This window comes from Populus nigra, chromosome 9, assembly GCF_951802175.1.
Source record: "Populus nigra chromosome 9, ddPopNigr1.1, whole genome shotgun sequence".
Taxonomy (NCBI): Eukaryota; Viridiplantae; Streptophyta; class Magnoliopsida; order Malpighiales; family Salicaceae; genus Populus; species Populus nigra.
Genome location: NC_084860.1, coordinates 7,635,865 through 7,707,953, shown reverse-complemented (window position 1 = coordinate 7,707,953; position 72,089 = coordinate 7,635,865). Strand labels below are relative to the sequence as shown.

The 72,089-nt window shown below is 29.9% G+C and overlaps 4 protein-coding genes and 1 pseudogene across 4 annotated transcripts; all 5 read left to right on the top strand.

The window, feature by feature from the left end:
* Nucleotides 1–12,413: 12,413 nt before the first annotated feature.
* On the top strand, nucleotides 12,414–14,207 carry LOC133702732 (9-cis-epoxycarotenoid dioxygenase NCED2, chloroplastic-like). The gene has a single exon (XM_062127065.1). It carries the CDS (start codon nucleotides 12,414–12,416, stop codon nucleotides 14,205–14,207), a length of 1,794 nt encoding a protein of 597 aa, XP_061983049.1.
* A 12,711-nt stretch (nucleotides 14,208–26,918) lies between these two features.
* On the top strand, nucleotides 26,919–31,171 carry LOC133702553 (uncharacterized). The gene is made up of 6 exons (XM_062126860.1): nucleotides 26,919–27,374; nucleotides 27,457–27,568; nucleotides 28,191–28,283; nucleotides 29,236–29,430; nucleotides 29,765–29,998; nucleotides 30,829–31,171. The coding sequence occupies exons 1-5, from the start codon at nucleotides 27,082–27,084 to the stop codon at nucleotides 29,987–29,989; spliced, it is 918 nt and encodes a 305-aa protein (XP_061982844.1). The 5' UTR covers nucleotides 26,919–27,081; the 3' UTR covers nucleotides 29,990–29,998; nucleotides 30,829–31,171.
* Nucleotides 31,172–46,632: 15,461 nt separating this feature from the next.
* On the top strand, nucleotides 46,633–47,646 carry LOC133702548 (protein TIFY 5A). Its single transcript, XM_062126851.1, has 2 exons — nucleotides 46,633–46,793; nucleotides 46,959–47,646. The coding sequence occupies exons 1-2, from the start codon at nucleotides 46,714–46,716 to the stop codon at nucleotides 47,326–47,328; spliced, it is 450 nt and encodes a 149-aa protein (XP_061982835.1). The 5' UTR covers nucleotides 46,633–46,713; the 3' UTR covers nucleotides 47,329–47,646.
* A 12,526-nt stretch (nucleotides 47,647–60,172) lies between these two features.
* LOC133703874 (origin of replication complex subunit 6) lies at nucleotides 60,173–62,706 on the top strand. The gene is made up of 10 exons (XM_062128589.1): nucleotides 60,173–60,373; nucleotides 60,454–60,500; nucleotides 60,585–60,689; nucleotides 60,791–60,871; nucleotides 61,178–61,289; nucleotides 61,376–61,438; nucleotides 61,549–61,636; nucleotides 61,812–61,882; nucleotides 62,243–62,339; nucleotides 62,437–62,706. The coding sequence occupies exons 1-10, from the start codon at nucleotides 60,254–60,256 to the stop codon at nucleotides 62,517–62,519; spliced, it is 867 nt and encodes a 288-aa protein (XP_061984573.1). The 5' UTR covers nucleotides 60,173–60,253; the 3' UTR covers nucleotides 62,520–62,706.
* Nucleotides 62,707–70,809: 8,103 nt separating this feature from the next.
* On the top strand, nucleotides 70,810–71,440 carry LOC133702731 (uncharacterized; annotated as a pseudogene).
* Nucleotides 71,441–72,089: the final 649 nt, after the last annotated feature.

Sequence of the window (72,089 nt, the reverse complement as noted above, 5' to 3'; positions counted from 1 at the left end):
ATAACAAAAAAAATAATCGACTTTCATCTAGACAATAATTTAATCCATTCTCTATAATCATCCAAATTTTCTCTTTACATACATTTATTCAACCCTAAACAAGTCTCATAATATCCATAACTCAAATGATTGTTCCAGCATTTCCATATTGAAGCCAACAATCTAATACTCTCTCATGAGTACTCATTATTTCGGCATACCCGTTTTAATTTTCAATCGATCCAGTATTCACATTTGGAAACCCATAATTTGGTATTCATCACGAATATTAATTTTTTCGACCAACTCACCTTAGTTGCTAATCAATCTGTCATTCTCATTCAGAAGCCTATAATCCAGTATTCCTTAATGAATACCAATCAATCCAGCCAACCCATTTTGATTGCTAATACGATCAAATGAATGATGTCTTATCACAAATGTAGGAGTGTCGAAGTAATAAATAAACCGGCAAAACCGGGGTCGAACCATAGGGAGGTTAACTATATAAATTATAAATAATAATGATGATGATGATGATAACGATGATGATGAGGAGGAGGAGGAGGAGGAGTTAGAGACAACTTTGAGATGTAAGATTAATGTGAAGATTAAACAATGATAAAAACAATTATCAAGGTTAGAGGATCCACTAATGATATTTCAATTAAATATAATATAAATTTTTTTTATTAATCAACTAGAATTCACACACAAAGGAGATTCTAATCAGATGATTTATCATTAATAGCTCATTATAAATTATTAACATGATCATATTAATTATCTTATTTAAGTAACACCAAATTTTTAAATATTATCAGAAATTCATGATGCTAACTTATGTTAACAACAAATCAAGTTCCTCTCATAACACAGGTGTAAGTTATACCATACAGTTAGCTATGAAAGTGTCAAGCATTTATTGTACCAAGTGTTATACAACACAAATTTAGATTAACCATTTAACAAGCAAGGTATTAAGAATTAATAAGGTAAAAATGATTAGACATGTTAATAGCAAGTTGTTTATGATATAATCATTGAAGTCCATATTGAGTTTATATTATATTTATCCTAACACCGTTAGTGAAACATTTTCACCTTGACATAATAAACTTAGCAGAACATAATGAAGAAGAGAAACATAAATAAACAAGAGAAGAAAATGATTATATAAGTATGGTAAAGGAAATGAAAGGCATAAATAAGAGATTAATGAAAGCAAAACTTAAGCATTACAAAAAAATAAAGAAAGAGAGCAAGAACATGATCTTGATTTGAAAACTAAGATGCCTAAATGCATGGCAAATGCCTCCTTTTATAAGTTAAAATTCGGAACTATTGATTTGATGACTAATTGTTGAGTAGGTGACCACCTTTTGACTTGGTAACAATCCTTATCTTTTTATCTGCAGAAATCGGCATTGCTAATAGTAGAATTTGAACAGATAGTCCTCATGAAAGTTCTGGGAAATTATCTCAGCTTTCAACAAAACAAGAATGAGGTCATTTGTACTTCTAGAACTCAAGATATTGGTTGAACATTGAACAGTGACTAGGCTGCAAAACAGATTCCAACTTCTCTGTTGTTGCTACATTTGAACTTAAAAACGGTCCTTTTGAATCTTAGACTCCTCATGAAAGTTTTAGGCCTATGTCTTAACTTTCTATCCATATAAACCATACCTAAATCCAAGTTCTACAACTCCAGTTATGATCCAATAACCGAATAGTGTTCCAATTTGAATTTAACCAGCATCTCTTTTCTAAGCTTAGCCCTTTCTTTTTCTCAATTTCAGTAGTTAAACTCATCAATCAATCCTTTGATTTATTTGATAGGCCTGCATTTAAAATGAACATTTACCATAAATTAAAGGTATCTTATATTATCATACTTGTTATTATAAAACATGCTCTAGTTAAGGAGTTATTGATACTTCAAATGCAAAATAATGATATAAAACCTTGATAAAAATGCACTTTTAAGTACTAATCAATTGCTAATCAATCTGACATTCCCATTCGGAAGCAAAAATAATCTAGTATTCCTTAACGAATGTCAATCAATCTAGCTAACCCATCTTGGTTGCCAATTAATCCGTTATTCACATTCAGAAACTGACACGATCAAAGAGTTGATGTCTTCTCCCAAGTGCAGGAGAGTCGAAGTAATAAATAACCCGGCAAGACCGGGGTCGAACCATAGGGAGGTTAACTGTATAAACTACAAATAAAGAAATAGATAATAACAGAAAAGGAGTTGAAGAGAGTTTTGAGATGTGATATTGATGTAAGGATTTAAACAAATATAAAACAATAGTCAAGGTTAGAGGATCCACTAATGGTATTTCAAATAAGTATAATATAAACTCTTTTTATTATTCAACTGGAAACCACACATAAAAGAGGTTCCAATCGGATTATAATTTATTAACATGATTATATTAATTATCTTATTTGAGTAATATCAATACTTATAAATGTTGTTAGGTATTCATAATGATAACTTATGTTAACAACAAATCAAGTTCCTTTCATAGTACATGTGTCGGTTATACCATTTAGTTGGGCTAAGAGTGCCAAGTATTTGTTGTACCAATCGTTCAACACAAATCTAGATTAACCATTTAACAAGCAAGGTATTAAGAGTAAGTAAGATAATAAATACAAAACATGTTAGTATCAAACATTAAAGTCCATGTTGAGTTTATACTATACTTATTCTTACACCATTAGTGTAACCTTTTCACATTGAAATAATAAACTTAGCTAAACATTATGAATAAGAGAAACATAGATAAACAAGATAAGAACATAATTATATAAGTATAGTAAAGAAAATGAAAAGCATAAATAAGAGATTAAGAAAAACATAACATGGAATAAAACTTGAACATTACAAAATACAAAGAAAGAGAGCAAGAGCAAGTGCAAGATCTTGATCTGAAAACCAAGATGCCTAAATACATGGAAAATGCCTCTTTTTATAGGCCAAAATTCGGAACTAGTGTGTTGAAAAAGGTTTTTGGATTTAATCATAAAATTATGATTAATGTTTAGAAGTTGTCATCTAGTATTATGGTCACTAGGAACCTATGATCTACGAGAGTCTGGGTAAGGGACTGGTTGTGTAAGGGGAAGACGCATCATCCCGAATGCACCCTACATAAGGTAAGCTGCATTGTTGTTTGATTGTTTTTTTTCTAAGTTGTGTTTCTATTCATTGGTCTTTTCTAAAGTTCAAAACAGATCTCTCATCATAAGAAAGTCTCTACCTTATTAGGTTAAATCCTAACCGTTCTAAAATCTGAATTTTAGCATCGTATTTATTTACACATTGTATCTTTAATACCTAGGAGTGTACTTTATCATGTAATTTTACATTCCACAGATATTAAAGTCTACATCTGGACTTTAAAAAGATTGGAAAAAGGTTTTTGATAATTTGGTCAAACCCTAATGGATGATCATAAACTAGTTATGATATCTATTTTTTTGGATTTTCAAAACATCAGAAAGATGCAAAATATGCATTGAAAATTTTTAGAATTTGGTCGTATGTATGAAAACAAAATTTTTTTTTTTGTTTTTAAAAGGGGAAATTAATTTAAAAGTTTTTTAGATTATTTTTTTAAATGTTTTGAATTTTTTTTGAAATATTTCGGAGAAAACTGGGTATTTTAATACAGGATTTGTATTTTAAAGTGTAAATATATAACTCAATATTATGCAAAATTGGTAGAAAAATATTTGAGAAAATCACAATTTTTTTTTAAAAATGATTTTTGAAATTTGTTTTTGTTTTAAAAAAAACATATAATATTATAATATAATATATATTATATAATATTAAATATATGGGCTAGGCCAGTCCAGATAAATGGGCAAAGCTCAGCCCAAGGAAAAAGGTGGGCCGATATCGACTCAAAATGGTTAGGCCGATATTGGCCAAATATATTTTTTCTTCTCTTTTTAGGAGGGCCGAACCTGGCCCATACATATGGGCTGGGCCGAATCAGGTCCGCCCCACACCCAAAGTTAATTATTTTTGTAGAAACGTGAACAGTTAATGTTCATGTTCTGCATGCAACCAAATGGTTGCAGAAGTTGTAGACAAGTGGAGGAGAAGACTTCCGGGAGCGGTGGTCATGACCGTGATCAGGAGGTTGAGCAGATAGTTCGGGCGGCATCGCCACGAGAAACGGTGTGGGAGTTGGCAGTCGGTGGTAATGGAAGGAAGAGAAGAATAAAATCTGCAAATGAGAGAGAAAGCGAGCAGCGACGGCTCTTGATGGCCGAAAGGTGGATATTGTGGCTTCCTGTGGTGGAGCTGGTGGCTGAAAATCTGATGGTGATAATAGTGTGGCTAGGACGGTGGAGAGAAGAGAGAGAGTGAAGACAAACGGCACAAAAATTATGGGAAGGAAGGCTGGTTTTCGACCGACTTTTGACCCGATTTTCTCCTCCTCCAAACATGAAATCAACTCCTATTTATAGGGGTGGAAGAGGGTAATCTTGTCTTCACCGGAAAAAAAAAAATTTCAACCCTTGATTTGACTGGAAGGATCCAAACCGTTGGTTCAAAGTATGTACCATACACTGCCAAATCTGACAGTCCAAGGCTGCCCGAGTTGGCTACTTTAGGCCAGTCACCGAAGCAGTTTTGATGTTAATAGGCCTGAACGGACCATACTTGGGGATAGAGGGATTTTAGGTGACCATTTTGGTGCATGTGTTATCAATTTTAGGGGACATACGAGACATTAAATGCACCTGCAAAACAGCTACCCGGGCAGCATTCACGAGGAAGACAATGAGCAGTGACCAAGCGATGCGTCGCCTGGTCTCTTTCTTTTTTTTTTAATGTAAAGACGACGTCGTTTTGGGTTAAATAAAGGAGTTTTGTCAAACCTCAATTGAGTCCTTCTTTCACGTCCGTTCAAGTGTACCCTTAATTAACCCTAAACCTTTGATTTAGTGCAATTTAGCCCCTGCCGAAACTTCAATTGGAACCCCAAGTTTACGCACCTTTTGCAGTGTAGTTCTTAGTCTCGAATTTATGCAATTTCACCCCTAATTGACCATTAAACTTTCAAATTCTTCAATTTCAAACCTGGTTTTTGTCAATTAAGCCGCTATAGTTTGGCGCCTTTTACAGATTGGTCCTTGGCTGCTAATTTTGTCAATTTAACCCCTAATTGACCCCAAAACTTTAATTTTCTTGCAATTTGACCCCTGATTTCAAACAATTAACTTGGTAAAAAATAAATTTGGTCTCTTAAAATTCTAATCTTCTTAATTAAGCCCAAATTAGGCTCCCAAACTTAATTTTTCACCAATTAAGCTCCAAATAAAATTAATTTGACCCATTTAAAGTATAATTAAGTCCTTGCACTTAATTAAATCCTTCAATTGGACCCAAATTAATTCTTAAACATAATTAAAATTTAATTTGGCCCATGATTAAATCAAATTGGCGTATTAAAAATTTAATTATGTCCTTGGACTTAATTTTTATATCAATTCATCCAATAATCATTTAATTTGACCTTGAATTTGCATTAAAATTTCCTCCAAAATTGCAGTTATTTTCCCCGACCTGCTTTCTCCACGTTGTCGGCCTTTATTTTATTTTTTTGTTTTTATTTTGAAGAAAAAAAGTGAATTTTGAAGAATAACCCAGAATTGGGTTATGACAAGCTTATAACTTTTTTTCTTTTTTGACTATTGGATCTTGAATCTTATTTTTTATTCATTTGATCTTTATAAAATTTTAGGTTGGTTTTTATTCAGGTTAATTAATTTACATGAGACATGTATTTTGGTTTTGACTAAACAATTGTTATTCCCAAAAGCAATTGAGTATAAAATTAATATTCAAATATGCGATTGTGTTCAAACTATGATATTTTCTAAATACTTTCTCAATTTATGTCATTCTCCCAAAAAATTTACCAAACTATGTCATTTAAAAAATATATGATTTAGTTCACATATCTTTAAAACAGATTATTATAAAAATCTTAAACATTACAAAAAAAAAATTATGGGTTGATATAGTGAAATGATTCTCTAGCCCTTCCTAGAAAAATTAATGAACTAGCTATAAAGAGGGATACGGTCTTTTCATTAGGGGTCATGGGTCATTATTAAATTAATTATAGACAAATCAATATTCTCACTTTTTTTAGCACAGTAAAATGATTTATTTATATTTAGTAAATAATATTAAACTGACATTTTAGGGTTTTTCTAACATCCCCAATTATGTGGGATAAAATAAAAATATCTTGTCAACTGAAAAATAAAGTAATATATATTCATGATGTTCATATTAAAATCTTAAACATTACAAAAAAAACATTATGGGTTGATATAGTGAAATGATTCTCTAGCCCTTCCTATAAAAATTAATGAACTAGCTATAAAGAGTGATACGGTCTTTTCATTAGGGGTCATGGGTCATTATCATATTAATTATGGACAAATCAATATTCTCACTTTTTTTAGCACAGTAAAATGATTTATTTACCTTTAGTAAATAATATTAAACTGACATTCTAAGGTTTTTCTAACATCCCCAATTATGTGGGATAAAATAATATATATATTCATGGTGTTCATATTAAAATCTACCGAAATTTCAGTGGAGTCTCCTCTACACCGGAAGGTCCCAAGTTATCGACATATAACCTGTTTACACTTCTAATAACCCGCATCTCCTAACTCAATCACGACTCAATCTTTCCAGGTCTCAATCCCACAAACATTATCATTCATATTAACCACAATATTTATGATATATATTAAATAACAAATATCATTATGAAAGGATAAAAGATATAAATACGCATACATGGAACATGGTTATATGATCTACAGAGTTAAGTTCATCTAATTAAGTTTACACATTAATTATACTAATTAAGTTATACAAATATTTTCATGTTTACAACATGCAAGGTCATCCTCCCTAGTTTACATAACAAAAATGAATAAAAGCTAACATTAACTCTTGTTGTGCATGTGATGATCCTGAAACAAAATACATATTATTGAAATATGAATATCACAATAAGTACTGTAACATAAATTTTCAATAATTTAGAAAGGTAGATATGTATTCTTATTCTATTCCTTTTTCCTTTTCATTTATGTTAGAACTCCTTCTCATTCATCTACTGAAAACTATTTCATCTCTCATTTCCAACTTCCATTCAAGATTCCATTAAAATCAACCACAACTGTTTCACCCACACATTACTAATACCCTTTTTATCGGTATCATCATCATCATCCCATTAGCATTAACGTATGGAGATCCCCTTACCTGGGATCCTAACATACACTAAATGTATCCTAGTAAAAAATTATGGTGATCCCTTTACCTAAGATTCTAACATACACTAAATGTATGATAGTCGATACACGGTGATTCTCTTACCCAGGATCCTAACATACACTAAATATATGTTAATCGATACACGATGATCCCAAAATGTATGCTAGTCGAAACACATATTATACTTCTCATATTTTCCTTGTCAGTGGTATCTCATCACTTGGCAATTCACACAAGGATCGTTCACCTTGAACACACATACATTAGGGATACTATCCGAAATAACAGCATCATTACATCAACTTCCATCCTTTCATATAATATCTAATGTTTGCAAATTCACGTCTCATATTATTAATATATTAAATTCTTGAATTTAACTAGAAAGCTTAGGTGAGGATCACCTATGATTAGTACTTAAAAGTCCATTTTTATTAAGGTTTTATATCATCATTTTGCACTTAAAGTATCAATAACTCCTTAAGTAGAGCATGTTTTATAATAACATGTCTAATAATATAAGATACCTTTAATTTATGGTAAATGCTCATCTTAAATGTAGGTCTATCACATAAATCAAAGGATTGATTGATGAGTTTAACTACTGAAATTGAGAAGACTAAGAGAGGGCTAAGCTTAAAAAAGAGATGCTGGTTCAGTCCAAAATAGAACACCATGCGGTTATTGGATCATAATTGGAGCTGTAGAGCTTGGATTTAGGTATGGTTTATATGTATGGAAACCTAAGACATAGGCCTAAAACTTTCATGATGAGTCCAAGATTTAAAAGTGTCATTTTTAAGTTCAAATGGTAGCAACAACAGAGAAGTCAGAATCTGTCATGTAGCCTACACATTGTTCAGTGTTCAGCCCATATCTCGAGTTTTAGAAGTCCAAATGCATCGATTATTATTTTGTTGGAAAGCTGAGATAATTTCCCAGAACTTTCATGGGACTATCTATTCAAATTCTGATGTTAGCAATGATGTTTTCTGCAGACAAGAAGATAAGGAGTGTTACCAAGTCAAGAGGTAGCCACCCACTCAACAATTAGTCAATAAATCAATAGTTCTAAATTTTGGCCTATAAAAGGAGGCATTTACTATGCATTTAGGCATCTTGGTTTTCATATTATATCTTATTTATGTTCTTATCTTGTTTATTTATGTTTCTCTCTTTGATTATGTTTAACTAAGTTTATTATGTCAAAGTGAAAAGATTACACTAATGGTGTAATAATAAGTATAGTATAAACTCAACATGGACTTTAATATTTGATACTAACATGTTTTGTATTTGTTATCTTGTTCACTTTTAATACTTTGTTTGTTAAATGGTTAATCTAGATTTATGTTGTATAACCCTTAGTACAACAAATACTTGGCACTTTCATAGCCCAACCATATGGTATAACCGACACCTGTGCTATGAAAGGAACTTGATTTGTTGTTAATATAAGTTATAATCATGAATACCTCACAACATTTACAAGTATTAGTATTATTCGAATAAGATAACTAATGTAATCATGTTAACAATTTATAATCCGATTGGAACCTCCTTTGTGTGTGGTTTCCAGTTGAGTAATAAAAAGAGTTTATACTATACTTATTTGAAATACCATTAGTGGATCCTCTAACCTTGATAATTATTTTATCCTTGTTTAATCCTTATATCAATATTACATCTCAAAACTCTCTTCAACTCTTTTTCTGTTATTATCTATTTCTTTATTTGTAGTTTATATAGTTAACCTCCCTGTGGTTCGACCCTGGTCTTGCCAGGTTATTTATTACTTCGACACTTTTACACTTGGGAGAAGATATCAACTCTTTGGTCGTGTCAAGTTCTTAAATTTAACTAGAAAGCTTAGGTGATAATCACCTACCTATAGTAAAAGCTCTACTCGTGCTTTTCTGTTGCTGCTGCTGCACCACATATGTGGTCCCTCTTGCAATCACTGGCTTATCTCATAATTTTTTCTCATTTAAGGATACATTTTATAATAACCATATCAACAGCCAATAAGTCTTTCTTTCAATCATTTCTTTCTTTATATTTTATATTTTTCTCATTACACCCATTAATATCATCATTCTTTGTCCAACCATAGTTATCATCCCTTTCTTTATATTTGAATTGTTACTGTCCAATTGTTATTTTCTAGACCTTGGACGGCTACTGTCCAACCGTTACTGTCTTGAATTGTTATTGTCTAGACCTTGAACTGTTACTATCTAGACTTTGGACTGTTATTTTCCAACTGCTACTGTCTTGAACTGTTACTGTCTAGACCTTGTATTGTTATTGTCTAACCATTACTATCTAGACCTTAGACCGTTACTGTCCAACCATTACTGTCTTGAACTATTACTGTCTAGATCTTGAACTGTTACTGTCTAAACCTTTGACTATTACTATTCGACCATTACTATCTTGACCTTGGACTATTATTGTCTAGACCTTGGACTGTTACTATCCAACCATTACTGTCTAGACCTTGAACTGTTATTGTACAACCGTTACTGTCTTGAACTGTTATTGTCTGTAGATGTTGCATTCTGACCTCTACTCAAAGTTTTAACTAAATCCTGAGTTATAGAACTCTGTTTCAAGCGAGGTTGGTCATGTTGGAAAGCTATGACATGGGGCTACAAGTTTCATGAAGGAAGGCGAACCCAATTCTTCCCCCACGATAGTTAAAATTGCTCATCAATGAATCAGAACTACTGCCCTACAGGGTCTGTAATGACCCAGTCTCAGTTGGTGACCCATTACTGGAGTTCTATAGCTCCAAATTGAGCATAAGCAATTTATTTAGTTACACAACATCCAAAACTACAATTTATATGAGGAACCTTATCCTAATTTCTTTATCCTCCTACCTAAAATCTCTCTGAAAGTTAGGAGAGGAAACTGTCCAGATTCGTCAAGCTTTCCATTTACACATAACACATGAATTTACTTAATTTTAACAACTAATATTTTTTTCCCCAATTCAAGTTTAAGAACTCTAATCTATAATTCAATATCAAGGCATCAATTCATAATCGAATTTGAAACGACTCATAAGATCATGTTTAGAATACCTTACCCGGTAAGAATCAAGGTTTTGATCTTCGACCAGTCAAAGATTTTCAACTCTCTTCCTTTTTCTTCTAATGACAGCCGACCCTCCCTCTTTTCTTCTTGTTCAAATTTTCTTGTTAATCTCTTGCCCACAAGTGTTTATTCTACCTATAAACTCGTAATCTTAGATGGGTTCTTGAAATTTTGGTGTTTCTCTCTTGATTTGCAAGAACGGATACAAAAACTCCTTCTTTTCTTTTCTTATGGTTGCTGCATATTTATGGTGAGAAAAAAGAGTATTTATGCTATATAATTTCTCTTATTTGCATTTAGACCCCATTTCCTTTAAGTGTATTATTTTTGCCCTATCTCTTTTCATTTCTTATAATTCCACCTCACAACTTTTAGTTTAGTTTATTTTTTTTTAATTAAATCCAACCCTCAACATTTCCGGGTTAATTTATAATGTCTCTAATATTTCATTCGAAAATTTATATCCAAAAATTTTCGAATTCCCGTTTTTATTTAAACCTTTGCATCAATTTCTTCACTTTTATTCCCCATTTATTTAGTTTGCAATTTATGCAACCTCTATTTTCCCAGGGTTGTAGCTAGGCCATTTGGGTGGCACTTGAGGAGGCTTTCGATGACCAAACGATGGCTTCATGTGCGATGTTCAAATCATCTCGGAGGCTCCTCTATCACTTAGTAGCGTGTGTGGCAAACAAACCTTCAATTTAATGATGATGACCTTTTATTTTATTTTCCTTCTCTTCTCTCTCCTACACGCTTTTCATGTTTAACCCTCTAAAATTTCAAAGTAGCCCTTCAATTTGTATTTTCTTCAGATATAGTTAGTGTTCTTTTGATTACTATTTGTTTTATTTGGAATAATTGATAAAATTATATTTTTTTTTTCAATTTTATTCTTATTCATTTTTTTCTATCATACTTAGTCCTTATTCTTTTTATTGTTTTTTTTTACTTTGGTAAATTTTTTAAACTGAATTTTTTTTCAATTTCAACATTGAATTGGTTGGAAATTAAGGTTTTTTATTGAGCTCGAATCTAAAATTTCATGAATTATGAATTTAGAAGATTAACCTAGGTTTAGAAGATTCACCTGGATTTCCTTGGTTTTTTTCCTTTTTTTACGCTTTTTTTTCAGTTATATTAGTTAGCATTTATTTAACTAGAAATTGAAATCCATTGTTTTTTTTTTTGTTTTCTATAGTATTTTTCACTAATTTTAAAAATGACATTGGATATCTTGGGTTTTTTTATTTATCATTCTTTGTTAAATTTCACTTTTTAAAAGAAATCTTGTTTTTAAATTAAATTAAATTAATTGATTAAATATAAGTATGGTATGTTCACTTCATGATATTTTATTAGGTTTGATTTTCGGGTTGTTGCTCTTATGACATGTGAGATCTCTTTCAGTGTTGCTAGGCATCCTTTCACTAGAGTATTTGAATCATCTTGGTGAGCTCTTTCTGATGGTAATATGATGTCCACAATAGAGCGACAATAAACTTTCATCAGGTTTTTCTTTATTCTCATCCTAAATATGATATTAATAACTCATTTTTATCATTAATTATTGATAAAAAAAATTTATTTTATTTCTGGTGAATGTTTTTTAATCATATTATTAAATTCAGATGTTTTATTAAAATCAACTAAGTCAAAAATCTAAGTTTAAAAAAAAAATTAATACTGTTATTTTCTAAATATTTTTTAGATTTGTGCTGTTTGAATGTCAATTCCCAAGTGTCCTTCCCACAAATCTACCACGTGGGCTTCCCTTACATGTCTGAGACAGACCTCCATGCAAACAAAACGCTCCTTCACTCTTTTTCGGTTTTTCCCATTTGTATTTATACCCCATTTTGCTCTCCCTTTGTGTCCAAAACACATCATTCCCCTCCCTACTGCCCTTCCTCCGTCCTCTGTTTCTCAAAAGAAACGAAATTAAAGACTCTTTCTCTGGGCTTCAATCTCAGAAAACATACATCGCATGGCTGCTTCTAATACACCCTACTCCGGTGTTAGGGCCAAAACACAAATCCCTCATCATCTCTCCTCTTCAATAGTGGATTTGGGCTCCATCTACTTCAACAAGAGCAAGTCTAATCGTAAAAAAACGAAAATCCACTCTACTCTACACTCTCCTTCTGTTCTCCATTTCCCAACACAACCAGGAACTCCCAAAGAAGACTCCTCGGTAACTGTAAATCCAAAAACCAACCGTCACCAACCACTGTGGAATTTCCTTCAAAGAGCACCAGCTACAGCCTTAGACATGGCAGAAGCTGCGTTGGTCTCACACGAGCGCCAACGCCCACTTCCCAAAACAGTGGACCCAGGCGTTCAAATTGCAGGAAACTTCTCTCCCGTGCAGGAGCAGAAAGTCCGGCGATCGCTCCCGGTGACCGGAACAATCCCCGAATGCATTGATGGCATTTATGTCCGGAATGGAGCAAACCCTCTTCTTGAGCCCGTCGCCGGTCACCACTTCTTCGATGGAGACGGCATGGTCCACGCTATGAAAATTGAGAAAGGCAGTGCAAGCTATTCTTGTCGTTTCACTGAAACGGAAAGGCTAAAACAAGAGAGAGGACGCGGTCGGCCAGTGTTTCCTAAAGCAATTGGGGAGCTACATGGTCACTCTGGTATCGCAAGATTGCTCCTATTCTATGCTAGAGGACTATGTGGGCTTCTTGATCATACAAAAGGAACTGGAGTGGCGAACGCAGGCTTGGTCTACTTCAATGACAGGCTTCTTGCCATGTCTGAAGATGATCTTCCTTACCAAGTACGAATCACTCCTTGCGGTGATCTTGAAACTGTTGGTAGATACAATTTCAATAGCCAACTTAAGCATTCTATGATTGCACACCCAAAGATTGATCCAGTTTCTAAAGAGCTCTTTGCTTTGAGCTACAACGTTGTTCAGAAGCCGTATCTAAAGTACTTTCGCTTCTTTCCGGACGGTAAAAAATCACCAGACATTGATATACCTCTACCAGTCCCAACCATGATGCATGATTTTGCTATCACTGAGAATTTCGTTGTGATCCCTGACCAACAAGTGGTATTCAAGCTTCAAGAAATGCTAAGAGGTGGCTCTCCTGTTATTTACGATAAGAACAAGAAATCTCGGTTTGGAATTCTTAACAAGAATGCTACTGATGCCAAGGACATAATTTGGGTGGAATCGCCGGGTACTTTCTGCTTCCATTTATGGAATGCATGGGAAGAGCCAGAATCCAACGAAGTTGTGGTTATTGGGTCTTGCATGACTCCACCGGACTCCATTTTCAACGATTACGACGAGAGTTTAAAGAGTGTGTTATCAGAAATCCGGCTGAATTTAAAGACAGGTAAGTCCACTCGCCGCCCCATTATTCAGGAATCATCAAATCATGTTAATTTAGAGGCTGGGATGGTGAACCGGAATCGGCTTGGAAGACAGACAAATTACGCTTACCTAGCAATCGCCGAGCCTTGGCCTAAGGTTTCAGGTTTTGCCAAGGTCGATCTTTTCACTGGGGAGGTTAAAAAGTACATGTATGGTAATAAAAGATATGGTGGTGAGCCGTTTTTCTTGCCAACAAATCAAAATTGCGAAACAGAAGATGACGGTTACATTCTTGCTTTTGTTCATGATGAGAAGACATGGAAGTCGGAGCTTCAGATAGTGAATGCTAAGAATTTACAGTTAGAAGCTTCAGTTAGGCTGCCATCGAGGGTTCCGTACGGTTTTCATGGCACTTTTATTGACAGAAGGGGGTTGGTGAATCAGGCATAGCTGCTGTATATGGTACAAGCAACCCCCTTCTGGAGGTTAATTTTACCAGAGGGATTGCCTCCTTAGAGGACAGGTCCCCAGAATCTCCTGGACATTTAAAAACCTCAGAACCATTTTGGATTTGCTAGGTTAATTTTATGGGTTTTTGTCTTTTACTTCTTTATAATTAGTTGGTTTTATAGGAACCAGTTGGTTTCTGCTTCTTTTCATTTGTCCCTTTTCTGGTCAGTTTACTTTTGCGTTGTGGAAAAAACAAAAGAAGTTGGGATTCCTCTTGTCCTTGGATGCGCCCCCCCCCCCCCCCCCCTCTCTTTTTTTTTTTAATGTATGGGTTATAAAAAAAAATATAAAATAAATGTCTTTTTTTTTGTTAGGATTAAAATGATAGATGCGAAATCGTTGTTGGATTACTTGACACTTAAATTATTTTGAATCTTTGTAAATAATTTTTATTCTATCGAATCATAGATTGAATATTAAGTGAAGTAGTTAAGATTAATATATATTATATTTTTTATTTTACAAAAAAAAAACAATTATTCTTGTAATGTAAGGTATAATAATACTTGAAACTAATATGTAAATATTTATTTAACAATAAATAATAAGAATTTAAAATTATTAAGTTATATATATATATATATATATATATATATATATATATATGTTGTGATCTTAACTACATGTTACTTTGATTAAGAATGACAAATAGGCAAATATTGAATAAATTAAACACAATATAAAAATATTTGAGTGATCAAAAAATGATTTATTGTCCAAAATAGATTAGAAAAAATCTCCACTTGTTATCAAATTGTATTAATTATAAAATCCTTACGTAAGATAAAATAGAGAAATTCTTATTAACATAATCAATGACTATCATATTAACAACTAATATAACAGAGCATACACATTTTGTTATTAAATATTTATATCAAAATATTATTAATAATAGGACATTAATTATAATGGGAAATTGTTTGTTAAAAGGTTAGTCAAACCATAAATGACTAAACTAATATTTGAGAGGTCATGACACACTACTAGATATTGTACTTAATTTTTAAATATTAATTAATTAATTATTAAATTGATAATAAATTAAATAATTTGACTTATATAATAGTATTTTAATTAAGATTATAGTTTATATTTGGATCAGCATATTAAGAATTTAATGTGTCACACATATTAAGAATCATTGGTGAGAAATTAAACTCGAAAAAAAGAGAGTCAAGTATAGCTTAATTATAAAATAAGTTTTAGGAATTTAGGCACTAAAATGTACCTTATACAAGGAATTAGAATTATAGACCTAGAAAAATAAATTAGAGACTTTACTATATAAATTTCTAATAATTGTTTAAAATTTTAATATGTGATGGGTTTTTTTGGAAGCAAAAAGATATTTTGCTATGATAAAAAAAAGTTAGATTTTTTTATAAATACAAAGCTATGACTAGTTTTTTTACAAATACAAAGCTATGACTGAATTTTTTTTCTCTCTTGAAAATAGAGAGAAGTTAGAAGTAATGAAGTTTCAGAATAAAATAAAGTATTAATATTTTAGGTTTAGGATAGAAATTGTCAACCCACAATGAAACGATAAGTTGTTTATTATTATTATTATTATTATTATTATTATTATTATTATTATTATTATTATGTATTGTTTTTTATGCCTTTATGATTTTTTTTTCCTTTTTCTTTGTTTTTTTTTTAATGAATTTTTTTGTTTAATTTAGTTTGTTAATGTTAAATTTTTTTATTTAGTTATCAGACTTTCATGACACGGATCCCAGGTTTGACGAGTTAACCCATAATTTTTTTTCTTTAGCTTTTTTTCTTTTGAATTAATGTTAATGTTAAATTTCTTTTTATTTAATTATCAGACTTTCATGACACGTATCCCAGCCTTTACGGGTAAAGCTGGTTTGACGGATTAACCTAGTTAATTCTGGGTTAACCTGTCAATTTTGTTTTTCTATTTAGTTATCAAACTTTCATGATACGAATCTCAAATTTGACGAGTTAGCCTGGTTTGAAAGGTTAACCCAGTTAATTCAGATTTTTTTCTTTTTCTTCATTAGTTTTTTTTCTTCCTGTTCGTTTTTTTTCTTTATTTTTTTCTTTTTAATTAATCTATTTAATTATCATACTTTTATAGCACGACCTTACAGTCAGACCCACATCCAAGGCTCTTCGGTCCGGTGGTGCAGCAAGGACTCACTTAAACTTGAGTCATGTAAGTTTAATATTATTATTAATATTATAAATATTAGTCTTAGCCCAAGCGTTACAGCTAAATCTAAGACTCTTGGGTATATCTTTGCAGAAAGACTTAATACTTTTAAATCTTAGCCTTTTTTATGTTTTTTATGCAAGAAAAAAAATTAACCCGTGCCATATGCCTTTATTTTTTCTTTTCTTTTCTTTTCCTTTTTCTTTTTAAGTCTTTTACTGTGGACTGCACTATGCAATCCACAATGAAAAAGTTGATGCTTTTAGTTTTTTTTTTTTTGTCATTTTTCTTTGTTTTTTTGCTTTTTAATTATTTTTTAATTTAGTTTCTTAATATTAAATTTTTTCTGTTTAATTATCAGACTTTCATGACATAGATTCCAAGTTTGACGGGTTAACCTAGTTGATTTAGATTTTTTTTTCTTTTTCTTCATTAGTTTTTTTTTCATCCTATAGGTTTTTTTCTCTTTGTTTTTTTCTTTTTAATTAATCTTTTTTTTAATTTAGTTCATTAATATTAAATATTTTTTCTATTTAGTTATCACACTTTCATGACATGAATCCCAAGTTTGACGGGTTAACCTGATTTGACGTGTTAACCCAGTTAATTTAGATTTTTTTTCTTTTTCCTCACTAGTTTTTTTCTTTCAATTTTATCTTTTAATATTGTATATAGTCCACAGTGAAAAGGCTGATACCTTCAGTTTTTTTTTTTTTTGCTTTTTTTCTTTAAGCCTTTTGCGGTGGATTGCACAGTCAGTCCACGGTGAAAAGGCTGATACTTTTTTTCTTTTTAATTAATTTTTTTATTTAGTTTATTGATATTAATTTTTTTTTCTATTTAATTATCAGACTTTCATGACACGAATCTCAAGTTTGACAGGTTAACCCAGTTAATTTAGATTTTCTTTTTCTTTTTCTTCATTAGTTTTTTTCTTCTTATAAGTTTTTTTTCTTTTCTTTTTTTATTTTTAATTAATATTTTTTTATTAATTTAGTTCATTAATATTAAATTTTTTCCTATTTAGTTATCGACTGATGCCTTTAGTTTTTCTTTTTTTTTTCCTTTTGCTTTGTTGCTGTTTTTATGCATTTGATTGTGGACTGTATAGTGCAGTCCATAGTGAAAAGGCTAATGCCTTTTGTTTGTTTTTTTCCTTTTTAATTAATTTTTTTCGTTTAATTTATTTTGTTAATTTTCAATTTTTTTCTATTTAGTTATCAAACTTTCATGACATGGATCCCGGGTTTAACGGGTTAGCTCAGTTAATTCTAGGGTAACCCGTCAATATTTTTTTTCTATTTAGTTATCAAATTTTCACGACACGAATCCAATGTTTGACGAGTTAACTTGGTTTGAAGGGTTAACCCAGTTAATTCAGATTTTTTTTCTTTTTCTTCATTAGTTTTTTTTTCCTATTGGTTTTTTTTCTTTGTTTCTTTTAATTAATCTATTTAATTATCATATTTTTATGACACGACATTGCAGCCAAACTCACATCCAAGACTATTGGGTCTGGTATTGCAGTCAGACCCACTTAAACTTGGGTCATGCAAGTTTAATGTTATTATAAATATTACTCTTGGGTCCGGAGTTGCAGCCAAACCCAAGACTCTTGGCTATAACTTTATAAAAAGACTTAACATTTTTAGATATTAGTTTTTTTAATATTTTTTATGTAAAAAAAAATTAATCCGCAATGTCGCAAGTCATGTAACAAAAATCTCAAAAAAATATAATTTAATTTTAAAATCTAGTTCTGATACCAACTAACACAAATATCATTACGATGTTTTCACGCAACCGTAAAAAAATCTATTCTTGGAAAAGGAATCAGCATTTTAGAGTTGCTTTTGTAATACTAAAAAACCGTTTGAGAATGAGTTGTCTTGAACTTATAAATGCATTTATTTCTTAGAAACACCAGCATTTATTTTTTCATCGCAAAATGCAAAAAAGAAAATTACAATACGATCTGAGACTCTGATTCATTTTTATTGATTATCTCGTAGTTTGCTTTATTAGAATTAGCCTTAATTTATGATGCAGCAAAAGATATTATATAATACATCTTAAATAGAACGGTTTTTTTACAAATATATGTTGTTATTCTTTCTTTTTTTTTAGTTTAACGTGGGTGTCCAGGCCAGCTTGCGCGCACTTCGACTAATTCCATGGGCCCTAAAGTTAATGACCATGTAAGCCTCCAGTGGCCATCATATGAGCAATCATAAGACTCGAACTTGAGACCACAGAGGGAGCAAACTTCTTGATCCCAAACTTTTATTATTGGACCACCACCTAGATGGTTGTTATTCTTTTTTGCTTTCATTGTAAATGGCATTGTTTAATAAACAATGTTGTTTTTTATTTCTCATTTTGATTTATTTTTTAATTTTATTTTTTCATGGGATGTTTTCTTCTCCTTGCATTTTTGTTTGAAAATTTAAGTTGTTTGATAAAATTTCAAAATTGAAACAGAGACCAATTTCATGAAAAAGGATTTTAATTTATACTATTAAAAAATTAAGAGAATGATCAAAATAAGAAATGAAAAAATCCATTTTTAAATTTGTGATGTTTTCTAGTCTTGGTCTTGTTTTTTTTTTTAAATTTGTGCAAAATAATTTATTTTTGTCCAAAATTTCTCAATTTGCTTTTTTGTAGTCCCTTGAGCTTTACGATTTTATATGTTGGTTCTAAACTTCATTTATTTTACATTTCAATTCTTAGGTTTTAAGAATTGAGAGAAAATGTTGTTGAAATATAGAAGAGAGAGAAAGTTAATCTTGGTATCAATAAGTTTTTCTTGATGAGAGAAGTACTATTAAGGTGTTTTCGAACTTTTATTTTGTTGAAAAGAGTAGATCGGAGATCGAAAAAAATAAGTTTATTCAGTTTAATTTTAAAGTTTTTTTTGCTAATTTAAGGGTTTTGAAGGTTTAAAATGGATTTATCTTGGTGTTTAAAGTGTTTCTTAAGTGTTTTCATATGAACAAATGATTAAAAAAGAGGGTTTTAAGAGTCTAAAAATTGGATCCCAACATCATCTCTAGTAAATATAATTTTTATTAGAAGATGGTGCCTTGTTTACTACTACAATCAAAACACCATCTATTTAATTTTTTAAAAAAAAATCAGGCAGATAACTTGATGTCCACCTATTTAAAAAAAAAGGCTATGTCATATGGGCTTTTTTGTATTCAATCAGCACACTGGCTCAACCATTTAAACCTAAGCACCTAACATTTTTTTATATCTTTTATTTTAGTTTTTTTTAATTTTATTCTTACATTTTAATGAAAAATATATTTAAAATATTATTTCATTAAATACCATTCAATTTTGCCTTTGTTTTCAAATAAGATTATAGTACTTTTTATAATATTAGCAATTATTTTGTTAACTATTATTTATGAACCTAATATCACTTTTTTTAAAAAAAAATGTAATCTTGAATAATTAATAAAAATAATATATATATATATATATATATATATATATATATATATATATTATAAATATTTTACAAGATTTTCTCATAATAGTTATTTCCCCCCTTCAATTGTATATAAAATACTAAGACATGATTTTCAATATTTTTTGGTTAAAACTTGCTTTTCATATCAACATAAGGTTTTTTTAATATTAAAAATGATGTATATGATAAAAACAATTGTTTTCATTAAAAAAAGAAATGATTAATAAGTAAATAAAGTTTAGATTTTAGAGATATATTATTTCCTACTTATTTTAAAGTATTTAATTTAAAAAAAATTATTGACTTTACTTTTAAATTAAAAAATATTCTAATAATAAAAAATATTTTCATAAAAATATGCATGAATTAAAAAAAATTGTTTAAGAAATTAGAAAAACTAAATCATAGTTTTTCGTACAAATAACTATCTTAGGTGGCAAGCTTTAAAGGTCTCTGCATAAAATAAGTGATTCTATGTTTTTTAACCCTTAAACACCATTGAGTGTCATCCATATCCATTCTTTCATCATCGTGAACCATAGCCTCCATGACATTCCTTTACAAGTTCTTTTTGGAAGAAAAAAAATGTGTTTGCATTTAAAGATGTCAACCAGATCTATTGGAAAGGGGTGACGAGTTAGTCGATGGAGATCCTATGTTGTTGAGCCAAGGGGGTCGCAACCCTCTAAAGAGTAGCCAACAATCTCTCTCCATCGTTACACTGCTACTTTTATTGCTATTTTTTAAAGTACCTACTGGTGGACATGATCTCGCTGTGAGGAAGACTGGTTATGGTAGTACTGAAAGCCCTAGTATAAATGATATCCACCTTTTGCCAAGACAGAAGCACTTCAATAAGAAGAGAAAAATCATAACTCAAATGTGCACCACATGTTGTTTTTATGATATTATATCATGCAGTCTTTACCAATAAACAAACAAACTCAATACAACACAAAATAAGATGTCTCTTTTTTTAAAAGCCAAAAAAATTTCCTTTGGAACCCTTTCTTACCAAATTTTCCATGCATTTAGCAAAAAAAAATCATTTGAGTCATTCATATCCTAAATTTGAGATAACTATTCTTTTGTCACTAACCTTTACCCCACATGCCAATAAAATATTCAAAAATACATCTTAGCATTGAATTATGTGTTTAGGATTCTTGACTAAATTATTTAATCTTTATGAAAATATTTTCAAATTTATATCTCGATAAATTCTTCTCAATAAATAAATTTGAAGGGATACAATCCTTAAATTTTATGGTGTGGTCTCAAGACAAAAAAAAAAGTGATTTTTAAACAAAAAATAATAATTGTTGACTAAATTTGCAAACTTCTTAGAGAAGATGATGTTGGTGCACGTATACATCATATGGGCTGCTAGAAAGATGAGTCATTGATGATGGAAGAGGTTAAGTTAATTATTTGGTTTGCTCTTCTTAACAGTTAGGATATCTTCGTATCAAATAATTTAATGTGCTTCTCTTTTCAATAGAATCTTAAGTAAGTACTTCATACATAACATTTATAGATGCATTTATAGCCCTTTAAAACCCCTACCTTATGTATGCACCGCGCAACTACACAATATACTTTATGTTGTCCTCTCTTTTAATGTTTTGTGTATCTAACATGTAAGATAATATTTTATCAGTAGTTTATTCTTGTGTTACATTGACAATCTTTTGTTTTTTTTTTTTTGTTACTTGGAAGTTATTATTCCTAACTTTTTGTTTGGATGCTTCTTTTATAACAAGCATGTCATTAATAGTTTTTGAAAGCTCTATTTATGTACTTTATATATAAGAAAGATAATGAAGCATCTATTTCATGTACATTCACTTTCACCATGCCTTAGATCAATCTTGGCTTCGTATGTAGCACTATGAATTATTAATTTACTATGCTCTTTTTCGTAGTACATTACAAACCTTAACTCTGATTCGTAGTAAATTACATTGCATGTTTTAAGATTGCCTATCCTTTTATTGAAACTCTTCAGCCTGTTATTTACCCTAATTCATTTCTTTTTAGACTTGCCATTTTTAAAAAATAAAAAGAACATAAGATTGCTTAAACATATTAAGTTCTTTTTCAATTTACTTTTGATGTTTTTTCTTAAATATTAAGCATGTAGTTGTTGCAAACCAGGAAGAACAGTAGCAGGGACGAGGATTTTAAATCGAAAGACTGTTATTGAAATGATGGTGTTTTTCAGTAATGTTCTATCTAGCCTTCAACCAACCCGCACCGTTTAAATAAAACCACTTAGTATCATACAACACCTGTGTTGTTTCTTATTTCTGTTATTTGTTACTATTACAAAAAACACGTATGTAACTAAGCTTAACAATATTCTAAAATCTATCCCCTCTATATTTGTAACAACTTATGGAATAAAAATGACAAAATAATGCAATACAATTCTTATGTTTTTCCCTATGTTCCCTCTTCTCTTTATCTCATCTTCTTTCTAACCCATTTCTATTATTCTACTTGCATTTTATATTAGCTGGGAAGGCCACTACCAACCTAACTCATCAATTGGATTCCCTTCTAGTTGGTTCTCTCAAGATACAACTTGCAACAAGTGGTATTAGAACCAAGGATCTTCTGAATTCAGCCATAGTACCAGACACAAGGTCCTAAGATCTCAAGAAGTTGAAAGATTCCTTCGACGTTGCAAACAAGGAACAATCACATTGGCATGAACAAGTTTTGAATCTGTTGGAAACCTATGAGCAACTGTTACACACTACCAAATCGACTCAAGATGCTAAGATTAAAGAGCTCAAGAAGCTCATTAGTGGGATAGCTTACCAACATAATACCTTACTAAAAAGGATGCAGTTGAATACGATGGAGCATAGTCCTATGAAGGATTTCCAGGACATTCATAATAAAGGTTCTGCTTTAAAACTCGGTTGGTCTGGCGATGATGGGCAATTTTCCTATAAGGTATATAAGCCTCGAAGAGATTCTCATGTTTTGATAGGGAAAATGTTCATAAATGGTTATATAAATGCAATCAATACTTTGACATGGAAGAGATTAAGGGATCAGAAAAGTTCAAGATGGCTTCTTTTTATTTAGATGGCATGGCTTTATACTGGCATCAAAACTTTATAAAGAGTCTTAGGGGTCGAGAGGTCACTTGTGAAGAATATATTGAGTTGTGTGTGGCCAGTTTAATGGTCAATAGGATCCCCTCGAGGAGCTTATGGAGCTAAGGCAAACTGGCAGTTTGGAGGCATATATTCAAGATTTTGATGTCCTCTGGAATAAGGCAGACATTAGTGAAAAGCAAGCAATGGTGTTTTTTACCAGAGGATTGGAAATAGAAATCAAGAATCCAGTTAAAATGTTCGACCCTAAAGCTCTTAAACAAGTATATAATCTTGCTTACCTAGAAGATAATAATCTGGCTTATAGAAGGTCCCACTCCCAACCATATCAAACACACCACAAATACACCTCCCGAAACCTGCCTCAGATTGACCATACCAAACAACACATACCACTACCGTATTCAAGACATACAGCACCCCATAACTTTAACAACCTCAAACAACCATAAAATGGTATACTACCTACACCAACACTACCCTCCTCATTAAAAACAACCAAGTCAATATGTGAACCCCGGGAAAAAAAATAAAGATTGCTTAAATTGCAACCTAACTATATGGGAAATAAAAGTGAAGAAATTAATGCATAGGGTTAAATAAAAACAGGAATTCAGAAATTTTTTGATATAAATTTTCAGGCAAAATAATTTGAGACATCATAAATTAACCTGATAATGTTGAGGGTTGGTTAATTGAACAAAATAAACTTCTGGGGTGGAGTTATAACAAATGAAAAGAATAAAACTTGATTTTAAGAAAAAAAAATTATGAGGGTAAAAATAATACACCTAAGGGAAATAGGGCCTAAGTATAAATAGGAGAGATTATAAAGTATAAATACTCTTCTCCTTACCAAAAGTCTACAGCAACCAAACGGAAACAAAAGAGGGAGTTTTGTATCCATTCTTGTAAAATCAAGAGATAAACACCAAAATTTCAACAACCCATCCAAGATTAAGAGTTTATAGATGCAATAAACACTTGTGAGTAAGAGATTAACAAGAAAATTGAACAAGAAGAGAAGAAGGAGGGTCGGCTGTCATTAGAAAAGAAATGAGGGAGTTGAAAAGAAGGTAAAAGTTGAGACATTTTACTAATGTTGAGATAGGTATCGAGACTTGCTTAATATTTGTCCTCATCATGGTTTTGAAACATGGCAAATGATTGAATTGATGTGAAATAGAACTTTTGAGGATAAAGACCCTAATGAAGCAATGGAGTACCTAGACTTGCTAGCTGAAAATGCTCAAAATTGGAACACTACAGGCACGTATGAGGCACCAAGTAAAACCCAACCTCATACATCTAGTGGAGGTATGTACAACCTTAGGGAAGATCATGACCTCCAAGCCAAGTTTACATCTTTAGCTAGAAAAGTCGAGACACTAGAATTAAAAAAAAGTGGTCAACTAAAATCTATTCAAGACATTATATGTCAAATCTATGAAACTAATAAACATTCAACCAATGACTGTCCAACTTTGCTTTCTTTTAAGGAATGTCTCCATGAACAAGCCCATGCTTTAAACAGTTTCCAAAGGCCCAATCATAACCCATACTCGCAAACATACAACTCTGGTTGGAGAAATCACCCAAATTTCAATTGGAAGAGTGATAATAATAATGCACAAACTTCACAGCCACCGTTTCAAGCACACTATAATTTCTAAAATTCTCATGGATATGCACCATCTTATGCTCCACCTTCTAGAAGAAATCTTGAGGAAACATTGCATGCATTCATTGAAAAGCAGGAGACAATCAACACTCAACTTGCTCAAAGCATGACAGATTTTAAAGATACTCTTGCAAAATTGACATCTGCTCTCAGTTTTCAAAGAAAGGTAAGTTTCCATCTCAACTAAAACAAAATCAAAAAGGGCAATACATTGCAAATGCAAGTAGTTCTGGAAACTAACACATGGATCAAGTCAAATCAGTCATCACTCTTCGCAGTGGTAAGGTTATTGAAAAACCCATTCTTGAACCTTGTGAGAAAGATGATGAGTCAATCTCTGAGGGTAAGGAAGCGGTTGAATCTGAACATTACAAAGAAAAGACTGATTGCCCGCCAGCACTTCCATTTCCTCGTGCCATGACCAAACAAAGGAAAGTCAATCACAATTCTGAAATCTTTGAAACTTTCAAACAGGTAAGGATCAATATACCTTTGTTGGATGCTATTAAACAGGTACCTTCTTATGCTAAATTTTTGAAAGATCTATGCATTGTGAAGAGAAAATTGAATGTGAAAAAGAAAACCTTTTTAGCCGAACAAGTAAGTGCTATTCTTCAAAACAATAATGCTTTGAAATATAAAGACCCTGGTTGTCCTACAATTTCATACTTTATTGGAGAACATAAAATTGAAAGAGCTTTACTTGATCTTGGAGCTAGTGTGAATTTATTTCCATATTCAGTTTTTCAAAGTCTCAATCTAGGTGAGTTAAAACCAACTTCTGTAACTCTTTTTCTTGCCGATAAATCTATAAAAGTGCCTAGAGGAATAATTGAAGATGTGTTAGTATAAGTCGATAAATTCATTTATCCTGTGAATTTTATTGTCTTGGACACACAACCTGTTGAAGCAAGTAATTCATTTCCTGTTATTTTAAGACGTCCATTTCTTGCAACTTCTAATACATTGATTAATTGTAAGAATGGACTGATGAAGCTTTCTTTTGGAAACATGACATTGGAGATAAATATTTTCAATATTTGCAAGCAACCTGAAGATGATAATGATTTACAGGAAGTGGACTTTACTGAAAAATTAGTTCACGATCAATTTCAAACCACTTCCAGTGAAAGTGAGATTGATGAATCTGATGATTTGCAAATGGTTTATTTTTAAGAAGAATCAAAGGCAAATAGTTAGAGACCAAAAATTAAAGAATTGCCTCAACGATCAATTGAGTCCATACCTTCAAGTATTTAACCACCCAAACCTGATTTGAAGTCGTTACCATTCAATCTCAAATACTCATTTTTGGGAGAAAATGAAACTTTTCTAGTAATAATCTCTTCCAAACTTAATGCACATCAAGAAGGTAAGTTATTATAAACTCTGAAAATGCACAAAATGCATTAGGATGGACCATAGCTGACATAAAAGGAATTAGTCCTTTGATTTGCACACACATGATTTATTTGGAGGAAAATGCTAAACCCTCTAGAAAGATGCAACGAAGGCTTAATCCTAATATGAAAGAAGTAGTGAAAATTGAAGTCATTAAGCTTCTAGATAATGGAATCATTTATCCTATTTATGACAGCAAATGGGTAAGTCCTACCCAAGTTATACCCAAGAAGTCTAGAGTCACTGTGATAACAAATGAGAAAAATGAGTTAATTCCAACTAGGACTATTACTGGTTGGCGCATGTGCATTGACCATAGGACACTTAATTCAATGACTAGAAAAAATCATTTTCCTTTAACTTTTATAGATCAAATCCTAGAAAGAGTTGCAGATCATGAATTTTATTGTTTTCTGTATGGCTATTCAGGTTATAACTAAATTGAAATTGCATTGGAAGATCAAGAAAAGACTACTTTCACCTGTCTATTTGATGCTTTTGCATATCAAATTATGCCTTTTGGATTATGTAATGCACCAGCCACGTTTCAAGATTTTATATCTTTTTAATTCATAAATAATTTTTTCAATTTATTTAATTAAATACCTGTATAAACTTTATTTTATTTGTTATTAAGATTTTTTATATTAAAAAGTACATAGTATACGGTAATATTGAGAGAGGGAAAAAAAAAGAAGTAAATAACTAGTTATCATTGTAGATAGGAAATCCTAGACCACACAAGTCAAGACTACCCAACTCAAGCATGTGAGATTCCAATGTGTGTACGGAACCGATTTCCCTACCGTAAAATACCGATGCCCCGCCTGCTCAGCTTTCACCAATAACTAACTGACAAACCCAAGAAGGCGTCTAAAAGTACACAACCATTCCATTCACAAACAAGAAATCTATATTGTAAATAAAAAAAAAATATGGAAGCCCTCGATCTTCTCTTCTCCATCACTTCAACTTTCTTCACTTCTCTCGCCCTCTCTCTCCTCCTCGTCTTCCGCACTCTCTTCACGCGCCGCCCCTCCTCCACCATTCCCTCTAATGCCGTCTCCCTTTACCAAGGCACTGTCTGGCACGAACGTCGCCGCCCTGTCCACCACTCTTTCCGCTACTCGGTGCGCTACGCTTTGTTTGACCTCGACCACGCACGCGCACCTCTTGACCACCTTTCCGCCGATGAAGCTCGCCAAGTCGCTCAGACCACCGGACCAGTGTACTCCTTCTTCTTGTTTATGTCTTTTTATCGGGCTTTTGAAACAATGTATATCAATTAGAATATTGTGGTCCTGATGCAGTTTTCTGCTGACAATACCTCCAAGTGTGGGATATGAACAAAATCCACTGAGTTTGTATTATTGCTATGACATGGATGGGTCTGCTCGAATTCTCAAGAAATGCATTGCGGAGGTTTGTGCTTTGATAAAATTAAAAGTTGTGAAATTGGAAACAGTGAAAGTTGAATCTGATTAGGTTGGAAGGAAGAATGGTGTGTGCATCTCCTTGAAGAACCGAGTAGTAATAATTCCAAAAACTATCCTTCTTTTGAATATAAAGTTTAATCTATTTAAGTTATGCAATGAACTCTTATCTTTTTCTTTTTCTTTTTCTTTTTCTTTTTCTTATCACCAAGAATGGGAAACATTAAATTATCTACCAGAGATGATAATAAGTTATGCAATACCAAATTCATGCTCCCAATTGTCACTCTTTCTCACCCTTCGTGGGGCCATCTTTTATATTGCTTCAATTTAGTGCATGGAGCTTTCAAGAAATATTTTTCACCCATAAATGGTACATTGCTTTTACCCTTTTACACACACATACACACACTAAGAAATAACAAAGGAGAGGATGCATATTTCATCTCCATGCTTGGCAAACGTTTCTCATGTATTTGTATTCTGGAACATGTAAATTTACAAACAGGAAGAGCATAATGTTTGCTGTATAATTATTTTCTTGATTGTGTGCTAAGATGCTTGGATGGACCATGTTCTCTCTCCTGACCTTACTGGTGTTTCTGGCTTAGGTAACAAATACTCCATGGGGTGAAAGAGTTGTTTTCATTTTTGATCCAAACTCAGATGTAGTGGCAAAACCATTACATGTCAGCCCTTTTATGGTATGTTTCAATATTTGCTTTTCTCTTTAATGTTGTGGTTGATTACAATTATTTATTTGTTTCTTAATGATAAATTCATTTTCTTGAATTTACTCAATTTATTTTGTTCACATTTTTAAGTCCAATCGATCTATGGTTCTCTTGTATTCTTTTGATTTCTAGAACACTTTAATAGGATTTGATTCTTGTTTTTTTTTTTTTTGGGATGCTTATTGCAGCATTGTGGACCTTGAATTGTAATTTTCATTCACTTCAATGGTTTCTATGATAACAAGCAACATCTGCTATGTTGTTGTTTTTTTATTTATTTATTTTTCCTCTCTCATGCCTTGACAAATGATGCAACTTAGGAACCTCTTTTGCATCTTTTCTATTATATAAAACTATGACTCATTTGACTTGGATTTGCAATATCAAAGTTCAAATAAATATTTGTTTGTTGTAAGTCTCTTGCAGCAGCAACAATGAATGGAAGAAAAACAATTGGCAGCTGAAGCCTAAGGTGCTTCTACAAGCTGAAATTGTTGGGATTAGGTTGGAGTCTTGGATTTAATTTTCCTAGATATAGTTGGCTCTTGTTGGTTTCAGATACTGGAAGATACTTCTTTATTGTTCTCATTTATATTTGCACTTGTAGATTTTTAGCAGGATATATTGACCACTTTTGTATTGGTAGGTTCGATTCGATTGATTTAGGACCATCTTAGTTAAGATATAGAATTCACATTTAAAATATCTTCACACGTTAAGAAGTCAAGGTTAGGAAACTTGAAGTGATATGAGGATCACAACCTGCAACCACTTATGTCAAAAATTATGCTTTGTTTTTCTTCTTATTATTTTTGTATTAGTTTTTCAATCATGCACAACCTAACATATTTGATGGTTCTCGTTTTTTATGATGAAAAGTTCTTCACTCTTCAAATTATATGCATTTTATGGAAAATAACAGGATATGCAGGGGAATTGGAATATCAAAGCAAATGATCCCACGGACAGTTTATCTGTGTTTATTTCAGTTCAGCACCCTGAGCTTGGTGACTACTTTGTGGCCTCATTGAAAGCCAAAAGACTCTCCTCAGTGTCTGATCATGCTATGTTCTTCTGGCTTATGCCACATAAAGTTGCATTATGGATATATTGGCATGTAAGTGCAGTTGAATAGCTACTTAATTCTCTCTTTGGCTGGTGATCTTAGATCTCAGCATCAACTGAACTTAAGTCATCAACTTGTTTATTATGTTCCCAACAGATATATCAGTCTCAATTGGAATTAACACTAGTGTTCATCACCTCATGAATCTTTAGAACAAAAATAGAGCTTGCTGAAACAGCAAAGTGGTTCTCATATTAGAATATTGAATGGATTGACTCATTACTTTTAGAACACTTGTACCCTCCTGTCTACTCGTAAAATATCTAGTTATAATGCACATTGCTTTAAATTAACTGTTCAGTCCCGTTCACCATGTTTTGTGCAGGCCTTAAAACTGTGGTGGAAAAATGTTCATTTCATCCAACATCCAAGATACACTAACCCTACATATAGGCAGGAAGCTATGATCCGTGATAAAAAACTTCAATGTAATCAGGCACTTGCATGGGACAGAGGCAACTGTTTGCAAGTTGATGGACATCATCCAGGAAATTTGGCTGATAGAAAACGTTGGTTCAAGTGGAGAGATGCCAAAAGGCCATGGTGTTGAATTCTAGGGGTAAGGTTTTTACTGTGATATATTTTTCTTATATTTCCCATACTACATATATGCAAGGCTGGCTTTAGGCATGCAGATTAAGAGAAAAAATATACCTATTATGGTCCCATTTGTTGTCAGGGTGGCTGCAGAGCCACCGTAGAGAACTGAAAATGTGCTGACTGGTTTTGTGGACATTCTGCTATTCCTTTAGTTTCTCTTCTCATTTGTACGGCAAGAATCATGCTTGAAGTTGTTTTAGAATTTGCGTTGCCGGAACTCTATTGTATTGGAAATCAAGTGATCAAATTGCTTTTGCTTGATGATTTTTGTTTAATTGCTCAATTTCTTATCTTTAACTTCACTTATAAATTCTTCTATCACTCGTCAATACATGTGTGTCGTTGTGTTATTATGAAGTCTCTGCCATCCTGAACAAATACGTGTTCTTAATTTCAAAAATTAATCATCGTTTCCTCTCTTTTATATTGTTGTAATTTTTTCTGGGTTTCCACGCTATATGTAAACCTCCTCCAGATATCTCAGTGCTGTTAATGACTTCCGCCTTGTCTTGGCATTTAGTGGAGATTTCTTTTCACTTCTTTTTTCCATCTTTTGAGGCAGAAACTCGTTGTAATACAACATCAATTGAGGGTTCATCTGAACAATAATATCATGTTATTGTTAGGGTCTCATGTAGGCCTTTATGGCCTTGACTTGTAGATGAACCTTGATGAGCCTCTGAATATCTTTTATTAGAAACCAAAATCTTGCAATTTTCTTGAGCAGTAATAAAAGTCCATGCCAATAGTATGATCATCTTTTCTTTTCTTTACTTTTTTTTTTCCCAGCATGGATTTTAACATGAGAGACGCGGTCAATGTTTGCTTTCGGGGATCGATAGCAGCCCATTAAATCAGTAGTCACCCCTCGAGGCACATATATCGATACCTACTCTTCTGACTCCACAACAGGGTGTCTTTCAGTCTTTTTGCTGTGGAATGAAAGAATGGTGGTTGATTTGGATGTGTATTGCGCTTCTTCTTCTTCTTCTTCTTCTTCTTCTGGTTGTTGGGTTCCAGTAATAATATCGATCTTCATTAGTGTTGGTTGATTTGCATGTAACCTATGAGTTGCAAAACCTTCAATGTTGGGATCTCTTGTTGTTATATCCAAGTCTTGTTGTTATTTTAATAGCTTTATTTATTTTCTTTAAATTTCAGCATTTTATTTTACTTCTTCTTTAAACACTTGTCATGTTTTAACTTTTATAAGGTTTGAGGTCAGATAATCTCACACTTCATTTAATTTTGCAAGGTTGATATTAGCCTCGGCTAAAGATTAAGTTTTTAGTTGTAGTTTTTTTTCATTAAAATAAATAAATAAAAAACATGTAGCATAATTAACTCAAAATTATCTGTAAAGGTCAACAAACTTTAAAAGGAACCGAAAAGAATTATCCAATTCAAGAACAAGAAGTATTAGCTATTAAAATAGAACTAAATCCTTTTATACCTTCCTTACTCCTAAAAAAGCTCATGGTAAATACAAATTCCTTTTATATTAAAAGATTTAAGTAACATTTAATTATTGTTATAGGACAAAAGATACCGAAACAATGAAGACAAAAAAAAGATGGAGACAAAATAATATGTGGTAGTGGTGTATAAGACAAAGTGATTGTCTCTGTATCATATTTAGTTATGACAGACAAGACATTATAAAATGTATAAAAAAATATACTTTACCTTTAATATATATTACTATCAAATTAATATTTTTATAAAAATAATTAGATATTTTTTTTTACTTTAGTTTATATTGAGAGTTAAAATTAATAATATTATAATAATCCTAGTTATAAATTCCAGAATGACTTAATAGGTTAACCAGAAACCAGGCTGACTTGAGAATTAGACTGGTCCGAGTTCAAGAAAAAAAATAGAAGAAGGATTGACTCGGCCCGACCCGATAAAAAACTAGAGTCACTCTGGGATAAAACATGGGCAAAAAACTCAGACTTTTTTATATAAAAAAAAATAGTCAAAACAAGGTTGTTTTGATTTTTAAAAAAAAAAAAGATCAATCTAGGTTAACCCTCCTAACTAGTGACTCAAATCTTGTCTTGGGTCAAATCCAGAGTTAGGTTTTAAAACTATTATAATAATCATTTTTATCCTTATATTAACCTAGATCAACCTCGGGTTGACCCTCTCAACATGTGAATTGAGTTTTGTCCTGGGTCGATTCTCAAGAAAACCCTTGAGTTGAGTTTTAAAATTATAATAATAACCATATTTATCCTTACATTGACCCTGGTCTTGCCTAAGTCAATTTTCGAATTGAGTTTTAAAACTATGATGATAGTCACATTTATTCCTACATTGACCCTCCCGATATGTGACCTGAACCTTGTCCAAGGTTGACTCTCAAGTCGGATTTTAAAACTATGATAATAACTATTATTCCTATACTGACCAGACCAACCCAACTCATGACTCGGCCTTGTCTCAAATCGACCCTCATGTTGGGTTTTAAAACTATGATAATAATCATTTTTATCCTTATATGGCTTAGTTGGACAATTTTAAAATTGAGAGTTTTATACAAGGATATTTTAGGAAAAAAACTAAATAGTCTTTAAGTCTATGTTTTCTTTGTACCTCATGTTGTGGAAATACAAAAATTCACTTTAAAATTATCATAGGAACAAATTTATATTTATTTCTTTATCTCTGTCTATGTCTCTTTAAATAAATATATTTTTATCTTTAATGTCTTCATTCCTTTTATCCCGAGATAGTAACCAAACAATACCTTAAATATCTAAAATTCAAAGAGCTAGACAAACTAGGTTTTTAGATTACAAGAATGGTTTAGTTATTACAAATTTGATATTTAATATATTTCTTCAAATGTAATGACTAAATCTCTTTCTCTCCAACTTTCTAGTGTTATGGATCTTATAACAAAAAAGCTATATGAGATATGCAAAATGAAGGGTCATACTAGGAAATGATGCCCTAAAAATCCTGAAAAGAAAGAGAATAAGACTGAAACAAGCTCTAGTCCAAAACAAGACCTTGAAAATAATTTTCAAAGAAATTATTAGTAGTGTAAAATAACAGAACATATTGTTGCAAAATGTCCTAAGAACACAAGAAAACTATAAATAGCTAGTAACTCGTCATAGAATACGGATAAGGATAATATAGGAAAAGCTAAAGATAAGAGAATTCAAATATAAAATCCTTAACTTTTTTAAAGATAAAATAAGAGAAATCATTGGATCCTAATTTGGATCGACAAGTACAAAAAATCTAGCAATAACTGAATGGTGAGCAATGGAATTTTGTATTAAGTGATTCCTTAATTACCAAAACAATTACAAGAAATAGTGAGCCTTGAAAAAGAAACAAAAAAATCACAAAACCCTTAACAAAAACCTACGCCCAATCCACCTCTAGAAAAAAAAAATCAAATAAATGAGTGGATAAAACCCATACAAGGTTAAGCCCAACCAAAATCATAAAACCTTATGGAAGTAGATTATAAGATGATGCAAACAATTATTCATGGTTTCAAGATTTTATGGAATCCATAAAAAAAACCTTAGAATCGATTAATTAAAGTTCTAAAAAGGAATTTGATGATGATGATTTTGAAACCTTAAAACAAAGGTTCGAAGCTAATGATCTCCACATTGGATTATTTGGTAGATAATTGGGAAAATTTGATTTTATTATCCAATATTCTTCGCCATTTAAAAATTAAGAAATAACAACTAAAAAAAGGTAAGAAACTATTGAGGAAAATACCTAAAACTTTGGTATTTTTTGAGATAGAAAACCTCTAGTATTTCATAAGATGATTTTATAATATGTATTGGTTTGAAAGGAGTCTAATGAAAAATAACTGCTAACAAATTATTATTATTTTTTATAGACAAAGCAATCCTTTACATTAAAGGGTTAGAGGATGAGCTTGAGATGTGCAAAGTTAAAAGATGAAGATATCCTTGAAAAAATTTTAGATATGAAAAACCTTTTTCAAAAGGTAAGAAGTCATCTTTCCTCAAATCTTTAAAATAAAGATAGCTAATATTATGAAATTTGAAAAAGTTAGGCATGATTATATCAAGTTGGCCTAACTTTTCTTTATTTATCTATTTTTTGTGCTGAAAAATAGAGAATAGACATAGCTCTTAATGTATAAGTATCCACATCCTTTTTTCATTTAAGCAATAAAGTATAAGAGATAATAAAAAATGTGTTTTATAATAGCGATGCGAAGCCCGTGGATTTAAAGATTAAGAAACCCACAAAAAAGTTTGAACACAATCCTAGAAAGTCATGATTTGAGATAATATAGTGGAGGATAAGGAGGCAAACATGACATGGCTTTTTATTTGGATGAACCAAAATATAGGTAATATAATAGAGTTGCAAGATTATATAGTGTTAGAGGATATGGTATATATGGTTACAAAGGTGGAGAGGCAACCGAAAAGAAAAGGCACTACTTGAAAAGTATTTAATTAAGGATCTTCATCATCATGGGGGTGAATTGGGCTACGTAAACCAATCCTTTTATGGGTGCTAAGGTCGAACCATCTAAAATCAAGAAAGAGGTCCCTATAGAATCTAAAGGTAAATTTGACACTCAATCTATTCATAATCATGATATTAAGTGTTTCAGGTGTGTGAGGGTTGGACGCATTGCTTCTCAATGTCCAGATAAAAAGTTTATGATTTTAAAGGACCATAATGAGATTGAATATGAAAGTGACAAATCTGAAGAGAGTAAGATGCTACCACTTGAGGATTGTAATGATGGGGATGTGGAGTACCCGACTAAGAATGAATATTTGGTTATTAGGTATACACTTAACGTTCAAATTAAAGAAGATAATGTGGAGCAACAAAGGGAGAACATCTTTCATATGTGATGTCATATTTGTAACAAGGTATGCAGTCTGATCATTGATGGTAGTAGTTGTGCTAATGTTGTTAGTACTACTATTGTTATGAAACTGAATCTGAAGACTGTTAAACATCATAAACCTTATAGATTATAATGGTTGAATAAATATGGAGAAGTTAAAGTTACAAAGCAAGTCTTGATTTTGTTTTTGATTGGAAGGTATTATGATGAAGTGTTGTATGATGTGGTTCATATGCATGTGAGTCACTTGTTGTTGGGTTGTCCATGGCAATTCTATAGGAAGGAATGCATGATAGTTTTAGAAATAGGTATTCTTTTGTAAAAGATAGTAAAACCATCATACTTGTACCATTATCACCTAAACAGGTTTATAAACATCAAACAAAATTAAAAAGGGAAAGTGAGGTTGAAGAGAGAGAAAATACAAGTGAGGAACATGGTGAGACAAGACAATCAGATTTAGTCACTAATGAAACAAATATTAGTTAGGATGAGAGTGGAGGTAAGATAAGAAGAGAGAAGAAAGTAAGGGTGAGAAAAGAGGATAGTATGGAAAAATTAAAGAAATAACCAATTTTTTATGCAATAAAGGATGAGGTTAAAAGTGCTTTTTTATTCTAACAAGTCGATAATTGTACTTGTGTATAAAGAAGTTTATTTTAACACTAAGAAATTTGATTCTTATATTCCTAGTGTGGTTGTTTGTTTATTATATGAATTTGATGATGTGTTTCCCAAAGATTTTCCAAGTGGTTTACCACCAATAAAGGAAACTGAACATCAAATTTATCATACCTGAAGCTGTGATTCTTAATCGACCAACCTACCAAAGTAATCCCGAGGAGACAAAAGAACTTAAAAGGTAAGAAAGGGAGTTGATGTTAAAGGGGTACATATAAGATAACTGAGTCTATATGTTGTTCTAGTCTTACTTGAACCTAAAAATGATGGAACTTAGAGGATATGTGTTGATTGTCATGCTATCAAAAACATAATGGTAAAATATAAACACCTTATCCCTAAGCTTGATGCCATGTTAGATGAATTGCATAGATCTTGTGTATTTTCAAACATTGATTTGAAAAGTGAATATCATCAAATTAGGATGAAAAAAATATGATGAATAGAAAATTATGTTTAACATTAAGTATAATTTGTATGAATGGTTAATCATGCCTTTTGAACTACTTTTATAAAATTGATGAATCATATGTTACGTGCATTCATAGGCAAATTTCTAGTTGTGTATTTTGATGATATTATGATCTATAGAAAGAGTTTAAAAAGCATGTTGAGCATTTATGTAATGTACTTGATGTGTTGCTTAATTGATCACTAAGGTAGGAAGTTCTCATGGTATGACTAGTTTCTATAGGTGTTTTGTCAAGGATTTTAATACTCTAGTCGCACCTTTAACATTGTTAAAAAATTAGTTGGTTTTAAATAGGAAATTAAACTATATAATGCATTTAACTTGTTGAAAGAAAAACTTCGTTTATCACCTTTATTAGTTTTACCTAACTTTACAAAAACTTTTGAGATTAAATATGATGCCTCATGAATAGGTATTAGAGATATTTTAATACAAAATAAATAACATATTACCTATTTTAGTAAAAAGCTCAATAATACAGCCTTGAACTCCTACTTATGATAAGGAGCTTTAAACTTTGGTGAGAACTTTGGAGACATGACAACATTACTTGTGTCCAAAAGAATTTGTGATTCATTTGGATCATGAATCGTTAAAGCATTTAAAAGGAAAAAGTAATATGGATCGGTAACATGCCAAGTGAGTGGAACTCATTGAAACATTCTCATATGTGATCAAATATAAGCAATGTAAAAAGAATATAGTGGCTAATGTGTTATCATGAAGATATGTTCTTCTATTTACTTTGAATACTAAGTTGTTAGAATTTAAATATGTGAAAGAATTGTATAAATGATGGTGATTTTGCTAATGTATTTCATGCATGTGAAAATTTAGTTTTTGAAAAGTTATATAGGATTGAGAAATTCTTATTTAAAGAAAATAGACTTTATATACCTTATAGTTATATGCATGAATTGTTTGTTCGTGAAGCTTATGTGAGCATTTTACTGGGTCATTTTGGTGTTGTTAAAACTTTGAATGTATTGCGTGAACACTTTTATTAGCCTAAAAAAAGATGTGCAAAGAATCTATGATAAATGCATTACATGTAGAAAAGTTAAGTCTAAAGTCTTGTCGTAAGATTTGTATACTCTTTTGTCTATACTTAATGAACCTTTGGTAGACATTTCTATAGACTTTTTTTTAGGTTTACCTAGGTTGACAAGGGTTAGAGACTCGATCTTTGTGGTTGTTGATCCACAAATAGATGAGTGAAAGAAAGTAGTAAATATGACTTTAACTATACTTTTACATATTGTCATTCAAAAGAATCTTAAGAATTTGGAAGATTGTTTGTCATTCATTGAGTTTGCTTACAATCATAGTATGCATTCAACTACTGATTTTTTTTACTATTTGAGATTACTTATGGCTTTAACCCATTAACTCCATTAGATTTTATTATTTTACCTATTGATGAAAGGGTTAGTTTTAATGGAAATAAAAAAGCACAGATGGTAAAGACACTTTATAAAAGTGTATGATAGCATATAAAGAAGAAGAATGACCAATATACATCCAAGGCAAATAAAGGGCAAAAACAAGTTGTTTTCTAACTAGGTGATTGGGTTTAGGTGCATATACGAAAGGAGAGGTTTAGTGCCCATAAGAAATCAAAATTGCAGCCTCAAGGAGACGGTCAATTCCAAATCCTTAAAATAATCAATGACAATGACAATACCTGCAAAATTGATTTACCATGTAAATATGGTGTTGGTGCTACTTTCAATGTTTCTAATCTCTTTCTGTTTGATGTAGATGATGATTTAAAGTTGAATCCTATTAAGGAAAAAGGAATGATATGGATCAACCCACTGGTGTAAAATAGAAAACTTCCTTATAGAAATTTCATAAACATATATTGATAAATCAAGTATAAATTTCTTCAAATATATCTAAATTAGTTGATCTTGGTTTAAAGAGAAATATAAGAAGGGGATCTACAATTCTTATGTTTTTTTACTTTCTCAAAATATATCGATCTGATGGGAAAAATAGGGTTAGAAGTTAAGAGTTAGAATTTGTCAATTTTGGAAAGAAAATCAAGATTAACAAATAAGAAGAGGTTTTGGACCAAAGGAGGAAAAGAAGAAGAAGACTAGAGAAGAAAATATGTTTAGAGCTACTAACAAAGATTTTGGTTTTTTTAATCATTAATAATATTGGGTGCAAGAGAAGGAAATATTATCTCAAAATTAGACTAGTGAGAATTGATTATTCAGTTTATTTATTACAAGTGCATACTAATCAAACTAGTTATTCAAGTATAGAATAAGGTTTATATAAGTTTAGTTTATAAGCATGTTATTTTATATATCAAGGAAAATTTATAATCACAATTAAATGACATATAAAGATTCTAGTATGCCAAGCATATGATATATTAAACCTCAACTAAAAAAAAATAGGGTACTTACTTGTTGAAGTATTTAGTATGGAGTCACGATGAGAAATTGTTGTTATCAATGATCAATTCTTTATTTTTATGACTTTATTGCTCTTCTTTTCGTGCAAAATAACTCATTTCAATGAGCTTCTTAATATTACAACAACAACTTGTTTAGATGTACTTCTAAACAAGATTCATGAACTCAAGAAGATTTGACTTAAATATCTCTTTCCAATGACTAAATTTAAGCTCTAGAATACAAGAAAAGGAGGAGAAAATAGAAGAGAAAAAACATAGTTAAAGAAGAGTTTAAAATATCTATAAAAAAACTGTGTAGAAACGCTTTTTTTCAACCTCATTTTATAGAGGATTTTAGGACTATTATTGATATAAAAAAAATTTAATTATGGTATTATAAGAATTAATTCATGCTATCATTAGCCTTAATTACCTTCAATAAACAAGAATTAATCCTAATAATCTTGGCTTTAAATATGACATTTTTTGTTTGAATAAAAAATGTCTAGTTTGAAAAAGTTGTTCAAACTCTTTATTTATAGGCTAGACAAACTAATGAACTGGTAAAAACAAATCTTTATATGCCAAAAAATTATAAACCCAAACTCAAGTCCAAAATAGGTTGGTTGTAAAAACATATTTCTGTTTTAGTTTAAAAAACTATTTTGCAATAAACCAAAACTCAAGCCTAGCCTCGACCCAAGGCTTTAGCACAAGCCAAGTTGCAAGCATGTATATGACTTAAGACTAAAGTTCATTTTACTTAGTCATCTTTTCTCTAAAAGCTAGGGGCTTTTTAGACCTAATTTTAACTCTTCATCTTCCCACTATACAAATAAGATTAAAAACCTATTTTTTTCTATGTGGGATAAAGTTTGTGAGTTTCACAAAAATATGTTGATCAAGAGTTATTTGAGTTCAATTTCTCATTCAACCATAATTTGTTTTAACCATGTTAATGTTCTATATTAAAGAATTTTTCTTGAAGGATAAATTCCAATAATCTTTTAACTCTAAAAATAAATGGATTTCATTTTTAATTTGATCTCAAATATACCCATTAACCATGATTTTAAAGAAATCTCTTATAAAAAGAAGGAGATTGAATCAAACTTTGTAAATTATTGAGAAATTCAACCTAAACAAAGTTCCTTTCTTATTCTTTTTTTTTTTAATCTTTCACCATGAATTTTAAAGAGATTTTGGTTTGCAATACTTTAATTATGAGCTATTTATTAATACTAAGTGATGTGAACCTCTTGATCATGTGGTCAAGCAACCCCTAACGAAGTAGATAACAACCCGAAAAGTAAAAAATCAGGTTTGATAGAACTTCGACCTAAAGGTAACCTTGTATCAAAAAACCAAAGGTATTGGAAACAGATTTAAACCCAGAGATAACCTTATATTTAAGAACCATAAGTATGTGAATGATGTCATGAAGCCAGTTAATATTCGATAAGTCAGTGTACAATCTTTGTCCCTACAAAGAAAGGTTATTTTTCCACAAACAAAAAAAAATAAAAACTCACGTTTATTCTCCAACTTGCTGCTGAAATTTGCAGCTAAAAAAATATAATTTACTCTCTTCTAACTAACCCTAATGGACCCCTTTTAGGTTACAAGCTAATGAGCCTAAACTACTAATCAACTAGCATAAGTCCAATAATGAAATAAACCCTTAAATAATGTCTAATGGGATAGAACAAACCCAAATAAAAAATAAGTCTTCAACATTAAATAAATAAATACAATAGGATAATAAAAACAAAGTCTTCATGTCAAAATTCCTCCATATATCTTGAATCTCTAATTTTCACATATTCTTGGTAGATTTCTAGTCCTGACTTGAAACACGACATTCGCTCTTGTAGATTTTCAATCTTGACTTCAAGCTTGAGATGTCTATTTGTAGTTTCCAAACCAACTTGAATCGCAGAAAGATTCTATTTGTAGCTCCAGATATGTATCAAATAGTATACAAATGTCTAGTCTAGCAGATTTGACAAAACTTGTCTAGTAACTTCGACCCTCTAAAATAATATATTCCCGAACTATATTTGACCTGAGTATTTACCAACATATAGTTCTATGTCTAGTATCTCCTTGTAAAATTTTAATTTGTTTCAGTTTATGGTTTGAGAGATATGTCTAATCTCGCAAAACTGGTCATCAGAGATTTTAAGGTCAAATTCGAAACTGACTTAGTTCATATCACTAAGACTTTGATGTAACCTCTCCATGACATTCTATTATTTTTTATTTATTTATTAAAGCATTAATAATTTTTGTTGAGAGTTCATCATTGTATCCAATACTTTTAAATCAATGATCATCATTCAAATGAATTGTTATACATGTTGAAATTGAGAGATTATGCATGCTGCTTAATTCTTATGACGTATGCCATGAATCGAAAGAAAGACTAAGATGCACAACATGATTTGTGCGGTTATCTTCTTAAAATATTATATAATTTAATGTGCTTATATGTTTTTAAACTCGTATAGAAATATCATGAGTTATTGTATACATGTAACTTTATTTCTACTCGAGAGAGATCTTGGATAAATTAAAATATTTCACTGTCAATTTGGAAGATAAATACTTATTAACATATTTTTAGGAATTGATTTGGCTTGATTAGGTAAATTGAAATCCTTAGTATCTTGTCCATCAACGAATTCATTTTACTATCGTACTTTTGTTTGATTTCTATCTGCTAACTTGTTGATTTTTTATACATATCTATCTATTTTATATTTTTAAATAATCAAGAATTAATATAATTTTAATAGATAATAAGTATATATTTTTGTGAAAAAATATTATCCTTGCTACCTAAAACTTGCATCATATTCATTTACTAGTGTATAAGTTATAATGCATACATCACAAAGAAAAAGAATCCAATAAAGATCCTTTTAACAAACAATTGCATGACATGCAATAAAGTTTTCTTGCCATGTCTAGGTCATGTTTTGTCAGTAAACTAAAATGAAATTTCTAAGAATTTTCACAAGAGAACATCAAAACAGCAAGAACATGCAAGAAATTACCTTGTGGCAATTCAACATTTTCAACTAAATTTCTATGATGCCACCATCAACTTGGTAAATATATTTTCAATCTGAATGGGAAAGTAAAGATAGCATATGTAAGTAAACTCCTCTAATAACATGGCAACGTCTAGACATGGATGCTTTGAAATTAGATATAGACGAAATCTCTCTTGGTAGCCCAAGTCAAATTAGCTTTAGGGGTCTTATTAGGAATAGTGATGGTAATTGGATGGTGGGCTTCACGGGTTTTGAAGGTTATGGCTCTAACTTGCTTTCAGGTTTTTTGGCCCTAAATCATGGTTTGCTATTTGCTTGGGATTGAGGATTATGAAAAGTCCTTTGTAACTTATAACGCAGACTCTTTGGAAGCTTTACATCTTGTTTATAATGATAATACTCAACACTATCATTATGTAGCAGTTATTATGAATATCAAATAACTTTTAGCTAGGGAGTGGACGGCCACTCTTCATCACATACTAAGAGAAGCTAACTCTTGTGCAAACTTCCTAGCCAATATAGGAGCAAAGCAGATGATTGGGTTTTATACTTGAGATTGTCCTCCTTTAAGGATTTCTCATCTCCTCTTTGTTGATTTTATTGGTACTAGTTATTGTAGGGGAGGCTAGTTTATTCTTTTTTTCTTTCCATTGTACCAAATAATTATAACAATTCAGCAATGATTATCCAAAAATTTGAAGAATTAACATAGTTATATGTTTATACCTTATATGTTTTCGAGAAAGAAATAGTTAAATTAAAAAATTACTAAGAGAACATAAAAAAAGAAACTCACAATAAATAAAATTAATATCATTTTAGCATTACATTTATGACTATTTCTTCAAAAATAAATAGTAGGTAGGTTTCTTTTTATATTTTTCAAGTCTCAAAATAATTTGGTTTAAAACCTCATAAACATAAGAAAAAAATTAAATTAATGAGTTATTGTCATTAATATATTTCTATTTCTAATTTATAAGGCTTAATCCAATTAAAAGTTTTTGTTTTAAACTTATCATTTATAAAACACTATGAATTTCTTTCATGCCAGTCAAGCTAATACTCGAAAACCATTTCTCTTGCATGCTTAGAGTAGACAACCTTTTTCTTTCATACTTTTATTATTTTCCTTAGCTTAATTAACTTGTTTTAAGTTAAACTTCTTACTTGATTTGAATTAACTTTTTACATGTAAGATAAATCTTAATTAGGATTATTTGATTTTACTTTTTATTTGTATGGCATTTTGATATTTTTTTTTTAAACTGTAGTATTTCTTTATTCATGATGTGGCTAAAGCTTTATCTATATTAATGATTTTTAATACAATCAATATTTAAAAAAAATGAATGATAAATCTGATTTATCTTCAAACCCGATCCTAACCTATTAGGATTCAAATCTAGAATGACAACTGAAAAACTTGATTTAAATTTATAAAATTCAATATAATCCATTTATTGAATAAAATTGATTCACATTTATTATAAGCCAATAAAAATCTGACCAATTTCCACTCCTCATCATAGGATGGGCCTAATGTGTTTTGATGGACTTGGGCATGATTTCCAATCTATTAGCCTTGTCACCTAGGTTCTTGCTCTAGGTTAAATTCAAACATAGTACTTTTTTGTTAGTTCATTGGTCGACTGACCAAAAATTATAGAGTGGTCTCTTTTTTTTAATCTATGTGTGAAAAAACTCTAACATTACCCAAGCCACAACACAACTTACTAGTTTCTTTCGATATCACTTAATAGTTTCTTTTAATATATTTTTAAAATTATTTTTTATTCGAACCTCTTGATCACGTGGTCAAGCAACCCGCAATGAAGTAGATAACATTCCAAAAAACCAAAAATCAAGTTTGATAGAACATTTACCCAAAAATAACCTTGTACCTAAGAATCAAAGGTATTGAAAAAAAAAACTTAGAAATAAAGATAACATTATATCTAAGAATTCTAAGTATGCGAATGTTGCTACGAAGCCAGTTAATCTTCGATAAGTCAGTGTACGATCTTTGTCCCTGTAAAAAAAGATTGTTTTGCCACAAACAAACAAAAAAAACTCATATTTATTCTCCAACTTGTTGCCGAAATTTTTAGTTGAACAAAACATAATATAGTCTACTCTAACTAACCCTAATGGTTCAATTTTGAGTTACAAGCTAATGGATATAACATGAACAATATGAAGGTACTTGAGTGATCAAGAGAGGATTCAACACCATAGATGAATTTGAAAAATTTGTTTCATCTGTTCTCAAATAGTATTGACTGAAAAATCCTTGGTCATGGTAGAATGAGATTTGAAAGAGTTTCAAATCTTATTCAAACGATCAATTAGTATTATGTAGAGAACAAACATGATTTAATATGATAGACATACTTCATGTTTTAATGTTAAATTAAAATAATATTAATAAAAGAATATTAATTACAATGAGAAACTGATCACTGAAAAGTTAAGTCAAACCACTAATGATTTTTTTAATATTTGGAGGATCATAACACTTTACTAAACGATGCGCCTGATCTTCAAATATAAATTAATAAATTGTTGAATTGATAATAAATTAAATTATTTAATTTATTTAATTCAATTTAATTAGAATTATAATTTATATTTAGGTCAACTTATTAAGAACCTAGTGGGTCACACACATCAAAAACCATTAGTCAAGAATTAAACTATGATGATTTAATTACCTATGACTTGATTAAAATATATTTTAGAAATTACAGACTGGAATATAATTAATACATGGATTATACTTCTAGACCAAGAAAAATCAAGAAGGACTTGATTGAATTAATTTCTAAAATTATCCTGAATTAATATATAGATATTATTCAAGGAGAAAGTTGATGTTTTGTCAATTTATAGGGTTTTTTTAGATTTTCATATAAATAGTAAGTTATGCCTCTTAATTTTGTAATTGTTGTCTGTTAGACAAAAAAATCTACGTAAATCACAAAATAGAGAACTAATACTCTAGGCATAGCAATCCCTCTATCCTAAATAGGGATTTAGAAGATTTTTTAACAGTGATTCGTATGGATTACAAGGGCAGGCAATTGGACGGCTTGTGATTTATAATGACTTAGTCTTTAAAGAATTATTCAAAGTCAAAGAAAATTAGACCTTCAAATAATAAATTCTTAAACAACTTTAGATTTGTCTAACGAGATCTTAGGAACTTCTGAATAATTTTGTTTTATTATTTTCATTATGTGTATGATATTTGAAAACCTAATAAATAAAAATAATAAGATTGAACTATTTAAATATTTTATTATTATTATTTTAGGGATTGAAAACTCAAGTTTTGTCTTAGGCCAAACCTACGAGATCCATGAACTAATTTATTCGTTACCTATATTTTTAAAGGGCAACCTAATTCTTTGTGTTTAATTTGTGAAGTCTCATGGTATTGTTGAAATGATGTTTACGTGTTATTGTAAGAGTACACATATCATAAAATACATTAAAAAAAATAAACAATTGTAGAGAAAAATAAACAAAGATCACCAAACAAAAGCTCGAATTGATGTAATATAAAAACTAAATTATCACTAAGAGAATAATACTCGATTTTGGAGAAGCAATACAAAAGAAACTCACTCAATGAAATCTAGAATAAATCAAACAACATTAAAATCTTGAAAAAAATAAAACAAAAACACCCTCAATTTTCATGGTTAGGAGGGGCTGCCGGACAAACAAGGTCCTGTTTAATTTTTAATTTTTAATTTTTAATTTCCAAGGTTAGAAGGGGCAAGCCTCCATCCAAGCACTTTCAAGTTGCCGCATTATTATTTACTGGTATGGTCACCGTTATCATAATTCATTTCTGAAATATTTTATCATAATCTTTTTGAGTTCGAGCTATAGAATTAATTCTTCTTTAATTTGTAGTTAATTTGTAATATAATATGTATTAACATATGCATTTAAGTGATAGAAATGATGGAATATTTTGATAAGTTATTAGATTGTAATAATGTTTTAAAATAAATTTACATAGAGAAACCTTACTTTGTACTTAAAATCAGCTGATCAATTCATTTGTGCTCAAGTTTCGCAAATTCTTGGAAAACTTATAGCTTGTCCAAGTAACTCAAATAATGTAATTAACTAGATCCTCATTTAATTTGTGATTAATTTGAGTCATGTTAAATTTAAAAGTCATGTGCTTCTCGTTATGAATTTTGTGATTAATTTGAGTGAGTTGGCCTAAAAATCCCACCATAAAAATATGCTACAATTTTAAAATATATTCAAAGATTAAATTGAATAAATTTTAGATATGAAGAAGCAACTCATCATTATATAAAGACATATTGATACATTAACCAATAATACATCATGAACAATAGAAAATAAGATCAATGTGAACCATCGACATAATTGCACCGAAGCTAGAAATTAATTAAAAAAATAAAAACAAAATAAAATAAAAAGATTCCAAGTTAACTATATAAATATCATGAACAATAGAAAATAAGATCAATGTGAACCATTGACATAATTGCACCGAAGCTAGAAATTAATTAAAAAAATAAAAATAAAATAAAATAAAAAGATTCCAAGGTAACTATATAAATAACATGAACAATAGAAAATAAGATCAATGTGAACCATCGACATAATTGCACCAAAGCTAGAAATTAATTAAAAAAATAAAAATAAAATAAAATAAAAAGATTCCAAGTTAACTATATAAATAATCAAATCAAATGAAAAAGGATAAGGGGGCGTCGGCACTCGGCCCTATCACAGGCAAGAGAAAAAGAGAGCCAAAAATTCACGTGTAAAGGCGGCGTTTCCAAATTGAGAAATTAAAAAACAAAATCATGTTCCACGTGCAAAAATGAAAAATGAAAAATTAGCCCGTATGTTTTCGGCGTCTAGTTTTTGTGCGGTGCGTGTTTGAATCCATAGATTGTCAAGAGGATTCTTTTTATATATATATAAAAAAAAAAAAAAGAACAGCTCCTTTTTCTGGGCCCCACAATTTTTCTTTTCTTTTTCATCTTCCCACTATATAAACCCATACTACCTCTTCATTCTCTCTTTATCAGCTTTAACCGTTGTGATAAATAAACATCGCTAGCATTTCTCTGTGTGCTTCAACTACACGTTTGTTTTTCCCTTCAACATGAAGAGAAACTGCAATCTCGAACTCCGCCTCCATACTTCAGCGGATTCCGACAACCACCACCACCGTTACCAACCCCTGTAAGTTCTCTTTCCTTCTACGTAGGTCGTTGTTTCCTTTCTTAGGTTTCTTTTGTTTCGGTTATTGCACTAATTAATTGTAGCTGGGCTCATCAAGTTATTAGCAATTGTTTTTTTTTTCCCTTTCTTTTTTATTGGTAGTAATCGATTCATGGTTAATTGCAGGGTGGAGGCGTCGAATGAGAGCCGACAATTAGAACTTGAACAACAAGAGCAGAAGCAGCTAACTATTTTTTACAATGGGAGGGTTTTAGTTTGTGATGTTGCAGAACTGCAGGCTAGAGCAATCCTATTGCTTGCAAGTCGAGAAATGGAGGATAGATTGCGAAGCCCAGTCGGGTCGGAGCCATCTGCTTCATCACCGATCTCACCATCTCATCTTTACAGTCCGGTTGGTCTTCCAATGAAGAGATCACTACAGAGGTTCCTCAAGAAGCGAAAGCATCGGATCCAAGCAACTTTCCCTTGCAAAGTTAAAAACGAGTTAACGCAGACTGGAAGATTGAGGAACTTTGTCTCGAGAGAAGATCAATGATCCTTGATTAATTAATGGCCAGGGACGTAGTTATATTGGTGCATAAAGAGGTATAGAATCATAAATTCGTTGAATTGCTGTCTAGCCACGGCTCAATTAACGCTTATCAGGAATATATTATTTACAGAATTAGCTAGCGTGCATTAGCACTGATGTAATATCATGAATTGGATTATTCTTTCTCATTTGCCAAATTTTAAAGGAATGTGCGGAGCCGATACAGAAAACTATACACATATGTTCCGAGGAGATCACAACAATGTCAAATCACTCATTTTATTTCTTCTAATCGAGCCTGTCTTAAGATCAAGGACGCTATACTTTTTATCTTTTAAAGATATGTTCTAGTTTGATGGTTAATAAGGCCTGCTATCTTCTTTATTCTTATAATTTCAAATCTTGAAATCAATATTTAAAGAATTTATTAATTAATTCTTTTAATGCATCACACCAATATTATAAGAGAAGCATTCTTAAAATTATTTATAAAGAAAATTTAACTTGATTGAGACACAAAATGAGTTGAACCATTTAGATTATCTCCCTTCATATCGAGCCAAGAGAATGGCGAGGCAGAGAGATCCGAGCTTGCCATATGATTAGAGAGCTTGAAGAACTCAATGAATCGTTGGGAAGATAAGAGCATCAGAGAGTATGAAGGGACTTGGAGGAGCTTAGGTCCGACCTTATTTTCGGTGCCAAATTAGAGCGACTAAGCAGTATCAGGATTCCAAGGAGCTCCAGATGGAGTCGGTGGAGTTCTTGATCCAAGAACTACGGAGTGGCTTGGAAAGCATTCAAATTATGCCGAGCAGAGCTAGGGATGTAGTAGAGACTCATTTATCACCATATTGATGATATTTTCTCAACGGCTGCAAGCTCTTATGGCTCAACAAAAGAGAAATAGTTTAGAGAAATTAGAATTTGTTTTTAAAGCATGGTTAATGGATTCATTTTTATGTTCACTTACTTTTTAGGTTATGACTCTATTAGAAATCATTCTTCAATAAAATATACTATAAGAAATAGATCCCAAAAAATCATCCGTTAGCATATTCTTACAAACCCAAAACTCATTAATTTCACATCAAAAGATTACAATTTTCTTATATATATTGAGAAACTTTAAAGTTAAAATTGAACCGATGAATTGTATGGGTAATTGTATGGATTTATTGTAAAATAATTTTTTATCCAAAAGAAATATTTTTTCTAGCTGATGAATTGACTATATGAATTATTACCTTTCTCTACCTTAACATTTCATCTTTAAGTGAAAATTGTCTAGTCTTGTAGAAAAGAAAATGTCAGGTTTTAATTTATTTTTTATGGCGAGTGATTAAGGCAATAAACAATGAGGATTAGTCTTGGTAATTTTGCATCAACTTTGGTTATGAAATTCAGTTTAAAAAAGGGTTAAAGGGGACGTCAATGCAGACCATAAGAGCAAAATCTTAGAACCCACAATTAAAAATTGGAATGCCTACTTAAAAAAACTAAAATCATAATAAAAACCCTAAACCATTGATTACTTGAATAAAAATCTAAAAATATATAATTAGAATGTCACAAAAATGATCTCTTTGATAAGTCTTCAAAAGTTCAATAAAGAACCAAAAGCAAGAGTGCTCACACATTTTTTATTCAATCTATTTTTTTACATCTAAAAAATAAAAGGTATTTTATATCTTTAACTTGAATAAAAATAAACTCTAATTAACTATGGACTGAAAAATAAACACAAATAACTAACTAACTTAAAAGTATGGGTAAAATAAAATACAAAGTCTAAGTGTTGTGTAAATAAAAGCTCAATCCGTGTATTCCTAAATAATAACTCTAGATCTTATCATAAAGCCTTCTTGATGTTTAATTGCTATAAAAATTTATCCTAATAGGAAAAGGAATCTTTAAATCTTCTAGCAAATATTAGCCCGATTCATAATCAGATTAAAAGTTATGACCATTAATATAAAGTTATGTAGCTAAGTATTGATACATGTTAAGCATCATCATCTCTAGTTTGGATCACATTGAACAAGGCTTGATCCTCATTTGAACAAGTACGATATAACTCATTGAATGCCTCTTTAATTCTTTTAGCTCTTACCTTTGTAAATGGTCTAATTATTGGCACATACAAAGGGTCTTGTGGTGTTTTTCTATTGATTCTTAAAATGATTTGACCTCTAATTGTCACCTACATCGTAATTTATTTTCTTTCTTTGCATTTCAGTTTTTTTGTCTAAAAAAAATTCTTATTTTTTGATTTTTTGAAAAAGACAACATTAACTCAATGAGAAAAATATACAATTTGAAAAATAGCATGTTAAAAGCTAAATGTATTGAAAAGAAATTTGAAATTTGAATTCTTTTGAGATTACGCTGAAAATGCTAAAAATAACACAAATAAACATATATTTTATTTTTTTGAAAATATTTAGAAAAACAAAGGGTAACAAATTGGATCATTGATTCCACTAGGATCAACCATCAAAAACAAATCACAATTGCATTGATCTTTAATATCCATAATCATTCATCATGTATAAAAACATTTTAATATCATGATACATTACATTGCATGTATCAAATCTAATTATTGATTTCATGTGCTACTATAAAATAATATTTTTAACACTAAAAAATATTCAATCAAATCTATTTTGATAATTTTCCAAACATAAAATAATTATTTAACATAAATTTCATGAAAAATATTTTTCAAATTTTAATCAGAAAATTAATCACGTTAAAATTCTTATTAATATCTTAAACTATTTTAGGATTAATTAAATTTTCAGGCTTAAAAAAACTCTTGTTATTTAAAAAAATATTTTTCTATATATTATTCAATTAAACCATTTAATTAAATAAATTCTAATCCTATCAGGATATCATAAATCTCAAAAATTTTAAATTAAACATTTTAATTCAATCCTAATTTAATTAGAAAAATTAATTATATAATTAATTTAATTTAGGATTTCAATTTTAATATAAAATTATTATTTTATATATGGAGGGCTATAATCATAATTGCAGCCCTAAATACACCTAAAAGTAATTAGATATACGTTGCAGGGGTAAAATTATAATTTTATCCCTCAAAAAACCCTAAAAAGGCTGCTAACCCAAAATTGTAAAATTTTCCCCTTCTTCATGCTTTTATCGGCAACGGGTTGTCTGCTCACCATCAACGGCTGGATCAGTGGCAGCCAATGGTGCCGCTGCCAGCTAGCAGCGCCAGGGACTGTCGGAGCGCTGCATAGCCTCTAGTGCAAGGCTTTTGCCTCGTGCTGGGCTTCTAGCACCGCCAGTAGTGCCTAGCACTGCTACTGAAGTGTTGACGAGGCAGCAACCATGGGTTGTTACCTCTCGCGCCTGGCACAACAAGCAGCAACGCCCATGGCAACCATCCTTGGTTTTTTAGATTTTGGCCAGATCTAGCCGGAATAGTAGGGAAAAAAATAATTTTGGGGAAAATAATTTTGCATATAAAATTAATTTAAAATTAACATCAATAATAATTAAAACATACAAACAACAACTCTAATTATTTAACGATGACTCCAATACTATTGTTAGATTTCTAAATGTCATACACGTAGCAAAAATAATAAATTATCCAGGAGTCTTTAAGATCCTGTTAGACAGTTTATAGTTATTTAGGGATTTATTACTTTAAGATCTGATTTTATTCGACTTTGAATAATTTTTTAAAGAATAGGTTATCTCAAACCACAAGTCGTCTAATTGTCTGACCTCCAACAATAATCCACACAAATTACCAGCGAGACATCTCCTAAATCCATATTTAAAAGAGAGGGATTGTTATGCGTAAAGTGTTAGCTCTCTATTATGTGACTTGTGTAGTTTTCTATCTAACAGACAACCATTAAAAAATAAGAGGTATAGGTTACTATTTATACAAAAATCTAAAAAACCCTAAAAATTAGTAAAATATCAGCTTTCCCCTTAAATAATATTCATATATTAATTCAGGATAATTTTAGAAATTAATTGAATCAAGTCCTTACATGATTTTTTTAGGTTTAGAAATATAATCCTTGTATTAATTATATTCTAGTCCTTAATTTATAAAATATATTTTAATCAAGTCATACTTAATTAAATCATTCCAATTTATTTTTTGACTATGGTTCTTAATGTGTGTGACTCATTAGGTTCCTAATATGTTGGCAAAAATATAAATTTCTAATTTTAATTAAATAGAATTTAAATAAATTAAATAATTTGGTTTATTATCAATTTAACAATTAATTAATTTATATTTGAAGATCAGAAGTATAATCTAGCAACGTGTCATGATCCCTCAAATATTAGAAAAGTCATTAGTGGTTTAACTTAACCTTTCAGTGATTAGTTTTTAGTATAATTAATATCTTTTCATCATTAATGTTTCAATTTAACATTAAAGCATATAGTATATTTGTCATGTTAAATCATATTTGTTCTCTATATAATAGTCATTGATCATTTTAATAAAATTTAAAACCTTTTTTAAATCTCTTTCCATCTTGACTAAGGATTTTTCAGTCAATAATATCTTAGAACAAGTGAAACATTTTCTCTAATTCACCTAAGGTGATAAATCATCTATTGATTACTTAAATACATTCATATAATGCATGTTATACCCAAAATCTATCATTTTGTTACCCTTGATTAGGACAACATATTATAAGAACAAAATATAACATTATCTATATAAGATAACTTAATGATCTCAAGTTTAAAGATTACTTACACAACCGTCATGTGAGTCTTTCCATAGATATAAGTGATTTCTCCATATAGAATTTTCATGCGAGTCTATTCAGTGCACATGTCTTACGATAAGCATATACATATTAGTTTTAGGTATCTGTTTTACCTCAGATTATGAGAAAAACTGCTTGCTCTCATAAATAAAAGAATATTAACTAAGAACATTTTAGGAACAATGCTTTGATGCAATAAGAATTCCATAATTATAACAACTTTATAATTTCACTTGCAAAATATTTTTGTCACGCGGATTTTATTTTTACTCTATATTCATAAATCAAATATTAGATTTATTAATTTAAAATTATATGAATATTAAAGATAAATTAAGCCTTTAATAATAATAAATATGTATTTACATGAATATAATAATGTCACGTATAACCAATTAATTAGCTATATGATATATTAAACTAATATTTCTCCTTTTTTTCTCAACTTTTAAGGACTGAAATATAAGAAAATAAAAAAATAAAGTTTTGAATTGAAATGTGAAAAGAAAATAAAAAAAAATAAAGTTTTGAATTGAAATGTGAAATTGTAAGATCCCAAGGAATAAATTAATAACAGAGAAACCAAAAGGTGTAAGGATCATATTAAAATTTTCCATACCAATATCAAACTGAAGTAATTTTTTAGTTTCTTCAATTTGATCATAATTTTTTAAAAAAAAATTTAACTACCTACAAATCTTTATTTTGCAAGAGTGGTCTTCAATTCATGACTACAAAGTCCTTATAACCTTTTGTATATATATGAAAAAATACAAATGAAAAAAATATCAACCTGTGAAATTATGATTATATAAATTTGGAAAATGAAATTACAATTAAAAACTATTGATAACCGAAGAAAATAGATAATAACTTTATTGGTTATTTGTTGGTTATATAACTTTATTTGTTGATATGCCAAAGTTAAAAGCAATAGAAGGCCCCCTGCGGCTTGGCGGCTTGGCGGTAAGGTAAGCATTCGACTCATTTTTTGGATTATTATATGATGTTTGAAAAAAACATCAGCGTGTTAGAGAAAAAAGAAAAAAGAAAAAGTAGTTGCTTACTTATTTCTTTTGCTAATACGTGTTTGGAATAGGGTGTAAATGGTGTGTATGAAAATTTAAAATTTTTTATTTAATTTAATTTTTTATATTTTTCAGATTCAAAAATAATTTTTTTAAAATAAAAAAATATTAATTTACTATATTTCTAAATAAAAAACTTCTCTACCAAGTAATTGTAAGATATTTTGAAGGAAGAGAAGTATATACATTAAAACATTGTTCTGGTGAAACAAACAATTTCTTTCTCATGTAGCCGTCAACTTCATCAAATGTCCACTGCACGCAGATTTTAAGGATCCACGTTTTCCAATTTTTTTAAAAAAACAAAATAGTTAGCGTGAAATCGTGAGATATGCCGAAAGCAGTTAGAAGATTAAAATTGCAGGCAGTTTTTGGTACGAACATGTTCAACGTGCAAAATAAAATTCATTCATTTCCAGCACATTTGATCTGCCAATAGGATGGCGTCTGGTTTTGGTGTGATGCGTACGTGTCTAAGAAGCTATCGCTTGTGTCCCCCACACATGCCAAAAAAAAACGTGCCATATTTATAGCAATTCCCGCACCTTTATATGACCCTTACCCATATGCACGCTTCTTCCCGATTAGGACAACATTTGACTTGTTTAGCCGACTCTTCAGGAGCTGATCTTGGCATGCCATGCCATGGCCAGAATTTCTACATTTCTTGATAGATCAATGGGTTGTCTCATTGTCTCTCTGTGGACCATTAGGCATTATTACTAATTATCTTTGCTATAAACTATTCGTTACATATGTTTGGATCGTTAGGCATTAATTTGTTTTTACCATATATCTCACAACCATTCAATCATGGGCAAAATGTGGATTCTAATTCCTAGCTACTTAGTTGAAGAAGAAGTTAATTAATGATTTCTTTTTCATGTAACGGTAGCATCAATTATCACTTTCTTGAATTTAAACGTTAAAGTTTATGTTAAGTTTATACTACATTTATTTTTACATTATTAGTATAACATTTTCACATTACAAAAATAAAACTTAACTAAACATAATTGAAAAGAAAAACATAAATACAATATGAAATAAAACTTAAATATTATAAAAATACAAATAAAAAAAGCAAAACAATAAATCTTGATTTGAAAACTAATATGTCTAAATGTATGACAAATTCCTCCTTAATGCAATCTTGGTTACAACATCAAAGTTAACATTAGGAGTGTTTATTGGATCTATTTTAAGTCCTACAACAAAATGGATCTAAGAGGAATTTAATTGGCTAAGTCAAGAGGCTGGGGTTAAAAATGTTCAAATATACCAATCTAGATCGTTATCTGCTTTTGGGTCATAAATGGATCTTCAAGATAAGTTTGGATATGATTGCAATTGGATTAGAAACTATACATTTATACATTTCCAATAATATATCGTATTATAAAATGACTTGTTTGAAATTGAGCCTAAAATCTACCAATAAAGTATAAAAATAGAAAAGACATTGTTTCCTTAAGAGTTATGGATTTTATTCACTATAAAGAGTCCTTAGTGTTATTGGAAACTTATGTGGTAGCTTTTAGGTTACTTATTTTCAATTATTTCATATCAAACAAAAAGAATTAATTGGTCAGAAATTAATTCTTATTTTACAAGGCATCAGACTTTTGTTTAGCAATAATTCTTCAACAACTATTTCTCTTGGATATTTTAACTATCATTTACGACAAAAGGGTGAAAAATAATATTAGATTGTTTTTTTATTTAATTTTTTTATTTTAAAGATTATTTTAATTAGTTTGAGTTTTATTTAAATTGGGTGTATGTCTAGCTTATTAGTTTTAGGTTTACATATAAATACTTTTATGTAAGCATTTTTATTCGGTTGATGAATTTTATCTGTAAATTCTCGTATATTGTGTACTTATTTCTTTTTGTGTGGTTGTGTAATTCACATACTAAGTTCTTGATTGAACTTGCAAACTCTTCGAATGATTAATCAACTTTATTGTAATTTATACTTCTTGTTCATATCTCGTCATAGGTATAGGGTAAAGGTGATCAATTGCATATAATTTTGGTTCTTCAAGGCAAGATTCATGTTGGGTCAAGTTGCAAACTTTCTTTAAAACCTCAAATTAGCAATCTAAAGGACAATTCTGCATCACTTCTTTTATAGATTAAAATTTAAAACTATTACTATGATGGTTAATTATTGATTTGGTGGCTGGATAAAATATCATTGATGACATCATGATCTGAACAAATGATCTTCATAAAAGTTATATATATTTGTCTAATCTTTTTAACCTAAAAAAGGGGCTTATTTGGTCCTCTATAACTTCATACATGAGTTGAACACCGAACAACATCTAGACTGCAAGACATATTCGAACTTCTTTTTTTTTTTTTGCTAAAATTTGAACTTAAAAAAGGAAGTATTAAGTCTTGGGCTCTTCAAGAATATTTATGCATACGTATAAAATTTCCATCAAGCTAAAACACATCTCAATCCAAGGTTGATAGCTCCAGTTATAATCTAAACATTGAATTGTGTTCCTATTTGAAGAGAGCTAGTCCAACTAGGATTTCTTCTCTAAGCCTAGTCTTTTCTTTGTCTTTTCATCTAAACCCTCGATTTCAATAATTAAACACATCAATCAATTCTCTAAATTATAAGATATGTTTATTTTACAAACCTACATTTAAAACTAAGCATTTACCATAAATTAAAAATATCTTATATTATCAAACTCGTTATCATAAAACATGCTTAAGTTAGTCTTTTTTTTGTCTTTTCACCTAGACCCCGATTTCAATAATTAAACACATCAATCAATCCTCTAAATTATAAGATATGCTTATTTTACAAACCTACATTTAAAACCAAGCATTTACCATAAATTAAAAATATCTTATATTATCAAACTTGTTATTATAAAACATGCTTAAATTAGTCTTTTCACCTAAACCCCGATTTCAATAATTACACACATCAATCAATCCTCTAAATTATAAGATATGCTTATTTTACAAACCTACATTTAAAACCAAGCATTTACCATAAATTAAAAATATCTTATATTATCAAACTTGTTATTATAAAACATACTTAAGTTAGGAAACTTAATGATACTTCAAGTGTAATATGATGATATAAAACCTTAATAAAATGAAATTTTAAGTACCTATCACACCCCTAACCAACATATTACTAATTCCTAGTAATTTAAGTGTTATAATAGAAAAATAATTTATAGAATTCAAAACTAAGGCATTGATCATTTTACTTTTTCTATTCAATTTAAATAAACAAACTCTCATTAGATTTATATTTGTGCCACATACCTCTTAATCAAGTTTTCCTAAATCTTTTTTTTACGCTTAATATATCAAAACATAGTTTCAAGACTTATCTTGGAAGAAAACGAAATTTGTTCTAATATTTTTCTAAGGTTAACTTCCTTGTGTTGGGGTATATATCAATGAGATAACTTAAAAAGAAAAAAAAAAAACAACAACGTATCCTTAACCCATATAGCGAACTTTAAGCTAATGACTCTTAAATCAATTGGCCTTGGAGCATTAGGTGTTGAGACACCCTTGTAAACTTAATAACTTTGGTTGTAATAAGTTTTGGGCCAATAACTTTCTAGTTAGTTGGTTTAGGGTATTAGGTGTTATAACACCATTTCAGACTTAATTATTTAGGTTATAGAGGATGCAGAACCATCTTATCTACACATTATATATATATATATATATATATATATATATATATATATATGTTTCATTCCCTTAGTTACCACCTCTAGCAAAAGAGCATAGCTAATATAATAATTCAATCTGCAATCCAAAATCATGTAATGTGTGTGAAAATGATGGTTTTATGAATACTTGATAAATAAGTATATGAGCAGAATTAAATGATAACAATATGAAAGTTTGTAAACTTGAATAATTCAAAAAGAAACATATGATAAAATCTTGTTATGAATTTTACAAATAACCATTGTAATATATTTATGATGATGCATCTTAAGAGTAAAGTTCCTCCTTACTTTGTCGTCTTAATAGTAACAATTTTATCAAATGATTTTAATAACATAAAAAAATAGTTTTTTTTAAAAAAATTATCTCAACTCCCCCCTCCTCCACATCAAAATGAGATATTTTCCTCAATATTTAAAGTCAGAAAGGTAGAGTATAAAAGATATCACCTAAAATAACAATTACTGAAAAACCTGAAACATGCTTAAACAAATATAATAAATAACAAAATAAAAAATAATATGCTATGAGTAAAACCAAAAGACATAAATATTTATACAATAAGGTTCAAATCCAATCTATGCTTTTTATGGTTGTATGTGCTACTATAAAATAATATTTCTAACACTTAGAAATATTCAATCAAATCTAATTTGATAATTTTCCAAACAAAACAAATTTTTATTTAACAAAATTTCATGAAAAATATTTTTCAAAAAATAATAAGAAAATTAATCACATTAAAATTCTTATTAATATACTAAACTATTTTAGGATTAATTAAATTTTTATGATTAAAAAAACCTCTCGTTATTTTAGGAAAAAAAAACATTTTTATAAATATTATTTAATTAAATAAATCCTAATCCCATTAGGATATCATAAAACTCAAAAACTTTGAATTAAACCTTTTAATTCAATCCTAATTTAATTAGGAAAATTAATTTTACAATTAATTTAATTTAGAATTTTAATTTTATATTAAAATTATTATTTATATATGGAGGGCTAAAATCATATTTACATCCCCAAATATACCAAAAATTAGTTAGATATAAGTTGTTGAGGTAGAATCGTAATTTTATCCCTAAAAAAACCATAAAAAAACCGCTATGGAAAAATTGTAAATTTTGCCCCTTCTTCATGTACCTTTGGTTCTTCAAGGCAATGTTTATATTGGGTCAAGATGCAAACTTTCATTAAAATTTTAAATTGACGAGTGATAATTTTATACTTTTTTTATAGACTAAAATTTAGATTATTAATATGATAATTAACTATTAATTTGATGGTCAAATAAAATACCATTAATAACATTATAATCTAAACAGTTAGCCTGCATAAAAATATATATATTTATCTCATCTTTTCAATAAAAAAAGATTTGCTTGAACCTCTATAACTTTAAATATAGGAACACTTAACAATTAACGTCTTGGCTATAGAATAAATTTAGAATTATTTTTTGAAAAGAAGAGAGTATAACCTCATGACATTTTCGCAAATATTAATGTGGATAGTAGTTTCCATCAGTTTTCAGAATCGAAGCCTCATCTTTATTGATCCTCGTGTTGCATAAGAGAGCGAAATCCATGTGTTTGCTCGCTGCCTCATGTCATGTCATGTCATGTCATGTCATGTACGGCTGCAATCTCCTCTTCAATCAAGGTCAAAAGTTGTTACTGACAATTCTGTTCCTACGTGGTGGCTTTGGCTCCAAGAGCTTCTCTAACAAGTGGCAAACTAACATCCCATCTAGCACGTTTTTTCTAATGGGGATGGTGGCAAAAAAAATAACGATTAAGTACCTAGTGGTCAATGATGTACTAAATTAAGTTTTTGATATACTTTTTAAAATATATGATATAACACTATATATACATACATATATATATATATATATATATATAATCCGTGTTTTATTGCAGGTTGTAAATATTTTTTTTTCAAAAAAAATATCGAATATATAAGCTATATAAATATCTAATTAAATAAATTAATAATTATCTATGTAAAAAAACAAAACAAAATAAAATAGTTAGTAATAATCAAAAGAAAAATTAAAAAAATTAGGAGATGAATGTAGATCAATATTTTTAATTACATAAAATGAGATATTTATTTGATTGTGTTTATTGAACTTTTTTATTTAATCAATAGAAGATAATATAAATACAAATACAAATAGAATTGATTGAAACTCACACACTAGAAAAATATTACGCAAGGCCGGACATATAAGAAATATTATTTAAAAATAAATATTTTTCATTTTAAAAATTAAAGTTCATTTATATATAAAAAAAAATAGATGAATTAGAATAATCTTAAAAAATCAAACATAAATAAAACAATTTTCAAAAAACTTCTATCCATAAAAAGCCATGCAAAACTCATGCTAAACCCATAGAAAATAAATCATATATAATCACAAAACCACTATTAAAAAAAATTAATGCAGAACTATAAGGTCATAAAAAAAAAGTCGAAAAAACTCTTGGTTAACAACTTTAAATTTTGTTGATCTCGAGGGTAAAAATATAATTATACTATATAAAATTAGAAAAGACTGACATATCCTTAATAATCTTATAATGACCAACGAGTCAGTGAAAAAGATCGAAATATCCTCACCTCTAAGACTTTGTTTTTCCAACTAGTTATAAAAATTTAATTTCATAGTAAAAATTTATAATAAATTATGTATAATGCTTTGGTAAAACACCAATATCCTAAAAACACACTAACTACTAATGATCTGTATGGTGAAAATTACATTTAGTATAAATATCCTAAATAGCATCACGTATTAATATTTTGAATATAAGTGGGAGATATTTTACACAAATTTATCATGTTGTTTATGCATTTTAAGAGGAGTTAAAAAAATTACAATAAAGTATGTTGTGGATGTACCAGGGAAGGATGATGATTTTTTTTTGTATATTTAGTATTGTGGTGTAAGATATATTTTTTATTTTTTAAAAAAATATATTAAATAATTTATTTTAGATTTTTTTTATTTTTGAAATTAACACATTAAAACCAATAAAAAACTAAAATTATTAATTTAATATTTTCTAAAATAAAATGCATTAACACATCCAAAATAATACGGATACATAAAAAGGGCACTGACCCAACTCAACTAATTTCGGTGCCCAAAACATTGGCGGGAAGTTTCAGCGGAAAGAGCGTTCAAAAAGGAAAATAAAATTGTTGCCGCCAAAATGGTGGGTTTCAGTTCCCCGCCCACTTATATCACTCCGCAAATGCCAAGGAAAAGGAAAAAAAAACCCTTTTTTCCTCGCTCAAAGCAAATAGATGGATCTGTCCGAAATTGCAAAGAAACTTGGTCTCTGGGAAACCAAGCATATCATTCGAAAAGCAGCGGAGCTCCGTCGTCTTTGCGATGTTCAGTTCGATTCTTCTGTCATTGGAGTCGTAAGTATTATTATGTCTTTGTTTCTCACATAATTTCTTTTTAAAAAAACATCCCAAATGACTCTTTTTTTTTTTTGCAGGGAGAGGTTTGTAAGGCTATTATCTGCTTAGAAATCGCCGCAGCCAGGTTTCCCCCCTTTCCTTTTCTTTTTGAAACGAAAACTTATAAAATAATTTCTAATGGGTTATATGTTTATATATATGTATATAGTTTTCAAGTGATTTTTGATAGACAAGCTGCTACCAGATTGAGTGGAATGTCTGAGAAGGCCTACAATAGATCCTTCAATTCGTTGCAAAACACTCTCGGTGTCAAGTGAGTAATTTTATCTTAATGCTGATGATTTGATGTGAAACGTACTGTTGTAGTATTAATGGAACTGTTGGTGTTTGGTTGGTTGTTGTTGGGTGGTGTAGGACAAAGCTGGATATTAGAGAATTGGGAATTCAATTTGGTTGTATTAGGCTCATTCCTTTCGTCAAAAAAGGTTTATCACTGTAAGTTCCCTTTTCATTTTCTGTATTTTTCACTACATTTTACTCATCAACTAAATGGAGTCCATGTAGGATTTTCCTTTGTAGTTTGGTGCTCGCTACGTGTTTGTAAAAATGACTGGCAAGCAAATTCAGAAGGGAATCTTCAATTTATCTTTGGAAATGCTTTATGTGATTGGTTATCATGGTCTTCGATTTATGTTCGATGATACTAAAATAGTTTTTGTTAATAATGACATTATTGCGCTACCTTGACTCACAAATGGATTTATTGATGTCTGATCTGATTTAGAGTTGTTGATTGTTTAGGTATAAGGACCGGTTTATTGCATCATTGCCTGCTTCAAGGCGAGCAAATGCCGACTTCACTAGACCTGTGTTCACCGCAGTTGCATTCTACATGTGTGCGAAAAAACACAAGGTAAGCAAACAATTTATTTTCTTGCGTTTCGATAACTATGCTGTTCATGTCAATTTACTTATGAGTCGATGATTCTAACTTGATAGCTCAAAGTAGACAAGCTTAAGTTGATTGAAGTTAGTGGCACATCGGAATCTGAATTCAATTCTGTAAGAGTCCTAATTTCCATCCGAGCGCATTTCTTTGGTGGTGAAAACTGTGCTTTCTTGTTTTTACATTTCTTTCAGTTTTGATTTACTTGTATTAGTTTAACATGTAGGTATTTGCGTCCATGAAGGATCTCTGCTTTGATGTTTTTGGGATCTCAAAGGAAAAGAAAGATCCTAGGGAGGTGAAGGGGAACCGAGGTACTAGCTGATTGATTTGTACACTTCAGTCACAATTTATTCTTCTTTTTGTTGCCATAACTGTTGCTGGGTTGTCATTAGAATGGGCATAATACTATTCTAAATAGAACTGTGGAATCTTTACTTAATTTAATGTTATAAGTTTTATCCATATCTTTTCATTGATTGCATGCAGAACTTCTGGATGTGCTTCCTGAGAAAAGAAAAATTGAGGATGGTAATTTTTCATCTGATGATGGAACAGAGGTATCATTGCAGCCCTTTATGTTTAATTCATTTTTAGACAATATGGTTGAGAAAGATCCAACTGAGTTTGACTCCGTCCAGACCCACCAAATTAGTTTGTAAGACCATACAATCGCAAGGAAATTTGTTTAACACCATTTTCAAACCTTAAAATTCTTTCCAATTAAGATTTGTAATGAGCCTTTTAACCTATATCTCAATTTGTAAAAGGTGGTTGAGCAGCCTCTGCATGCTTGACTAATTCAGCTAATACAGTTTATTTTATTTTCTGGAGAAACTAGTTTGAATATACTTGGGGGAATACATCTTTTGACCAAAATAATTTGAAAGTTCACTTACCTTTGGCATGAAATTTCTCAGGTTTCTAGCCACAAGAAGCACAAAAGAATGGGGAATGCTGCTTATGAGCAGTGGAAATCCTCTGTCTTATCATCCAATAAAAAGAACAAGGCAAAAGGTTGTGCGGACATTTCTATTTTGATTTATTTGTCTGCAAGCATATTGCACAGATCAGGTGACAGGTGACGAAAATGTAACTGAGATTCCTTTTTCAGGTCATTGCAAGCAGACTGTGCAAACATCCCTTGACTTTTTGAAAGAAGCTCCAGAGAAGACAGAGTTGGAGGCATTATCATAATAAAAGACTTGCCCTGAAATCTTTTGGTTCAATTTTGATGGAAGTTGTACATGGAAGAAACAAGACATTATTTTGTTTATTTATGTTCCCATCGCCTTGCTACATGAAATGTGAACAGGGAGACAAGGTTATTTATTTATACAAAAAAAAAAAAAATGCTCGAAAGGGCATAGCAGTCGTATTGAAACTGTTACAGCTTAAAATCAAGACCACGCAACTAGGTTATTCAGCTGTATCAAAGCTAAATTTCAGTTTGAGAAAATGAACAGTGTATTTCCTTTTTTCACAAATCAACACTAATACTGGCCATTGCAATATTTATGCACTTGCAAATGTTTTTCAATATGTTTTTTTTAGTGTTTCAAGTGTTTTTGTACTATATTATATAAGTATGATTTATTTATAAAAAAACTTAAACAATAGTAATTTTTTTAAATAATATCATATGTATTATTTTAGAATAATTTTGAAAATTTATTCAATTAAATTTTTACTTTAATTATTTTTAGGTTTAGAATTATAATTTTTTATATTAATTATATTCTAATATTTAATTTCTAAAATTTAATTATAATTAATTATTTTATTTTAATTTTTGATGAATTATTTTTATGTGTGACCCTTCGGTTTTTTTTAAAATTTACTCAAATATAAATTATAATCATAAATAAAATAAGATTAAATAAATTAAATTATTTTATTTATTTATTATTAATTCAACAATTGATTGATTTATATTTAAAGATTAAGTATAATATTTGGTAACCTGTTATGATTTTTTAAATATTAAAAAAAATCATAAATGATTTGATTTAATTTTTCAGTAACTAGTTTTTTAGTGTAATTATTTTTTTTATCAAGAATGTTTTGATTTATATATTATAGCATAAAATATGTCTGTTTTGTTAAATTATTTTTGTTTTTAACACTAAAGTAATTGATTTTTTGAATAAGATTTTCTTTTTAATTTCATTTAATTTTGACCAATAATTTTACAATTAATACTATTTGAGAACAAATGAAATATTTTCTTTAATTCATCTAGGATGATAAATCATCTCTTGATTACTCAAATGCTTTTATATAATTTATGTTATACCTAATATTTGCTTATTCATTACTTTTGATTAGGATAAAGTGTAGGCAGAATTAAATCATAACACTCTTTATATAAGATAACTTAGTGATTTCAAATCTAAATATCACTTATACAATTATTATGTGAGTCTTTCCATAGATATAAGTGATCTATCCATATGAAATTTCCATGTGGGTTAATTTGTTGTACATGTTATTTAACAAGCAGATACATATTAGTTCCAAGTATCCTTCATACCTTATACCTCAACTTATAAGAGCATGCGCTTCATTTCATAAAAGATTGAACATAATATATATATATATATATATCAGTTTTAACAATTCTAATTAATGTTCATTCTTAATAGAATATTGATTAGGAACATTAAGTACAATGTTTTGATGCAATATGAATTTCATAATTATAACTTTATAATTTTCTTTACAAAATATTTTTATCCCATGAACTTTATCTTTATTTTATATTCATTAATCAAATATAAAATAAATATTAAAGATAAAGAAAGCTTTTATTAATAATAAATATATTTTACATGAATAAAACTAGTGTTATGTATAACCAATTGATTGGCTACAAGGTATATTCACTAACAATCTCCAACTTGCACTAAAGTCAATCGTTCATGTAACTAATATCATCTCTCTATATGGTGATCATGTTTCTTCTAAGATAGTGTTTTTGTGAGAGGATCTATATGATTCTCTTTAGTAGATACTCGCTTTATTTTTATATATTTTCTTTCTATGATTTCTTTAATAACATAAAATGACCTAAATATATATTTGGATCTTTAATGAAACTTTGGTTCCTTTACTTGTGCAATGACTCTATTGTTATCATAGTACAAGACTATTGGATTAATAATGCTAGAAACCATACCTAGTTTAGTGATGAACTTCTTGGTTCAAACAACTTTTTTTATCATCTTAGATACAGATATATTCAACTTTAGTTGTAGAATTTGTGGTGGTCTCTTATTTGGACTCTTCCAACATATCACCATTATTTAAAGTTAAAACATATCTTGACTAATAGTTTTTCTATCATCAACATCTAATTGAAAACAAGCATTTGAATAAACATCAACTTTCAATTCATGTCTTTCATATGCTAGAAATACTTTTTTAGTTCCACAAGAAGTTGATATCTCATTAATGCATGACATGTTTTCTGGGAAGTTATTGTGTTTTCTCTGATCGCTTCTATCATGAACAAATTCTTTCTCTAGAAAGGTAAATATACTTTGAGACAAACACTTCTTTTCTCAATGAAATGGTATAAATAATATCCAATTAATTCTTTTGAATATTTCATAAACATACATTTATTTAACTTAACTCCTAATTTTTAAGAAACGATATGTTTTACACAAACGTCACATCCCTAAATCTTTAAGTATGATAGATTTGGTCTTTTCGCATTCCATATCTCATATGGAGTCTTATTAACAGATTTTGATGGAACCTTAATTCAAAGGTAAGTAGGAATTTATATGGCATAACCCCATAAAGAAGGTGAAAGGTCTGTATAGCTTATCATGGACTGTACTATATCCAATTAAGTATGATTTCTTTTTTCAAAAACTAATTTAATTGTGGTGTTCTAGGAGGTATATATTATAAGAGAATCTTATTCTATCTTAGATAATCATAAAATTCTTAGCTCAAATATTCAGTAGCTTGATCAAATTTAAAGTCTTGATACTTATACCAATTTGTATTTCAACTTCATTTTTGAAATTTTTTAACCTTTAAAATGATTGAAACTTATATTTTATCAATGCATATAATCATATCCAATATGGTAATCAATAAATGTGATGAAATTAATATATTTATCTATGACATGAATTGTTATTGGTCCATATAGATCTCTATATGTATCAGACTTAACAATTTATTATATTTTTCACTCTTTCAAATAAAATTATCTTATCAAATAAACAAGTTTCACAAGTTTTATATGATTCATAATCAAAAGGATCAAAATATCTTTTTTTATATAACTTAGTGATTCTTATTTTATTAATATGATCTAATTTACAAAGCCATGAATAAGATGGATATTGATTACCTAATATATTTCTCTTGCTTTTTGCATTGAACATGAATATTTCTAAATCAAGTATATACAAATTGTTTGTATAAATATTAGATCTATAATAAATATCATTATTATAAAAGGAATAACATTTGCCTTTAATAATAATTTTAAATTCATTCAAAGTTAAGTAAGAAATAGATATGATATATTTAGAAAGTACTTGAACAAAATAACAAATATTAAGTTCTAGTATCATCCTATCTGGTAAAGTTAATGCAACAACCCTTATTCCATTACCAATTTGTTGGTTCACTTCACCTTTATTCAATCATAAACATACTTAAACCAAAAGCTTTAATAAGCTTCATAGCCTTCACAATTACAAGATAGTCTTTGCAAAATTCTTTTCTAGTGGCTTTACTCGTCATAATGATGACAGATCTCTTGTCTTTCTTGATGCCCTAAGTAGACTTCTATGCATTTTAATGCAAGGACTGCAAGACCATGTCAACACTTAACTCATGATTTATAATAAAGCTCAATTGGCTTAATTTCTCAAAATAGCAAGTCATTGTTTTTAAGAAAATATAGGTGTTCACAGAGAAATCCTTAGTGATCTTGTAGTAGAATAATTTCTTAGAGGTTCGTACCTCTCAATCTTACTAGTTGCATCAAACAACTCTTTGAGATGTCTAATTATAATATAGGCATCCATATTCCTATGTTTTATTTGAAATTTAAGTAACTTACCATCAAATATCACACATGTAGCCTGCTCATCATTATCATTACCATCATCATCAATATGACATTCATATTTCATTCTAACTTCTTCATCATCATCCCCATGAAGGATAAGAGGAATATGATTTTTAAGAACATATAATTTTTTTTTGTTTAAGAATAATTCTCACATTTGGCACCAATCCAAGAAGTTTGGTATAGTCATTTTGTTAGCATCAAGTATTCTACGTAAGGATATATTACTACTCATTTTGATCTACCAATATATTTATGTAAAGATAATGAGTATTAATTTCATTCATACATATTTAAAACAAAACTCATATAAGGTCTTCAATCTTAACTTGTTCTCCTGTTATTGCAAATTAATAGCCTTTCATATTAATTTTAGAAATCTCATTTAGATCTTCTAGTGGGCTTGGATTCCATTTCGCCTAACTACTGCCTTTAATATTATATGATCATAAAATTCTCATCCAAGTCTTATAAGGTAGGTAAGTAGGACGTAATATTTGATTAATGATAACCTTGAGTAGTTCAACAAGTTATCTATGAATAGAAATTTGATTTTATGCACATAAAATTGAAAGACATGAAATTATTTTTTCAACATGTACTTAATATATTAATGAAGAATTTATTATCAATTTTTAATTAGGTTTTATTTCATGAAATAATTGATATATCATACACAATAATTATATATTAACATATGCTCTTAGCATGTCATTCTAATTGAATGATTTTGGACATATCTAAACTAATTCCCTCGGGCTATTGAAAGGAATTAGGTGGTCAAAATTTAGGTAGCTACATCTTCATAACTCCTTTACAAGCATAATAGTTATATCATTCACCATGTTATTTCTTCACCTTGAATTACAAAATAAATTTCTTATCTAAATTTCTAAATTGCATAACATTTACATAATTAAATAAGAAATTTCAAGTTACATTGATAATTTTCCAAACTTAATAAATCTTATTTAACACATGTTTTTATTTGAAAAATAATTTTTCAAAATTTCATAAGAAGATCAATCATATTAAAATTCTTATTAATATTCAAAACCATTTTAGGTCAATTAAATTAAAAATTTTAGCTTAAAAACTCCTTTTATTCTATAAAAGCCATTTCTATCTATAAACATTATTTAATTAAATCCTAATCTAATTAGAACAATAAAAAATCAATGATTCTTTAATTAAAAATTTTAATTCAATCCAAATCTAATTAGAATAATTAATTTTATATATTATTTTAATTTTAAAATATAAAATCAATATTTTATACATAAAGGAGTAGAATTGTAATTATACCTAGATGTAATTAGGTATAAGTTGTATGGGTAGGATGGTAATTCTACCCTTTAACCCTTTACAAAGCTCTGAGCCATAATCATGAATCTACCTCTTCTACCTCAACTTGCACCTGTCGGTAGGGGTGAGCAAAAAAATTAAAAAACTGAGAAAACTGGAAAAAAAATAATCAAAAAAACCGAACCGTGAAAAAAAACTGATTAACATTTTGAAAAAACTGGCCGGTTCGGTTTTGATTTTATAAGCCTAAAACCGAAATGAACTAAACTCAAACCGGAAAAAAACCAAGCCAAATTGAAAAAACCGAGTCAAACAGGTTTGAACTGGTTGTTATCCTAAAAAACCTGAACCGAATCGAAACTAGTCGGTTTAAACCGATTTTAGTTTTTCTTTTAAATTTTAATTTAATTAATTTTTTTAATAAAAACTAAACCCAATAAAAAATAATCATATCTGACTATCAGCATTGGCACACTGCCACTGCTTGCAAGCAAGTTGCCTCGTAACGGCTATTACTGCACCAAGCCATGCCCAACAATGCGAGGTGGCAGCCTCACACCACATAGCCCCTTGCATGAGGCAGCTGCCTCGTGCAGGGCTGTTGTCAATAGCGCCAATCTCTGCTCCTAGTGGGGCAGCAGCCCATGGCTGCTCTCTTTGTTGTCACTGACCACTAGCTATGCACATAGCATTGCCAAGCACGCCAACCTTTAAAATGTTTTTATTTATTTTTCCAATTTCTAACAAGATCTGCATATTTTGACCAAATTAAAAAATCCAGCTAGATTTGGCTGGAACAGTGCCCAATTTCTTTTTTTAATTTATAAGAGAAAAATAATTTTTTTAGAAAAATAAATTTAGCACATAAATCTAATTCGCAACTAATGACAATAATAATAATAATTAAAATATACAATTAATAACTGTAATTGTTTAATGAAGACTCTAATACTAATGTTGAATTTCCTAAAAAAGATATATGTAATGAAAAAAATAAATTTTAAATTTTAAGAGTCTGAAAGATCTTGTTGGAAAGATTTAGAGTTATTTAAGGTTTATACAAAAATTACTTGAAAATTAAATAATTTTTTTGGTATTGATAATTTGCTTCGAGGTTGAATTATTGCATATCACAAGTCACTCAAGTGTTTGATCTCTAATAATAATTCATATAAATTACAAGTGAAAAATCTCCTAAACCTTTTTAAAAGAGAGAGAGAATGATATACCTTTGAATGCTAGCTTTTTATTTTTGTATTTCACGTATTTCTATACTATATTGTACAAAAAAACAAAAGGTATAACATTCTTCTATTAATAAAAAACCTGAAAATCTTATAAATGACAATATCTATTTGCTCCTTAAATAATATCACATATATCATTTCAGGATAATTTTTTCAATCAAGTTCATATTTTAATTTTTCTAAGTCTAGAATTGTTATCCCCTGTATTAATTATATTCTGACCCTTAATTTCTAAGACTTTTTTCCAATCAAGTCATATTTAATTAATCATCACATTTTAATTTCTGATTAATGTTTTTATGTGTACGACCCATTAGGTTTCTTAATAAGTTGGTCCAAATATAAATTATAATCTTAAATAAAATAGGATTTAATAAATTAAATAATTTAATTTACTATTAATTTAACAATTGATTGATTTATATTTTAAAATCAAATACAATATCTAGTAACCTGTCATGACATTCTAAATATTAGAAAATTTATAAATGGTTTGACTTAACTTTTAAGTGATCAATTTCCAAGTAATTATTATCATTATTTCATCAAGAATGTTATGTTTTGGATATTATAGCATGGAGTATGTCTGTTTTGTTAAATTATTTTTATTCTCAATACTATAGTTTTTGATTATTTAAATAAAATTTAATTTTTTTTAAAATTTTATTCTATATTAGTTAAATACTATTAAAAAATAAATAAAATATTTTTTCTATTTCAATTACTCAAATTATTTTAACTGTCTAGTTAAAAATAAAATTATTACATTCTCGATATTTAAGATAAAAAGTCATCAATATTTTATTATTATTTTAAGTACTATCACATTTCCTTCATCTCTCTACGTCGTGAACCACCCGCGCAGTCGACCCTCCACCATTTCTCCAGTGGTCAACACAAAAGTCCAGTCGAAGTTTCAACCTCCATTCAGACCCACTTACCCATAGTCCCTGCAACACCCAAAAGCTCAACAAAATCATCATTCTCATATTTGAAAGCCCCTCCACTGTCCAGTATTTCTCTCACGGCCAACGGTAGCGGCATTGCCCTTACACGCCGGCGACGGCAGCTTCCACAACTCAGTCACTTTCTTTCTCCTCCACCCATAACAGCTAGCAGCGCCGTTCAACCCATCCACGACTCCAACTCCACCCAAACACCTTTCTAAAACAGCCACAAATGAAGAGTTTATTTTCCCGCTATCTCACACCTTCATTTGAGGAGTTGAACAGTGCTCGCTATATGCAGCGAGTACTGTTCACGAAACTAGAATAGCTAGCTAAGTGTAGAGCAACAAATGAAGAGTTTATTTTCCCGCTATCTCACACCTTAATCGCCTTTTGCTTCTTCCATGCAAAATTTGTTCCTTTTATTTTATTTTTCTTAAGCCGATGTGTCATGTTGCAATGTTCGGGAGTTAGTCAAAACTATTCTGTCATTAGCTATTTTTAATCTAAATATATATTGTTATATGATTGTAAGGAGTTACTTAATGATAAGTAACAATTAAAAAAATAATAAAAAAGGAGTTATTTGGCACCCTACTTGATCCCTTATAATAGGCCCTTAATAGTTGGAACTTCACCAACCACTAAATAATAAACAAAGGCCTTCCTTGTATAACCCTCCTATAATCGCTCCGAACCTCTTCTCTTCCTCTGGAAATGGAGAAACCACCACCAAATTTAGCTCAAGGCTCAATCAATGCCGTCAAATCTAAAGACTACCCACAAAAAGCTAAGGGAGGGCCATTCATTGCCTTCCTTCTCTCTATTTTTATCTATATATATATATATATATATATCTCTATTTTCTATATTTTCAATCTCTCCCCTTCAACAACCCTAAGTTTTGGTTCTTCATTTCCAACACTCTCGTCCTAATCATTGCTGCGTGCGGATTATGGTTCATTCTCTTCCTCGTCAAAAGGCATTAATAAACATGATATTTATGAAGAGCACGTGGTAATGAGGAGGCAAAGAAGTGTTCCAACATCCCCCTCATCAGCATTCTCGGAATTTATCAAGACAGTACGCTTGAATGAAGAAACGATAAATAAAGAGAGTCGAGAAAAGACACGAGCTGCCCGCCAAAGAAAATTGCCAATTGTTCATGAAAGTGTTGAACATGAAAGTCCTTCCTCCGTTAATTCCCAGGAGGGAAAGAGGCTAGAAACTAGTGCCGTAAGAAGTGGTGAAGCTATTCGTCACAAGAAGAAGGCTGTTGTACCAAAAGCTTTACAACGTAGCAAGTCGGAGATTGTTAAGCGGGTGGTGATTGATGAGAGTAAGAACATTATACGTAGAATAGAGACTGAAAACTATGAGCCACCAGATCACTCTGTTGAAGAAAAAAATGAGTACGCAAGTATGTCCAATGCAGATTTAAATAGAAGAGTTGAGGAGTTCATTCAGAGGTTCAATAAGCAAGTTCGGCTTCAAGGAGAAGTTTATTCAAGAAAATAGGGATCGAGATAATAAAAGATCGCCCTTTTGCTGTCTTCGTGCTTATGTCCGTGTCTGTGTCTTGCCTTCCACTTGGCTCCTATATATTTTACTTAGTTTTTGTTAGCGTGCAACTGCTTTAGACTTTTTCCATGCTGCAGTCTTCTTGCCTTTGTATAGGAACTTGTTTTCCTTGTGTGGTTATGTTCCTTTTGCACTAATAATTTAATTTAATTTATGTTCATTGTTTCAAAATTAATTAATTTATGTTCGTTACTAGTTTTCAGCTTCTGACAATTTGATTGCTAACAATTCAGAGTTTAAGACACACGTACCCTAATGAATCTTACTTCCAAGATTTATCTTAGGAAAACGAATTACAAATGAAGTACTTTTCATGCTGAAAACTTATAAATTATGTGACAATCGATAATTAAGTCACAAATTATGAATCACATAAATGAAAAATAAATGGTCTATCATTAAATAAATAAATAAATAAATAACTGCTCTTGAGTTTATATGAGAATTTTGGATGAAAAGTGTTTGTGTGCCATTCTTCTTCACCTAATGAATATATAGTGGCGGAGCTAGGATTTTTTAAATGAGGGGGAAAATTATAAAAAAATATTTGATATTATATGTTATACATACATGTGTTATATATAAA

Excerpts from the sequence above, each read along its gene's own strand:
- LOC133702548 (XM_062126851.1), top strand. The coding sequence starts at position 46,714 with ATGAAGAGAAACTGCAATCTCGAACTCCGCCTCCATACTTCAGCGGAT. Across the intron at positions 46,794-46,958 it reads CACCACCGTTACCAACCCCT|GGTGGAGGCGTCGAATGAGA; the intron begins GTAAGTTCTCTT and ends GGTTAATTGCAG.
- LOC133702553 (XM_062126860.1), top strand. The coding sequence starts at position 27,082 with ATGGAAGCCCTCGATCTTCTCTTCTCCATCACTTCAACTTTCTTCACT. Across the intron at positions 27,569-28,190 it reads TCAAGAAATGCATTGCGGAG|GTAACAAATACTCCATGGGG; the intron begins GTTTGTGCTTTG and ends TTTCTGGCTTAG. Across the intron at positions 29,431-29,764 it reads CATTATGGATATATTGGCAT|GCCTTAAAACTGTGGTGGAA; the intron begins GTAAGTGCAGTT and ends TGTTTTGTGCAG.
- LOC133703874 (XM_062128589.1), top strand. The coding sequence starts at position 60,254 with ATGGATCTGTCCGAAATTGCAAAGAAACTTGGTCTCTGGGAAACCAAG. Across the intron at positions 60,374-60,453 it reads ATTCTTCTGTCATTGGAGTC|GGAGAGGTTTGTAAGGCTAT; the intron begins GTAAGTATTATT and ends TTTTTTTTGCAG. Across the intron at positions 61,883-62,242 it reads CATCTGATGATGGAACAGAG|GTTTCTAGCCACAAGAAGCA; the intron begins GTATCATTGCAG and ends GAAATTTCTCAG.
- LOC133702732 (XM_062127065.1), top strand. The coding sequence starts at position 12,414 with ATGGCTGCTTCTAATACACCCTACTCCGGTGTTAGGGCCAAAACACAA.